At 46.7% G+C, this 72089-nt stretch overlaps 1 protein-coding gene across 1 annotated transcript; it reads right to left on the reverse strand.

The window, feature by feature from the left end:
* Positions 1–211: 211 nt before the first annotated feature.
* On the reverse strand, positions 212–43713 carry LOC146202876 (U3 small nucleolar ribonucleoprotein IMP3). Its single transcript, XM_084588422.1, has 6 exons — positions 43498–43713; positions 43281–43388; positions 5019–5093; positions 4243–4322; positions 2467–2591; positions 212–302 (listed from the first exon to the last, which is right to left on the reverse strand). Exons 1-6 carry the CDS (start codon positions 43632–43634, stop codon positions 279–281), a joined length of 549 nt encoding a protein of 182 aa, XP_084444548.1. The 5' UTR covers positions 43635–43713; the 3' UTR covers positions 212–278.
* Positions 43714–72089: the final 28376 nt, after the last annotated feature.

The following is a 72089-nucleotide window of genomic DNA, read 5'->3' on the forward strand; positions in this document are numbered from 1 at the left end:
GCAGAAGACCGCAGAACTATGAGTGCGTCGATGAGGGATGGGACCGTACGACGCCGAAAAAAAAAAAAAAAAGGAGTTAAGGAGCGCAATTACGAAGAGCGCTCTCTTTACTGCTGCGTGAAATAAGTTAGCCTCTACCGAAAGATGATGATTGGAAGTCATCATCGAAACATAAAGCCTGGGAGTCACTGAGTCACATGCATGCAATGCATGGAAGTCACGTGCAGGATTTAATTTTTAGTTTCGCTATTTACAATGTGCACTGCTTCAGCCCGTCTTCACAGGAGGTCGTAGTCATCCCTCTGAAAAAAAAAAAAAAAAAAAAAAAGACACGGTTAAATCAAGCTTTTTGCACCGAAGCTCGAATACATAATGTGGAACATAGCATGTACCCCCAATTTGCTGGGTAAGCCGGGCCTCGATTATCCCTAAACGACGTGATTTTGCGCCCAGTTTCCATGAAAAAAAGCTGCGTGAGAACGCTGGTCTACTGGAGTTAGCGCGCCAAACCCAGCTTTGTGGAACTTACATAGCTTTCAATTGTGAGGCAACCGTGGAAAAATGTTGCTTTTAAGCTTGTCCTGCAGCTTGAAAACCCCTACGGCGCAACGAAGACGATACAAGAAAGAAAAGGACAAGTCATTAACCAACTCTCCCTGCAAACAGTCCTATATTGTTCTGCAAGTAGTAGAGCTAAGGCAGCCCCCCCCCCCCCCCCCCCCTTCTCTTACGAAAAAAATAACGTTGGCGTTTCTGACAATAAAAAGAGAGTCTCGAGGGAGGATCTATACGGATATATTGATTGTTATGGAGTAGTTTTATGATGCGGGAAAAGTGTAGTGGGAAGATTTCCCGCTTAAATAACGCGCTTGTCCGGAATTCCTGGGTATGAGGTGCAAAAAATGCGGGTGAATACAGGCTCTTGCGGGCGCCCCTCTAATTTCGCTCAGGTATATGTGCCTAGGAGTACCGAACAAGCCTTCATTGACAACACGGCTGATCAATATACCTTGATTCATTAGTGAGAAAACCTGTGGTCTCGAGGGAAGTGCCCATGACCGTTATGATCGGAAAGTGCAAACTTAGCTCGTGACGCGCAGAATACGACACTCGATCGAGGCAGAGCAAGCAGCAATTCAACAATAACTGGAACCGATCCCGCGCGAACACGCGAGGTACTTTCGCTAAACCCCCCTCACTAAGTAAAGGAAAAAGAAAAGAAAAAAGGGCGCACCACATTGGCACCGAGAGAACTATACCGCCTCGACACTGAAGTTGGCCGACGCCACCGTGTGTACGATTATCCGCGCGTGGCGTCGTCCACTGGCCGCGGAATAATCCATACGGCTATTTTGCTGTAACTTATTTCCTCCCTCCGTGGCTCCACGCAACGAGGCCACGAGAATGGCAAACAGTGAAAACAAGCATGCACCAAACACGAAGTGCCTTTCTGATACAGGACCAGATCGATGCCCGCAACAGGGGCGCGCATGCGCTCCGATGCAGCCGCACCACTTCGCGGCTGCTGGCCCACCTCTTAAAAAGAGTCGCCAAAAGCGTCCACTTCATAATGCGGCGGCGGCGGCTGCTCGACCCAGCGAACTATTTCCATCCACGTGAGCTCGAGTTCGAGCCGGGCGTGCACGACGCTCGGCACCACGACGCGTATGGCCTCTTTGCGGGCAAGGAACGGCTGATATACAATAAAATAAATAAATAAATAAATAAAAAAGGCCACTGAACGGTAGCAGCAGAGGGTAGGTACGAGGCGAGGAAGTGCTCTGCAACAGTGTAGAGAAGCAATATAGGCTATAGTAGTTGGTGCCTTGTCTTATGTAGCGACTTCCTTTGTTTGCTGAGGTTACATCATGATTGACAAAAGCGCTCGCCTTGTTCAAAGACGTGCTGCCGAATTCGCGCGGCAAACTTTGCGAATGAGACACCCACTGAAACGACCCGAGACTCAATCTGTGCGACAAAATTTCTTTATCGAATTTTAACCAAAATTTATAATGCGAACAGAAGAGTATAACTCCGTTTAGTTTCGAGGCTGTATATACATGCATCCCGGTCCTTACTCGGCGGGTGTGTGGTTGGCTTTTTCGGCACACTTCCAATAATTAATTAGCTATATACACACGTTTCATTGAAGGAATCTCTGACATTTTGTAATGCGGGCAATTAAAAAAAAAGAAAAAAAAAACCGTCAGGCAGCAGGCCGCAGGCGGGCGTCGTGGCGCACGGCTTTCTGCAAGTGACAGACAACCTTCCAATCACCGCGACTGGGTGTTACGGTTACGAGAGCCGCTGCAGGTCCCAAAGCTGGGCGAACGTCATCCTTTTTCGGTCTACCGGGCGGTCAGCGAGGTGGCGTTTGCTGTATACCATTCCGAGACAACGAAACGGCATCAGCAGAGCGTAAATTTGCGCTTAGCGTAAGAGTTTTATTCCCAAAGCTATACGCACCATGTCGTTGTACTCGGCCACGTGCTTCTTGATGGCCGAAGAATCGGTCCACGTGACGAAGTCCTCCAGTTGTCTGGACACCAAGAACGCGGGATCAGTGATCACGTCTGGCCCGATTCTCACGTCTGAAAAGTGGCGTCGTCAAGGAGGGTAGCCCAGAGAACCTATGCACACACCCGCACACTGTGCAAGCCCTCGCCAACAACACACAACAACCATTAAGCCTGTGCTCCTGCCCACCGACCTTGCCAAAGCGCGCGATGGCTCAAAGTTCTGCGGTGAAGCTTCGTGACCCCTACAATAGTGAAATAGTTAAATACACGGCGTTTCTCTTCTAGACTGCATTGTTGAATTTTATTTGCCTTTGCGCCCCCATGCAACGCGATGACGAGTTTATAAGTTCAAAAGCGAAGCTGCCTTCGCGTGGTCGATGCGTGTAACCGCGAGTAGCGGTAGTCCTCATAACGGGGCGCCGTGCGTCGGTGCGTCTGCGCGCTTTTGTTCCTTACCATGTCCCACAAGCTTTTGTTTTAGCTGTTTACAGGTCGTTATTTGAAACACTACGAGAGATACGTCAGTGCGGTGTCTGAGTAGCTGGATCGTACACTATGATACAGAGCTCAGTGACTGATTAATGAGCCAATGAACTTTTTATTCAGTCATTAAGTTACAGTATACCAAGAAATTGAAGGCTGTGAACAAGGTAGTTGAGTCCCGCTTTTAAATTTTCGTTATCGGATATGCAGCTTGAAATATTTGACGTCAAATATACGCATTTTCTTTTATTTTTTTAGCTCGGAAATTTGGCTTCCCGAAACGCACATACTTAAAATGACGTTGCTCGGATTCTTAATACATCAAATCCGGAAGCCGTTTGTCTATTTTATGCCGCAGAAGCAGATCTCCAGGCGTGCGCCTGGCGATTACATTTTAGAAATGTGCGAGAAGCCAACTTAACGAGTAAAAATGCGTATATTCGACGTGAAATCTTTCGAAATAAATTGCGGATGGAGAAAATGTAAAAACTAGGACTCATGATGACAGCCTTGAAGTTCTCAATATAATGTGAGACCTTGAAAGCAAAAAGTTCATTACCAAGCTTTATTTAATTAATCGTTTCATCACGGACGCCTATATCACGTACCCCTGCTCTACCTGTACAACCCACCTGCACGAACTGCTCCAGTATATCTCTGGCATGGTTTAAAATAATGATCTGTAAACAGTTAAAACAAAAACAAAAAAACGACAACATACCAAACGACGAGAAACACCTTTTCAGACCACTCCCTGCAGGAAATTTAGCATCTACGTTGACCTCTCCATTTTGAATTTTATGTTTGTCCTGCAGACCGCGTCGGCGGGCCGAGCATGCAATACAAGGGGGTGCCGTTCATAACAAAACGCAGACGGCAGTAGGTGCCCGTCATCTGAGTCTTATACTCCTGACAAGCGGGCCTACGCATCGCGACCAAAGCTACAATACAAAACCACCACTCCGCCCTGGTATCGAAACGGGACGCGACAACAAATTTGCTCCCGCCCATATCTGGCCGGCACAGGATGGACACCTAAAGGCAAAAATTCCTTTCCCGTTAAGCGAACGGCATTACGGCTCTGGGGAGTTCTGACAGTCTCTCGCGTTGCGTGCCATCCCCTCGCCGCCTCTTGCGCATCCAGGCGCGGACGGACCTCCTGCAGAGCCCGTGCAGCTAACGATGCGCTGCCCCCGCTGCAACCGCCGTACACACGTGCGCCGTTTGCCGGAAAGGATACGCCCTTGCTCGACGTACTGCGTTGCCATCTTGACGCGCTGCGCCATCTGGTTTCGCACCATGATGACAGGGAGCCTCCTCCTGCAACGGTCCACGCACAGAACAAAGGCCATGAGCAAGCTGCACAGCCGTGCGACAGCTGGCCGTAAGGAGGCCGATGCTGCAAACTCTGCTACGATTGTCTTTGGGCGAAAAAAAAAAAAAAGTATAAAAGCAGTCGGCATACTTATCGCTCGAGGGCACTGAGTGCGTTTCTCCAGAGCGTACATTTCCGAATATTTACCTTGGGAATATTGCAGACATTTCGTTAGCTAATAGGCAGTTTTAGAAAAAGGTTCGGGGCAGAGAGGGGGACGCAAGCACACCTAGCCGCACCCTTCTGCCCTTTCAGCGTAGTATTCTGCCATGCGCACCGCTTCCAGGATATCAAAGGCATCTTTTTTTTTTTTTTTTTTACCCCCCCCCCCCAAAAAAAAAAAAAAAAAAAAACTACTCTTTCTCCCCGCTAAATATGGTAGAAAATATATAAGAGGAGCCGTTGAATGCAGGCCGGCAGTGGCACATTCGCTTGACCTTATATTCCTCACATATACTTTCTCACGGTGATGCGTGACACTGCGACCGGAAAGATCTGGCTACTACGAAATGTTGACATCGATCTCTGTACGTGAGCTCCGTGCAGTAATAAGAGTGCGAGCGGTCTGCGGGACACTGGCACTGAGGGCTGAACGAGCGCCCGTCCAAGACTGCTCAGAGTATGCGATAAAAAGAACTTGCCTGCAGAACGACGACGCCGTCACCCTGTCGCATATCTCGAGGTTTTCCTTGATGGCAATGACGCCTAGGCTGTGTCTGAAAGAGCACAGGAGAAAAGAAAGAGACAAACGTTAGTGGGCCCACGTGATAGTGCTCACTGTTTCCGCGGCAACTGAGCCCAACGTCGTGGACTCTTTCAACAACATACAAAATACCCGTGCACAGAGACCTTGGCGCGCATAAAACGAAGCTTAAAGGGTAACTGCGGAGGTTCCGGAATTCGACGAACTTCAGTTCAGTTCAGTCGTTCAGTCGTGTCCGACTCTTCGTGACCCTGTGGACCATGTCACGCCACGCTTTCCGGTCTCTCACTGTCTTCCTAACATCACATAACTTCATCTGCAGCGCCTCGAGGATGCCATCTAACCATCGCGTTCGCTGCTTACCCCTTCTCTGGTGACCCTCAACCTTTCCCAACATCAAATCTTTCTCCAGCGACACCTCTCTTCTCGACGAACTTACAGGGGTCCAATGTGTGAGAGCTGCAGGTAAAGCACGCGAAGTCTTTTTGTACTACCGCTTTAAGTGATGACGCAATCGGTGAATTAAGCTGCGGCGCCGTTTAGGTGTACCCGCGGAACACAGCGGAGGTTAGGGAGCCCGATGATCGCGTTATCTAAAGCAGCTGTACATTTCCCACACACAAACGCCTGCAAGAACCAACGCAGACAATAGACGGCAGGGTGTGGGCAAAGGCAGCGGATACCGGAAGCGCTCCACAATCACGTTATCGCCTAGTTTCTCCGCACTGATTTGATGCTGTAAGGAGAAGCCTCGAGATTGCGACTTCAATCGGCGAGTCATCGTTTTAAAAGCCAGAACAAAACTTGGAGGACACTTAAGCCACGCCCTTAAAGCAGCACAGACACCTAATTCTTGGCTGCGTGTTTTACTCTTTGTAATTATGCATACAGGATTACACAGATCACCACGTGCTATTTACCAACGACCGCTGAAACATTTATGACCGAATTCTTTTTCTCATCTGTTTCGGTTTTAGCTTCAACAGCCAAGCAACGGCTATGACGTCAAAGTTAAGCCGTGAGGGATGAAAAAACAAAAACAAACTGCAATATAATCCTTCCTTTGTCGTTTTAATTCACCGCAACGCTACAGCCAGCCTGCTTTAAGAACAGGGATCACAACGAGTGAAGCAGCAGCGATCATACCGCAGTTTTTGTATCATTCACTTAGACGACTTCAACGTCACAGCTATCGCTTAAGGGTTGAAACCAAAAGCGGCGAGAAAAAAAAAAATCAATTATAAAACATTTAGCAGCCGTAGGCGGAAACCACGCGGTGATAAAAAAAAAAAAAGTTCGGTTCGTATACTGCACAGAACACTCACACAATGGCCTACTTCTCTTTCTTTTTCTCTCCTGGCCTCTACAACAGTCATGGGCAGTATCGAATATACATGTATCTTCGATACTATCTTTAAATACATTTTGAGTATCAGTAGCAGGTATCGAGTGCTGAAAATAAAAGTATCGGCGTATCGGCATCGAAAATACATTTTTGGTGTATCGTGCATTTTAACGTTACTGGATACTCCACAAAATATTGAAGCCACTGTGGTTGACGGCGCTCACTCAGGCGCCAGTACAAGCCGGGAGGCATCTTTGCTTGCAGTGCATTCTGATTTTCCTTTTGCTCGAAGTCTCTCTCCTTCAAACGCCCCGTCTCTTTGGCCTCCATCTATCCATATTCCCTTTCTTGAAACTGAACGAGCCAATGGCAAGTAGGTGCTCATGAGGTTGTTTACTTGAGCACCGATGCAGTCGCCATTCTTGTAGTTTGCAGCGTTTGATTCGAAACAAACACCTTTTTTTTTTTTTTTTTTTTTTTTTTTTGTAACTGCGCCGGGAAGAGGCTTTCACTAGGCTTTCTCTGTAAAAACTATAAAGTCTAAAATATTAGGAAATACACGACGTAAAAGCTATGCAACTGCACTTTTCCAGCACATAAATTTGAATAACAAATCCATGGTCGAAGAATTTTTTTTGCCGAAAACATTTCAGCGAAACGCGAATAACACTTGTGAAGATACCCTTGTTTCATAAAGCAATAAACTGTTTTGAAATGCGCGAATTGACTGACGTCATATTAGCCACTCTCCTGACTTTGTTAACATACCTTCACGATTCTGGAGTCGACGCGGCTATGCTTCACTCTTATCTTCTGGTAAAGGGTCCCTTCATCGAATGTAACAGTGCGGCGTGCTCGACTGATTATATAGACAGGCTTTTTTTATTTGCCTCACTTACACAACGCCCACATGGCGGGGCTACTTCGGAACTAATAAAAACGTTCAGCCATTTCATTTTCGTTATCCTCTCGCGGGCCACTGCTGGATAGCGCAGCGTCGCTGCTCGGCCTCGAGCCTTCTCCGGCAGCAGCTGCTCGGTTGCTTTTGGTAAAATAACCACATCAATGACCACAGAATTCACTAGTTCCGCCTTTACTCAGCTCCACCCGAGTTATCGCGGCCTATGTATGTGCAGCGTATACGCATCCCGCAAACCGGAGGTCCTGACTGTAACACAATTTTCTCTTCAGCTCAGTTACACTTCCCTTTGGTTACAGGAACGTCTTAAACATTTTTGCCTCAATCGGAACACTCCTTGACATGTTTCCGAATGACATGGGTAAAGCAGTGCGAATGAAGTTACAGGAAGTTCGCCTTCGGGCAACTTCATCAGCGCTGCTTTATTTCTAGTCAGAATGGACCAACTACCCCAGGAAAAAGTTCTGTTTGAATGTTCCTGAACTTTATTAATTCTTTGATCCCATCGGGATTTTTCGTCCATGGCCGTAAAGTCATACACCGACAACGCCGGCTTTTCTGCGACACGTTAGACGATTTGGTAAGCTTCAAACGAGCATCAATACACTCGAACCCACGAATATCGTCGAATTGCCTCAAAAGTGCCTTACACAAGTAGAAATGAATTAACTTAAGGCGCCGTAAGACTTTGCTCTGTCAAAAACGTCTATTGGTATATTTTTCAACATTTTGATAGAGCATTCATTTAGCTTCCAGTAACTATATTACACTTAGGTATCGCGAAAATGCTCAAAAATGTCTTTTGATAGCTTTATGAAGTGACGACGAGCGGAAAGGTGGAAATATTCTGTGGATACTTGCAATTTGCAAAAACAATATTATATATATATATATATAAATGAAATCAATCGCTTAGAAACAACCTCACGAGTAGGTATTATCGAATTTAGAAGTGCCTTCTTTTTTTTTTTTTGTATAATTGTTACGTAGAGAAGAAATGTGGACGGTTTTCCAGATTCTTTAACTGCCCTTCTCTCAGAACGGGTTTTTGGAGGTTTATGTATTTTATCTCAGAACCTATAAGGTGCAAGCAAACAAAATTTTCCACGGGCGTCAATTAATGCCTTTTGCATAAGCACTAGCATTTATATTGTCCAAGCCAATTTCTACTTTTACGAATGAAAAAACCTTCCAAGATTACATTCTTATCGCCCCGAGGAGGCAAAAAACGATAAATAATGCTTAAAGCGAATAATCCGAGTCGCGGTTGTGCAACATAACCATTTACATCCCCGTGAAAAAAATTTTGAAGGACTTCTTCAGCCTAGTAGATTTTGAAAAAAAAAATTACATAAGTGTAAAAAAAAAGTAAAATAAAAATAGATAAATACTAGGCAAAACTTCTATCTACGCTTGTGCTCCAATTCGAACTGCATACATTTAGAAGACTGGTAGCTAGCAAATTTCATAACAAGAGCATTTATGACGACTATTCTATAGCCAATTCTCGAAAACCATATTCGAGTCCCACTCCACCTTAAATACTCGAACGTCAACCAGAAGAAGACGAATGACACAAACCACCGAGCAATAAACGACAGCCTCATGTCTGAGTGCGTGCCATTCTTCGAAGTCAAGAGTTGAAGCTTCACAATAACTCGTTTCCGTCTAAAAAGCATATGCTCGGAAAGGAAAATGTATCGAGACAGTATAAGAGGTTAGCATGCGATATCATTAAATAAATCTTGCTGAATATAGAGACCGGCATAAGGGGCAGCTTTTCTTTTTTCTGCTCTGCTTTTGAGAGCATAGAGCGCTGTCATTCCGACGCGCTTATACAGCTGGTGAGGTCACGAAACGCTCGCAGACGTTGTGCACCATTTCGGCCATAGGCGAGAAATATACAAGCAAGTCTGACTTTTTTTTTTTTTTTTTTTTTTTTGCGACGAACAACCTCGCGTGACACACACGCGCATTAAACTTTTAAAATCTGAAAATGTAGGCTTAGCGCAGCAACAAATGCGTATACCCTAGTGCGTTACGCCGCAACGAATCCCCCCCCCCCCCCCCCCCCATTTGTCGCCACCCTGCACAGCAGACCGACGCACGATGCGACATCGAACGGACCGATTGTCGCCGCCCGTCCGAAAGAGGTCCTTGTGAACGTTGGGAAATTAAGGCTCCTCTATTTCTCTAAAGGTAGCGACAACTACACTAGCGCCCTCTCGAGGGGTCCAGGGGCAGCGCTAGCAGACGACGCGTGGACCTCTTTCGAGCGTATACCGCGTACTCATGAAGCCGCGCTTGGTGCGCACATAAACCGGCGAATTCAACAGATTTGTGTCCTCTGCTGCTCAGGAAACTTCAAAAGACAGGAATAATAACTTAAATATGCGTGTGCAGCATAAAAGTAAAAAAAAACAACAACAACAAAAAAACGCGTGCGTTAAACGAGTCAGCTCATTATTCTGAACCGTTCTTCTCAGTACAGCGGCTAGGAAACTATTCATTAATATGCTTTGAAATTAGTAGCGAACTTGAAGTAGAAACGATATTTCAGTAAGCTTATTGGGCTCGTTTTTTCACTAAAAAAACCGGGTTTTCACTAAGACCGATTTTTTTGCAACCTTTGAGAACGTCGTTGCGCACAAAGCTATGATGAAATAAGTGCGTCATTGCGTTTGTAACCGTTCGGGTACACTCCGTTTTACACACTTTTCTTGGCTCGAGTTTATTTCGTTTACACAGTATTCCGATAGCTTTATTTTGCAGAAAAAGTCAGTTTCTCTGTAGCTGCGCATTACCAACGCATGTATATCTTCCTACAAATACAAATACAAAAAAAAAATCTGGTATGATGCGATGCAAAGCTCACGGATAATGTTTTCTCACTTTTCTATTCTTTATATGTTTTATATTGGTTTCCTTATAGCCTGTCAGGCAATAATATCACCAGTAAACTTAGATGCCGCCTCTTGAAACTTGACGAGTCCCTGTGCGCGTTCAGCGGAACTTGTTTGCATTCGATGCAACGCTGCGAGACTCCTCCGTTAAAACAATGGCTCAATAGCGTTTCACACACACGGTTGTTTTTACACTTTTTATGGTACAAATTTTCGTTTTAATTTTTTAATTTTATACACCGATATTTAGCATTGGCAAAAATTGACTTTCCATTTCGATCACTTTGACACATTTGCACCCTCCTCCTTTTCCAATGTTTCATTTTTCATTTATATCCATTAACTGATCAATTGTACGGACTAAATTTTCGTAATAAGCATTATCAAGCATTGGGTTTTCATTCTGAGCATTTTGACAGCATTGATTCCACGCGTAATATTGCAGTCCTGATCTGTTCGGGAAAGTAAGGGGGCTAGAAACGGCAGTGACTTTTCACTAGACATCCGCAGTACAAGTAATGACTACATAGTCATAACGTTTTTGATATTTTGCTCATGAAATAGCATATGCCAAAATAAAGGTCATCCCGGGCAAGCGAACGGCTTTTTAAGCAGACAGAAATCCATTCGCATAGTCGGATGTTTTCCGTGGCCATAAAAATCTTACGCCCGATGTCATGAGGCCATAGCTTCCTTCTGTTGCTATTATTGTCACCGCGAAGAACGTAAAATGACTTTTTGCCGTCTTCCGCACGGTTCCGGCAGTCGAAAGCTCAGCAGCCCGGCGCAGCCGCATGTCTCACGCACGCTTCAAGATTTGAGTTCAGAGATGTAATTTTTGCGTCCGCTTAAACGTTAAGTACTGCATATACACTCCTAAAAATGCAATAGAGGCATGTGAAGTACTGTTTACTTAACTAATCGGCCAATACCACGCTGGCAAGCGCAGACCGCCGTGCATTCCAGCGGCGCAGCGAACACCGCTGGACCCTTTGGGCGGAGCTTGGCGGCGAAGAGGTCACGTGCTGCCAACCGGCCAATCGGAGGGAGGGGCGGCTGGATCAAGACCTGTCGCTACCTTTAAAAAAATAGAGGAGCCTTATGGGAAATGCCTACGCAGGGCACATTCTGCACAAAATGGGCTCGCCTCTCGACACCATCGCATTTTACGTATCGCGTTGCTCGAAATTTAGCACCTACGTGTCAATTTCAGCTCCACCCAATCCTCTTACAATAATGCCGGGCACTTTCTCTGGCCTGAAAGCTCCCATTAAAGGGACACTGCAGCACTTTTTGCAAAAGTTGGGCTTTCAGCAAAACGTGCCCCTCCAAGCCAGTGCGGGATTTGTGCCCGATTATTTACCCTTTGTGCCCCTCGGCCCCTGGCAGAGACGAACACAAGAGTGAAGCGTGCCGTCTCCGTCCCTCTGAGAAAGAAAAAAAAAACATGAAGAAATCAAAGGCGGCAGACGTTCAGATTGCCATGCTGTCACAAAACAATAGTATAAACTATCATACATGCAACAATTAAAGAACGACCATATTTTAAACATTTTCAGCCTCCCCTACACATAAGGTACAGCGGCGCTTAATTCTCCAGGTAAACCTTGTTTAGGATTGAGATTCTGGAAGCAGCTCTCAAATTGCGGTCATCTGTGGGAACACTTGACGTCACTCGGCGCCCGTTACGATTCGATCCAAACAAGTAATTTTTTGTTGCAATTTTTGGCTGCGAGGCCGCCTGAATCGCAGTGCTGCCAAAACTCCGTAAGCTAACGAAGAAGACGACCTCCGCTCGCAGCGCATGGCGGGCACGTGCCAAGCTGCGAGCACGCGCGGCTTGATTTGCTCTCGGTAGATGCAGGAAGAACGGGTGACGTGGAAGCCATTCATGGAACCCAGCAAACCACGCCCGAGTACCGCAACGATTGCCAAGGAGAGTGAGGTCGCTCCTGCTGTAGTGCAGCGCTACCTCAGCTATGCTGCAGATTTCTTCGACGTTGGTCGTAGCGTCAGCGCCTCTGAAGACCCCGGCCCCTCATCGACGCCCTTTCGAGGTACCACGCGGCCACTACATGGTAGCTGCCGACCATGGTTTCGTCCTGCCTGGCGGCCAACACAACCCAGTGCTAATGACGGGCCCCGACCGTGGAGACCTTTCTTCACGGGTGGGCCCACTTCTACTATGCCGCCGCCGTACAGGTTCCAGCGAGGACAGGGCTGCAGAATGCCCTTCACTGGTCAGTATTATCGCGGCCGAGGTGGCTGGCAACAGCACACGATCCGCGCTCCACAAGCCCAACTGCCGCTTTACGCTTGTGGCGTTCAAAATCTTCGATTTCACAGACGCCAAGAAAACATCGTGACGTCGCCGCACACGTCATCGCAGAATTTTCAGTACCGTCGTCCAGAAAACTCTCCACCGCGGCCCCAGGAGCGGCGACGTCACCTGCTATACCAGTCACAAGTGCAGAGCGGCCCGGGCAGTACCCCAGGGAGTTCTCAAGAGCAGCAGCGTCGTCTGCCGCACAGGACACTCCAACCACGCAAGACAGTGTCATCGGCAAATGAAAGGATTAGCGGCGACGCAAGCAAGGACACGCGGACGCACAACTTGCGGCGCAGCGTCCTCAGTAAGGCTTGCAACAAGCGACAGAGTACGCGCCGAAGAGAAGGCGACGAAAGGCGTCGAAGGCGCAGTGAATCTCCAACGAGACGTCGCAGTAAATCGAGAAGGAGACGTCGCAGCACATCGAGGACGAGACGTCGCAGTGAATCTCGGACCAGAAGGCGCCGTGTATCGGAAACTAGGCTGCACAATTCCGCGACCGCCGCAATGCATACTAGTGGAGCCACGGATGCACCATCCGTTTCTGGCGCCATGATGAAGCACAACAAAGGTCGCCCTAAATCGCATGACAAGTCGAAACGTTGCGCCCACAAGCGTAAGAGGGAGCGCAGTAATTCAGAAGCTGCCAAGTCTCATGCATCTGCTCACTTAAAAACCGACAAGCATCTCAGCAGTGGCCATCAGGTCAAATCAAGGCGCACAGGCAGAAGGGAGAAGGGGATCAACTCACATTCTGACGCTGCTTCAAAGCAAGTGGTAGTAAAGAAAGACCCGAAAGATGACTGGTCCCTTACGAAGGTAACAGTGGACGTCAGCCTAACTCCTGATCATCCACTGCCTTCACCTATGGCTGATATTAGCACGGTTATAACGGAAGAATGTCCTCCTGATATTTCTGATGGTACAGCACAAGTTCAAGAAGCCGACGCACCTAACCGGCCCTGTGGTCGACAAGGTCCAACTGTTCCGCTCCCCACTGCGGACGAAGAGAAGACTGAAATGAATGTAATCGAACTTGGCTCACACTATCATGAAGCAGATGAGCGCCCAGAATGCAAGACTCCTCTTGGTCAACCAATGGTACCATTTCTACGAGAGGAAGTTAATAACATGGTCATTCAGTGGTTAATGAGGCATTCTGGCGGAAATAGTGCAAGTGCAAGCAGCATGCACGAAGTTCAAGGAGAGAACGTTGTGCAAGCTTTCGATCTTAACACAGGGACCAGCGGTGCGGTAGAGCCGGCGCCTGCTGCTCAGAGCGCAGAATTAAATTTCTGGGAGAAAGAGACTGTGTCAATGCCACCGACACCGTATGAGTATGACGATGGCAGTGTACTCGGTGAAAGCAGGTCTGCGCATGCTGATCAGTGTGCAGAATTGAATTCCTGGGAGCGAGAGACTGTATCCATGCCATCGACACCATTTGACGATGACGACGTAATTGGCGTATATGAGTTCTTTCCTTCTCGGCAAAACGTGCCCCTCCAAGCCAGTGCGGGATTTGTGCCAGATTATTTACCTCCGGAACAGGTACGAACGGAATATGAGGCACAGAACATACAGCAGTCGCCTGTAGCTAGCTTTCCCGTGCCCGCCATGAACAGCGCTGATGGTACGCCACTGGACTGTTTGACACTAGCCACTAATACGGCGCTGTATATAATAAGTTTTTGCAGAGACGAGGAAGCGAAGAGGCGGGTCCATGATATTTACACAGTGGGACAACTAAACAGTCACCTTGGGCTGGCATGCGGGGTGCTGATGCTCAGAGAAGCCCTTGGCGCTGTTAACCGAAACCGCACCAAACTAAAGGGTTCGGTCCGCTTCCTTCGAAAGTTAGCGAAGCTTTCTTGGCTGACTCCGGAGGTGGCGTCTGCCACAGGTCCAGAGATTGAGAAGCTACGGGAGCTTGTGAGTGAACAAGTGTGTTAACGCATACTCCGCTTTTGACGCATTTTGCATATTAAAAGCAACGAATCCTCCCTCTCTTTTTCTATTTTACATGCACTCTTTTCTGCGCATGCCTCAGTTTGCTGTATTTTCTTAATGACCGCGAATATTTCAGTGAAACTATAGTGTATGCTATATCCAGTGCTATTTTCTCAATTTGCTTTTAGTTATACCTATTGGTGTCAGCAAGCACATTAAATTTTCACGCTGTGATCGAAAAACAATTAACTGGCAACGGCAGTAATTCTGAAATCAATATACGTTGCAATTGCGTTTCAGTTATCCAGGCTATATGGACATGGCATGTCGGGTGCCAGCTTTTTAAAGGGACACTGCAGCACTTTTTGCAAAAGTTGGGCTTTCAGCAGAAAGCCATAGTTTTGCATGCTGCGAACTCGAATATCAGATTAAATTTAGGCAGAAGAAAGCAGAAATAGCATTTTTTCGGCAGAAATACGTAGCCCGCGCGACGGGGCTCACCGCGGGTCGCGCCGCCGCCCGTGATTGGCCATGACGTCGCGTGACGACATTCTGAGGACAGGGGAAGCTGACGATGCGGCTCCTTCGCTGCGCTGCGATGATCGCAGCTCTCTGCGGCTTTGTGAATGTCATTATGGCATGCCATTTCCACACGAATGACCATCGGGATTTTTACAGCATGTATGCGTACCAGATACGCCCACAAACGATGCAGCACTTCCGTTGTGGGGAGCGTAGATTTAGCATGAAAACTTGCTTTGGTTACAGTGAGGCATTTTGAAAAGTAGTGTGCGTCATTATTAGCAGAAACTACATGGCCCTCAGTGAAGCCTCGGCCCGCATATTCCTGAGAAGGAAGGGCAACGAACAATGCCCTAGCCCACTACCTCCGTCTCAGGCCTCTCGCCCCGCCCGAAAGGTCAATGTTTCGAAAAATGAACCCAAAGCTTGGTGTACCAAATCCTGCTTTGAGTGCCAGTCGTGGTACCTTGGGGGAACGAAAAATTTTATAGAAAGGGTGAAGCAGTACACAGGTGCCACCAGACAAATGAACAATAAGCGAAGCGCGGTTGCGAGCTCAACAATGCATGCGAGGCATTGAAGGGGCAATTGTAGACAAAGTCAAATGCGCGCAGAATTCTGCTTGAGTCATACGACATTTAGCAGACGTTGAAAGCCTTTCCTTTCTATTGTACTGTTACAACACACGTTTAGTGAATTGACGGCTGACGTATGTTGATAGCCAAGCTGCAGCTCTTCCGCACCCATACCTTCATAAGAAAACCTTGTTCCGAAATGTGTTTTCTTACAAGAGCTTCGTCGTTTTCATTTCCAACTTAATGTGCGTCCCCAAACAAGACAGGAATGACGAGGCAGCAACGGGTGCAAAATCGCAAGGCCACATATGAACAACTTCGGTGATTGATTGCTTGGACGCACCGAAGGAAACCTCTGAGCAGTACATCTCCTTATCTTCTAATAATGCTCCCGTAAGGGTTCCACGCCCATATCAGGCACGTGCCGTGCTGGAAAAGGTATCGCAGTCTTCACAACCTAGCTTCGACACAGCAGTGGACTCTTAATCATCTGCTAGCTCGCAAAAATCATCAGCGCGTGCTACTGATAAGTTGTTCATGTTTAGCACAGAAGCCGTTGCGCGAAGCTTTTGCGCAAAAAAAAAACAAAAAAAAAAAAAACACCAACAACAACAACAACAACGAGACACGCGAATACAACCATGCGCCGATGCTGTCTGACCGTCCCATCATGAAATTGCAGTGCATGAACGGATCGCAGATGACTGTCCTGACTGGTTTGTACAAGGAAACAGGAGGAACCGAGTCATGGTTCAGCCATGCCTTTTTGTCAAAGCCATATAGAAATCGCATCAGGAACAAACTGCATGTACTATTCACAGTTACGAAAATGGTTCGAATAGAATGTTTCCTTTGGTCGGCTTGAATTTATCTCTGTTCTCAGCAACGCCGCACTGCACGCAAAACGGGGAACAGCGCACGCCGAAAACCTCCTCTGTTGGCTCTGAATGCGTCCGGCTCCTCACGGTGACGTCACGATGGACGGAGAAGCGAAGTTGCTCCCTCCCCTTTCCTCCTCTGTAGCAGACGCGCGGGGCGCAGAAAATTTCAATTGCGCGCTTTCAGTCGAAGATTGCGCAGGTGTTTTATGCATAATCGAAAAAATAACTTCGTAAGCATGATCACCAAATAATCTACTTCAAAAGCCTATAGTATTGGTACATTTGAAAACCGCTGCAGTGTCCCTTTAACTATACGTCGGCGCCTCCGTAATGGTCCGCGCCAACCCGCGGCGCTTGAGTCGGCTTTTCTGCAACACTAGGAAATATGCGGGAAAGGCCATCCCAGATAATGTGACGCCGACGTCGGAACGAAAACATATAAAACAATAACAAATCAACAGCGGCAGTCGTACAGTGACGCTTCGCAGATCCGAGGGTAGACAAGCGTAGAGTAGTGAGCAGGCGAGCCGTGTTCCGGAAGAAGGCAAAATCTTTACTGGGGCTGGCATAGTGCAATTGCCAGGGGAACTTGTGGGAATATGTGCATTCGCTACAACGCAAGCACTGTTTCTGGAACTAAGCACGTACACGTACGAAATTTTTAAGTCGTTTGTGCGACCGCGCGGCATTCGAGCGTCGACACTGAGTGTGTTGACGACTGCACGTGCTGTCACACACACACACACACAAAAAAGAAAACATTGACGTAAATAAATACCCCCCCCCCCCCACACACACACACACACTTTATTGTTCCGGGCCACCTTTTCGCTCTGGATACCCCACTGCATCTAGTGGCAGTGTGTTGAGACATCCTCTAATACCACAAATTATGCAGATAAGGTTTTGCTCCACCGGACCCCTCCCTCATCATGGAACAGGATGTAACATTAAGATTGAAGAACAAAACCGGAAGTAGCATACCCCCCCCCCCCCCCCCCCTGCTAAAGAACATCCGCTTACTTCCTCATTCAATCGTCCAACAGTCAGTGCGCCAACTTTACCTTAACCATGGCGTAAGGTACTGCGGGTATATATGCACAAAGCACAATTTTCAGCAACACCAAAGGCTTGTCATTGTGGTGAACTTGATATGACGTCCATAGTAGCGACTCATCTAGCAGGAGATCTCATGTCTTTTGAAACAAAGTGCAACATACATAAAAGCGAAAGCAAGCTATCAAATGAAAGTCGAGCATCGGTGAACGACCCACCATAATGTTGCCAACCACACGTGAGCAGGTAATTAATTTTGTGCGCCTCGAAGCAGCGCGGGTCGGCTTCGTCCTTTGATAGGCGCCAGGCACGTGCTGTTCTTCCACGTTGTTCGCAGAGAAACGTGTGCACTGCGCGGTTTGGTCTAACGCGTGACCTCGTCGGTGGGGCCTTTAAATCGCAACTCTGCCGCGGCGGTAACCAAACACGGCCATCTGCGACGCGCCGCGCCATATGCCGAAAGCGACCGCCAGGCGCAAGCACTGATGTTCGCACCCGAGGGGCAAATGTCGCTGCGTGCGAACGCGACATCCAGACCTGAAACAACTCCGGCGACAGATTTGGGCGACTCCCGAACCCCACCCCCCACCTCCGTTCTGCCTACCCCACTCCTGAACCTGTCCACGCGCCCCAGCCGCCCCCACTCGTCCCCGCCCCAAATGAAAGAAAGCCGCCGCACTTGAGCGCGCGATTTCACCACACGGTTAGTTAACGCTGGCTTTATGCAACATTTTCCACGCCCCCCCCCCCCCCCCCCCCCCCCTGAAACCCTCTTTCCAGCTTAAGCTCCCGCACTCGCACCGCGGGCCAGCTCTCCGCGGGGAAGCCGCCGCGGACAAAAATACACCGGGAGCGTGAGAACGGCCAAGCCCGCAGATCAATGAACGCTGGCAGGCCGCAGTCGCAAATGGGCCAAATGGGGCGCACGCCGCAGACATATGGCACGGCGCCCGTGCACCTGTGCGCGCGGCGCTTCGACCCCGATATCCCCAGCCAAAGTAATGAAGTGTTGTTCGACTGGCGGCGCCCGTCCAGATGCGTTCCTTCGGCGCAGCCTACCGCCGGTGGGAATGGGCGCCGCGTCGACCGGAGGTGACAAGCTGACGCGTAACAAAGCGCTGCCAATCTCTTTCTCTATGACGCTGCAGTGAAACACTGGACCGGAACCGCAATCTCGTAGTCGCGCAACGCGAGAACATGACGTCACATCACGTCCGTGAGCAAGGCAAGCTATCTTCCCATGTGCCAAGCGCACTTCTTGCTCCGTGCGCAGTCTCGATCCTCCTACCGTTCGTTGTGCGAGCTGCCCAAACACCTGTCCCAAGGATACAAGTGGCAAAGAGAGACAGAGAGAGAGAGCCCGCAACGTAACAATTTTTACAACTCCCTGCTACCCATGCTGAATAAAATTAAGAATAAAATAAATAAAAAAAAAAGCTCCGACTTCTCTGCAAGATTTCCTGTCTCTCTTTCAAAAACAGATGTCTTCATGTCTGGCATAGGCCAACAGTTACCGAGTTAGCGTCCTTGAGCTACGGCGTCTCTCATAGCCTGAGTCGCTTTGGGATGTGAAACTCCATAAACCAAATTAAATCCACGAGCTACAGCAGAACACGGGCATTATGGTAATTAAAACAGCAATGAGCCCCTTTATAGGTGGCTTCCTCACTGCTTCATTTAAGTGAAAATAACTTCTGCTCTAGTACAAGACGATCATATGCGAGGAACTCATGCTCATACTAAAACAATAGTACCTGAGTGCTGCCTACCACACACGAAAATCACCTTTTTTTGATTCCAACTCTGCCAAAGTCCACAAAATATTTTTTTTTGTAAACCATTCATTAAGCTAGCAACATAAATATGAAATGAAACATCTCCATCCCTAGCTATTTCCTCCAGTATGGAAAAACAGGTCACTTCAAGATGGTGTAAGTAAAAAAGTTTATTCATTTATAAAAGTTGCCTTGCACTGTGCCTATCTTACCATCACCTGAAACATTTTTATCTGCATGTGGTTCCAGTCAGTAAATTCAGTGTATTGGATACCATCTTTCTCCGACTGAATGCCTTTAGTTTTCTTGTGTTCGTTTTTCTCTTTCTTCAACGTAACTAATATATTTGACTCTTCCTCATGAGCTCGTTTGTGTTGCAGCAACATTACTGTGTGCGATGCAGTTTTTTTTTGTTGTTGTTGTTGCTGTTGATGCTCATGCTGCCGTGATGAACCAAGCAAGCACTTGAAGACGTCATGTACCCACTCCTGCCTTGGCTACCAAAAGGCAGCCAGCAATATTAAATAAAGGTAAAAAAATTATTCTGTATTGCAACATACCGCAGTGTAGCAAAGGGAGCTCTCCTTTAATGGCAAAGAAAGAAAAGAAGGCTATGTGTTGCTTATGACGTAAAAAAAAATTGCAAATTTCCACAAATATTAAATGCATGCAGTCAAAGAATAGGAGCATAAATATCTATGATATATATTATGTACTACTATGTCGAAAATGAGTATGCAATGTTATAGAACTATTCATGCTAAACTTTCTGATCAGTAAACAAAACAACAAAAAAATACAAGGGTTCAACGCTGCTGAATCAAATATTGAGCGAAAGCTTTAGCTGCGGGTGACCGAGCGTTGTTCTTTTTCTCTTTTTCTTCTTCCCTAACCCACATATAAAGCCCCGCTTTAACCAACCCATATGAACGTGCCTTAGTGGCCTATAGGGGTAACGTGAATGCCAGGGCCCTAGCAGGCTGATTCTGACATTACCGTCCCATCCGAAACGAGAGACCCAAGTTGGCAGCTCCTGCCAGCCCGTGTGTCAAGTGGGGTGTGACGTCACAGCGTCACGTGTGTAAGACGTAACTGCGGCCGGGTCACGCGAAGGCTTGAAAGTGTGAGAAGTATTGCTTTCGCAATAAAAATAGGCTAACTGCTCATGTGAACCACTTTGGGTCATGGGCCAAAGTCGAATAAGGGCCATCTTGGAGAAAACTCGATACACTACACTGTCAGTGGAATGAAAAAGTTGAGTTGTTCAAGACTAGGGAAAAAGCGAATATCCTCGGCAATGGCGAAAACAAAATCTACAGACAGGCACCTGTTGACAGACTAGACTGGAAAGAGCAGTCCTCTGTAAAAGCTAATATACGATGAATGGACTTCGTCTTTTCATGCAAAGCTGTTACTTGCATTTGCTCAGGTACTGAGGCTGTGAAATCACGAGAGCAATGCCACTGCTGAATAATGTTGGCATAAGGCAAGGACACAACCTTGGACACAACACTCACTGTGATAGCTCCACATTGACAAGTATTGGTGGTAGCTAAGAGACACTCCTATCACAGGGTTGACATTACAAAAAAAGCCACATTTGAAATGGAAGCTCAGTTCTTCTGCAACATAATTAATAGTGTTACTTGTCCTGCCCAGATTACGCAGAATGGGCCATTTTGCCCCATTGTTCAAACTGAATTATTTGAATAGGTGCAATAACAAAAGTGCTGATGCTGATACCTAAAATAACGTTTCCAATTCTTCCTGCACAGTTACTGCATTAACGCAATTCTATATTCTCAACTACATGATGCGCATCAGGTGACCATGACCAAGAAAGATGGACTTTTGAAGCACCTGATAATAGCCCTTACCCAAATTGTTTTAACAAGCCTGCAAGCACAGAACTACTACATTACACTTTGTGGAAAATTAGCTAGAAGTATTTGTGCCTTCAGGTTCCAATATGAAAGAGAGTGAAATTTTAATAAACATTTCTTGCAATAAAACATGAGTTTGTGTGGTAGCCGAATGCCTATCAATTCCTACTCAATACAACCCACATAAATGTTTCACTTGTGCAGAGGGCACGCACAAGTGTTCACTGAAACTTCTCGATGCAGTGCTTGCAGTGACAGACCTACCCATTATAAAAACCAAGGTGGCTGAAATTAACCCGAAACCCTAGACTACTGCACCTCTCATATAGCTGTATGCAGGTCCAGTACAATAAACCTCACACAGTGCACCATGGGATGAAAGAGGTCAAACATGACATAAATGTGTTCTCGAGTTAGTCCATCTCCCACCTTGGACATGTCAATTTGGATTCCGCCATGCATGAAATATGCCCGTGTGCTGTGCAATTAGAGACTCTAGGTGGTTTTCTTTGGACGAGTGCATATGACTGGCTTCATGACCTCAGTAACTAAAACCTATGAAATTGTATAGTTGTCGAAGAGTGGCTTGTGATACACTAAAGCCACAACTATGTGAACAGCAACAGCAGATGATGGCAGAAAAACATGGTTTACTTCTACCCCAAACCGCAGCCAAAAGAATTATGGCTATAGCCTGAAGGTTAAATTGTCTTGGAGTTCTAGCTCCATGCTGGAAAATGTTCAATAGGGAGGAAATTATCAAATTTCTGAAGCACACAGCAAAGGCTCAAACCATCGTGGCTAAAATGGCATTTCTGTGTGTAGGTTCCACTGTTACAAGTGTCAAAATGTGATTAAAGGTGCTTTATGGCATGTTAAAATGCACAAGTCTGCTTAAGCTTTTTTCTTTTTTTAAACTGACAATGACAGGAAACTACACAAAACTACACAAAAGTTTCCTTCAGAGTGCCAACGAAATCAATGTGTCATAAAAAAGCCCCACTTTAAAATGAGGAGCCCGGTTTAAGCTACCTATGCCTACTTTCCTACATGTAGTAAACTGCTTTTTTGTGCAGTGACTTTAAAAGCTTATTGTGCAAAAGATTGCACTGCTAGTGCAGGTTGAAGAGGCTCTAAACCTTTTGCGTGGAAGCGTACAGCTGTGTGCATTCAGGTTTCTGCACTGAATGCATTCGGAAAGAGCTGCAAATCTTTTCTGGAAGCAGTCAGCATTTTAAACTCCATTAACTCTTTCGTTACCATGGGCAAATGACCATTTTTCATAGGTCTCAGAAAATATTTTTTTCCCTGTATAAATAACATTGCAGCTTGAGTTACACCATACAAAATTCCACACAATGGAAAGCTATTTGCAAAAACATTTTACAAAGCAAAAAGCTTATTAAGAAACATACAAAAAATAGGAAAACTGCTATTTTTGTGGCGAGTTGATAAAAAAGAGATAGAAAAGGCATGATATCTTAGACGCATTATTAACAAAACAATTTTAGAATATACATATTGAAGATCAATGACCCAGGGACACTGTGTAAAAAAATAAACTATTTTTACTGCGCCGTTCTTCAGCTACATAAAAAAAAAAATTCTACAAGTGGAAACAGCTTCATTTCTTTTGCCATACAGTGAAGCAGTTCCTGGTTTTTGTGAGGCACCAAGCCAAAACTGCTGCAAACTAGCTGTAAAGGCAGGGTATACATGTTGAACATGCGGCAGACCTCCAGAAATGAGTTTTCGTGGAATAAACACCCGTACTAAGAGTCAAAGTTTACTAGTGAATCGCTGGCACCATTTCCGGGTACAGTCGTGCCCCGTTAATATGACCCCCGTTAATATGGGCGACACGAATTATGGACAGGTTTTCTGGGGACGAAACCTTTTCAATGTATTTATGCCTCGTTAACATGGAAACTCGCTGTCCGGACAATGGACAGGGGAAGAATGCACGCGCCCCACTTGGGCCCATGTATTTTTGTCTCGTTAATATGGACAGTGCTTGAAAAAAGGCAGAGTAGTCCGAACGCAAATTAAAGAAGGGCGCACCGCCCGCGAACCTACGCGACAGCCGATACGGCGGGATGCCTGAACGAGTCCTGTGGGGTTGGAAAGAACCAAAGCAGGCGTGTCGCCGTTCTAAGGGAGGGGGGAGGGGAGCGCAAGAGCGGAGAGGAACGTACACAGAAAACCGAGGGTCAGCGTGAGAAAGACCCTGAAAGGGGGGAACCAGGAGATTTCGGAGTGCAACGGAAGTGCCGCCGCAGTCGGGAAAACAGCAACATGTGGCTGCAATAAATTCTGCTGAACGTGAACAGAGAGGCCGGTAAAAGCGTAAGAAAGAAATGACAGGAAGAAAGACAAGTGCCTACAGTGGCGGTGGGAACTGAAGTTTTCTTTTCCAAAGCGCAATGTGTGTTTCATGAAGCTGTTAACGCTTTTCGGTGAGAGTTAAGACACACTCACAAAGTAGAGCGACAAAAGAAAGGCGACATACGAACACGCAACCAGGACCGGGCGTCCCGTCCTGGACGCGCTTCCCTCTCATGCTCCTAGTTTTCGTCCCTGTTGCGCTGCCGAACTGCCAAACTTTGCACACTATGTCGAGTCTGTCGGCTTCACTTTGAGTCAACGATGCGGCCTTGACAAGGTCTGAGCTCTTCGTAATCGGCTAGCCGTCGTTCTAAACTGTACTTCAGCTTGCAGTGTTTGTTTTAAGGGAACACATAAAAAAAGGCGCCAAGAAGATGGGATGTTCGATAGCCCTCTGCACAGCAGCTTGCAAACTTGACTCTCTTGCTTCCTCACAGAAACAGTACAAGGCAAAAAAAGAAAGAATTAGAAGAACGGAAAGGCAGAAAGGTTAACTAGGCAAAAAAGTGCACAGCATCAGGAGCCTGTAGCCCTCAACTTGAGTGTGGCTTTTGGCATGGCGGAAGTTAAACGCAAAAGAACAGAGCTGAACGTAGGCGCGAAAAAATCTGTGAATACAAGCGGCAAAAGCCATCTCAGTCAATCCAAGCTGCGAGGGACTAGTATCGACAGCTCAGCCGTTTCCTCGCCTCAGGAGAATCTCAAGAAGCTACTTAGCGGCTACCTAGCTCAGTGAGGAGGCCATTTTGGAAGTGGTGGTGAGTAGAGAATCACACGCTGATTCATCGGCCAGTGAGGAGTTCGTACTCGAAAGTTCGACCAACACAAAGCCCAACATCACGGGTGTCATGGCAAGCGAATCGCTTCAGACTGCACTACAATTTTTCGAAGACAACAATGACAAGGATAACGCACTCAAAATTGCCGGTGTTCTGTGAAATTTTGAGTCCAGTGCACACCGTTGTGTACAAAAGCAGTTGTTAATTACAATTCTCTTTTCTCAATACAATCCTTTTTGTTTTTATTCACGACTCGTTATTATGAATGACTCGCTTTATGGACAGATTTGGTCGGAAACCAAAGTGTCCATATTAACGAGACACGACTGTAATTATCACCACTCAACACCATCAGATAGAAAAGCCAACAATATGATTCGATATTTGACTTGCTGGAAGCCTTTTGAACACAAAACTTTGATGTTAACGTTGCATTACCACGAGTGGCAGGGTTCTTTTTTTTTTTTTTTAACCGCAGTCGCCATGCCCTCGTTTGCAACAACACATGCACATTAGTTCTAGAAAAGGTACATAAAAAATCAGAACGTCACAAGAGTGAGAAAATTTAAACTGGTTCTACAAGTGCAGTGCCTACACTAACCACTGGGTGAAGCTAGGTGCACAAGAAATGATTTGAGCATGTCTAAATCTGCGATTTAAAGCATCGATCACCGGTGATCGATTTGAATAGGCGTGGCAACCAAAGAGTTACTTACATGGTGATTCCACAAGAAAAGCAAACAAGACTTGCACATTATCTCTTGACAACCACCATGTGAAATGGGAAATGTGACATTAGAGTCGGCATCAATTTTTTAAGGCTTACTATACAGTACAGGTAGAGCTCTGCCCAGTATTCTGCATTGTACAATGGCTCAGAAGCCAGTGTTGAGAAAATTGTTTCCATCAATAAAAGAGTGATCCTGAATTCTGAAGTTAAAAGTTTTACATCAAAAATATTTTAATTCTTTCGATTCCTGAAATTTGGATACACACGCGATATACACAAGCCCAACTTCCTAATGTGGCACAAATAGAGGATTCAAGTTTAAGCTGCACCACATGCTTCGTTACTTTATGCAAATGTGTTTGGCCTCTATAATATCAAACATTTTTATCCTATTTAGGTGGCCTGCACAGTGAGCCCAATAAAAGTGAACAGAAGGGCACTAGATGCCTCCCTTCAAGTTAAGTGGCTAAGCATGGGCCTTGGCAATGCAACGCTTTTTTTTTTTTGCCACCAACCTACGGTGCCGTCACAGACCTGAAGCTCATTCGAATATATTACCAGGATAAGTCACATTGAAACACATGACGAAATGAAAACTAGAAAATGCACTCTATTAAAGTGCTGTATCATGGTGCAATCTGCTTCTGCAAAGTCCCATACATACATGCATGCTTCCAAAAAAGTGCCAAATGCAGGCACAAACCTGCCACTTAGCAGGTTTGCATGTGTAGGCAAACAGCAATGGAATATGCATTGCATAATGCTAAACCTCTTAATATCACGCAGTATTGTCCTTGGGCATGGGCAGCCAGTGTAGTTCCACAGGACACCATAAAGAAGAGTGTGCCAATATGGCTAGCGGTTGTGGTGCCACTTCCCCCCCCCCCCCCCTCCTCTCCCCCTCAATCTGTAGCTGAGGCACTGTAATTCAACACCGAAGGAACAAAATTTCGAAAGATATAATGCTGGCAACATATTCTCCATTGATGGCTAGAAATACGGTCCAACTCGGCTGTCGCCCAATTCAGTGCTTAAACTTCACTTAACTATCAATACTTTATTTATGAGAAATGGTGCCTTTACGGTAGATGCTATTAAAAGCAAAGTGAGGAAACAAAAAAATCAGCTGCATAAGCAAGATAATAGTATCGATAAAAGTGGAGATGCCCTGAAAAAACTAAGCATCGTCAAACTTGGGGACCCAGAGAAGAGAAATTGGTTTACAATACAGAAAGACAAACACAAAAAAGAATAAAGTGACAGGACAGAGCGTGCTCTGTCCTGTCACTTCGTTTCTTCTTGTGGTTGTTTGCGCTGTAAACCAGTTTCAGTAATGCACCACCTAATTTGTATAAACGTTCTCGCAACAGAAGAGAGACTGCATGAAAAACATTTGACACAGGGAGTGTACTTGTAATACCAGGAAACTAAATTAGCCCACACACATCCAGAAAGCACTGCTTTGCTGCTTTAGGAATACGAATGTAAACACAACCTGTACTGACTACGAAAACGAGCACTAAATTACCCGCAAAGGAAATCTAGGCAACTCTGCTTTGCAACTCAATATTACAATTGTTCGAGACATTTTAGTGACTCAAATGCAGTGGTGGATTTATAAGTGGCCCTGGAACATGCATTTCAAGGATATCTTTAATGGAGGGGAGGAGGGCTGCGATGCAGTTCACCTACTTAAATTTCCTTTGTCTCAACCCCTCTTCTTTTGCATCCACCCCTGCTACGGTGCCTGCAGACACACACAAGGACAGCAAGGAATTTCCCCCGAGGTTAACGTCTAGGTTTCATGAAAGACACCTCGATAACAGCAAAGTTTTGAAGAAGCACAAGCGATGTCATTCTACAGCTGTGGACAGAGTGTTCTCTTTTCCCAGCTTTATGACAGCAATTCTAAACCATCACTGGTGATCACTGGATCCAATGACTGAAAACCCATGGCTAAGATTCTTGGAAGCTATTAAAGTCAACAAATAATTCCTTTTCATAACAAACTCGAACAGAGGCAAGCCTCAGAATGAGACATGTGGAATGCATTGGAAAGGAACAGAATTAATCATGACATGAGTGAAGGAACACTGGGCAAGTGCCCTGAGTACATGATCAGCATAACACCTTTGTTCTTGAAGCACTGCATGACATATTTCGCGCCTCTTCACACAAGCTACTTACAGAAATTAATGAAAACTTTCTGGCGTTAGTCGAGCTCATTCGTGCATATGACGAGGTCATGAAAGAGCACCTGAGGCATGCGCTATGTGGCATATTACTGTTGCAGAAAAATGACACACAGAAGGCTATAAAATATTATTGCATCATGACTAGACTGTATGTTTGACATCAGACATAAAATATTAATGTCCATTACAGTTTGGTCAAAAACAGAACTAATGGCAAGGGCCATTGCAAGTGCCTGCACAAAAGTTTTTTTTTACCTTTTATTGCTGTGCTGCGATACTGAGCAAAATCTCAAGCCAAACACCTGCTCAGCCAATAGTGAAACCAACAGCGAAATTCTGCAGGCACTGAACAAGTTCAAAAATGGGCATGCATAGATTCTAAAAAAGATGGACTCTATTCACATTAAAGTGGCCACAGAAGAAAACGACTTTGAGGAGATAAAAACAAGGCTAATTAAAATTGAAGGCATGTGTGCTCCCCTAGACTCTCTGAAATCGCAAATTAATGATGTCCAGTGCTTTGCCCAAGACAGTACAAGCCAACTTGTAGACAATGTACAAAGGCTAGATGATGATGCAAAACAAGCCTATCGTCATCAAGAAGTGAATTATCAATCTTTTCTGTACAAAGCTCAATGTTACAATTCAACCAATAAATTTTGAATGACCCCATCAACTTCACCAAGTCAATACTAATAGGAACAGACTTATCACAGTCAAATTCATCCATTTCAAAGTAAATGAAATGGTTCTTCCGAATGCAAAGCACCTTAAAGGTACTAACTGCAGCGCTTCCGAGGATTACTCTCGGTGCACTTGTACTGCCCATAAAAACCTGATAGATTATGTCAAAAATCAACAAAATGTTTACTGTAACTGGAAACATGTACACGTTTGACCACATCGTGTCGAGTTGTTCCTTGTACCTCGTAGGTATCAACTAAGCTTGCCCTCAAATCCACTTCTAACTCACTTGCATTCCTTGACACCAACATAAGAAGCCTCATGCCTAAACATGATGCACTTACTAGCCTCGTTGATACCAGTGTCAGCATTGTCCTAACAGAGACTTGGTTGACTGAAAACATAATCAACAATGAAGTACAGGAGATATTTAATAAAAAAACCTGCCTCTTCCGGCATTACTGCATAGGTAAGCAAGGCAGTGGCATCTTGATAGCAACTCACCAGAGCCTGCAATTCCAATATATAACGATTGACTCACCCCTATAAATACTAGCCATCTGTTCTTAGAACTCATTTCTACAAACAGTAACCTGCACTTGCTACCTTGCTCCTGACAGCAACGCTTCCTTCATAACGCCCTTCACGTCCTAAGCTCAGAGCTTTCGCACACTGCTCTTTACATACTAGACAATTCTAACTTCTCTGAAACGACATCAAACCCTTCTGCCCATGATTTCCTGAACAGGTGCCAAACATTTCCTCTAACTCAACTGATCGTCAGCACAACTAGACAGGGCGATCAGTCATCCAGCACAGTAGATCCGCTAATAACGTCACATCCAGAAAATTTGCCATCACTTTTGTATTTACAAAGACTCAGTGAACACTCAATAATCCATGCCGCATTTCTCAACCGCTGATTACCACTCCCTACAAAATAACTAAAACAATCTCAAACTTTATATCAAGGGAGATTACCAGACCATTAACCATGAACTCAATACCTTCGAAACTTGGTTCCGGACCAATTTTCCTGGTTGCATCCCAGAAACTAAATGGTTTCATAGAAACAGTGCGAAATAATCAGTACAAAGTGAGAACAATGGTAGTTTCGCGTTGTTTCTATGAAATGGACTACCAACTTGCCAAGCTTCTGTTTTAAACTAAATGGCTGCTATTTAAAGAAGTGTTAAGCGGGGATCCAGGCACTGGTAGCGGGCACTGGTAGCGAGCAGGTCCGGATCAGGGGTGCCCTAACTTGCAGTCACCTGGTCCGCACAATCACTTTCTCTTCCTCCTTCTCGGTGATCTGCCCACTTAATCGGAACCTCTTCTTTACAATCTGGCCCCCGCAGAAAAGAGGAGCCATCCTGGCGACTCAAGGAGACGAAAGGAATGCGGGATCGTAGTAAGGCTTCAAACGGTCGACGTGAACAATCTCACGCCCACGGCGGTGAAGGTCGGTGGATACGGCTAGCGGTTCAACTAGGTATTTCACGGGAGAAGTCTGTTGGAGCACTAGGTAGGGTCCGTGGTACTTGGAAATAAACTTGCTGGTCAGACCGGGTGGTGTCGATGGAACCCAGAGCCACACGTAAGAACCGGGAGAAAATTGGTGGACAGAGTGGCTGCTGTCACTGTGCGCTTGTTTCTGGGCTCGCTCGTTCGAAGTGAGTGAGCGAGCCAGTTTCCGACATCCTTCAGCGTGCCTGGCAGCTGCTGAAAGCAATGTATACTCTGAGATATCAGGACGGTAGGGAAGGATGGTGTTGAGTGGAGACGAAGGTTCACGCCCGTACAGCAGAAAAAATGGCGAGAATCCGGTAGTTGCTTGAACGGCGATGTTATAGGCGTAGGTTATAAATGGGAGAATCTTGTCCCAATCGGAGTGATCGGAGGCGATGTACTTGGACATCATGTCACCTAGTGTGCGATTGAAGCGCTCTGTCAGTCCGTTGGTTTGAGGGTGGTACGCGCTTCGACAACCTCAGATAGGAAAGATTTGCCTCGATCACTTAGAAGTTCACGGGGGGCACCATGCCGCAGAATGAAATGATGAAGAAGAAAGGACGCGATAGTGGGTCCGGTGGCATCCTGAAGTGCTGCTGTCTCCGTATATCGAGTAAGGTGATCGACGGCCACGATTATCCAACGATTTCCTGCAGGTGTGTACGGTAGAGGTCCATACAAATCGATGCCAACACGATCGAATGGTCGGTATGGGCACGGAAGGTGCTGTAGTGGAGCCGGCTGATGGAGAGGAGGTGGCTTGCGACGCTGGCAATCGATGCACGAACGCACATACTTACTGACGAAGGTATACATACCGCACCAGTAAAAGCGCTGTCGCAACCGTTCATAAGTCTTAAATACACCCACATGGCCACACTGCGGATCGTTATGGTAAGATGACCAGATATCACTTCGGAGGTGGCGAGGTACGACGAGCAGCCACTTACGGCCATCTGGCATATAGTTGCGTCGATAGAGAAGACGGTCACGAAGGGCGAAATACTGCGCTTGACGACGAAGGGCGCGAGGAGCTGGTGAAAGTGACGAGTTCGTAAGAAGATCGATTAGTCGAGTTCGTAAGAAGATCGATTAGTGATGTAAGCCAGGGATCCTTGCGCTGTTCTGATGGCATGTCGTCGATGGACAAGGAAGACAAGGCGGAGCTGGAGGCAGGGAACGACGGAACGTCAGGCGACACTGGCGAGCGAGATAAAGCGTCTGCGTCGGAGTGCTTACCCCCTGTACGATAGATGACTCGGATATCATACTCTTGTAGTCTAAGCGACCAGCGGGCGAGACGGCCGGTGGGGTCTTTTAGTGAAGACAACCAACATAAAGCGTGGTGGTACGTAACAACATCAAATGGGCGCCCATACAAGTATGGCCGAAATTTCTGAAGCGCCCAAACAATTGCCAAGCATTCCTTTTCTGTCACCGAGTAGTTGGTCTCGGCCTTGGTCAGCGTTCGACTTGCGTACGCCACAACGTATTCATTAACACCGTGTTTTCGTTGGGCAAGAACAGCGCCGAGGCCGGCGTCGCTGGCATCGGTGTGCACTTCGGTAGGAGCAGCCGGATCGAAATGGCGCAATATGGGGGGTGAGCTAAGTATTGTGCGCAATTTCGTAAAAGCAGTATCGCGAGCCGGCGACCAGGCAGAAAGATCTTTGTGGGCGCTGAGAAGTCGCGTCAGAGGAGCAATGATGGTCGCAAAGTTCCGAACGAAATGTCTAAAATAGGAGTATAAGCATATGAAGCTGCGTAGTTGCTTGACAGATGTTGGCTTCGGGAACTCAGCGACAGCGCGGAGTTTAGATGGATCAGGAAGGATGCCATCCTTGGACACTGAATGCCCTAAAATTGTAAGTTGGCGAGCGGCGAAATGGCACTTTTTCAGATTGAGCTGTAGACCAGCGTCGCTAAGACATTGCAAGACAGTTTCAAGGCGAGTTAAGTGGGTCGCGAAGTCGGATGAAAATACGACGATGTCATCCAAGTAGCAGACACATGTGTGCCACTTCAAACTGCGGAGAATATTGTCCATCATGCGTTCAAAGGTGGCAGGCGCGTTACACAGGCCAAACGGCATGACGTTGAACTCATAGAGCCCGTCGGGGGTGACAAAAGCTGTCTTGGGGCGATCGTCTTCAGCCATTGGAACTTGCCAGTAGCCAGATTGTAAATCGATTGAAGAGAAAAATTCTGCTCCATGCAAAGTATCCAGCGCGTCGTCTATGCGTGGTAGCAGATAGACGTCCTTTCGTGTGATCGCATTAAGGCGGCGGTAGTCCACACAGAATCGAATAGACCAGTCTTTCTTCTTGACTAAAACGACCGGGGACGCCCAAGGGCTACTGGAGGGCTGAATAACACATCTACTGAGCATCTCATCGACTTGCTCATCAATAATGCGGCGCTCTGAGGCTGATACACGATAAGGACGTTGGCGTAATGGGGCATGCGTACCAGTATAGATGTGGTGGGCAACAGTTGATGTCCGACCCAAGGATGGCTGCTGGATGTCAAAGGAAGTTCGGAATCGGTTCAGCAAGTTGAAGAGCTTGGCGCGTTGATCTGGAGTGAGAGCACTGTCGATGGCTTTGTCAAAGGCATCAAGAGGAGATGAAGGAGACGAGGAACGAGGTGGGCTAAGGGCACTTATGCTGTCGGAAATTGTGTCGGCACAGGCGGAGAGAAGCGGCGGGACGGTAACAAAATTTTCTGATCGAACAGGGTCGGCATGCCCAACGCACTCGCCACATTGCAACGTGAGTGGATAGAACGAATCGTTAGTAATGGCTAGTTCGGTGCGGCCGCTTCGTACACTAAGGACGGCGCAGGGTAGGGGAAGACAGCGTCGCGAGACGAAAAGGGAAGATGGGGTGAAGAGCACTGTACAGTTATGAAGAGAGGCATAGTTTATAGGCACAATAGCGGCAGATAAAGGCGGGATATCAGTAGCATCCGCAACGTGGCATTTGGCTTCCCCAAGAACGTTAACGGCGGTCGATGCGGTGCTCAGCGGAGAAAGCTCTACCTCGGCACGAGCGCAATTAATTACGGCGCGATTGCGACACAAGAAGTCCCACCCTAAAATAATGTCATGGGAGCAGTCACGGAGAACGCTAAAACTGATGACATAGAGAACGTCTTGAATGGTGACTCGAGCCGTGCAGGTACCGAGCGGTGCGATGTGCTGAGCAGTGGCGGTGCGCAAAGAAATCCCAGAATACGGCAAAACAACTTTTCGTAACAAGCGGCACAGTCTAACGTTAATAACCGACACAGCAGCACCAGTATCTACAAGCGCAAGAGTACAAACATTTTCAATGGTAAGTTCGATTAAATTATTAGGTGGCGAAGCAGGACTTTCACTTGTCGACGAAAGCGCAGTTCTTGCCTGCGGAACTGCGTCTAGTGGTTTTCCGGCACTGGCGAGGTAGAGCGACGACGCTTCGGTGACAGCGAGCAACGACACGGAGAGGTTGAGCGGTGGTCGTGCGAGAAGTGGTCAAAGTGAGACGAGGGCTGAGGTGGCGCACGGGGTGGGGACGGCGGCTGTGCGTAGGCAGCCGGGCTCTGATCGAAAGCATACGGTGTCGGGCGACGGCGGCACAGGCGTGCAACATGGCCAGGGAGACCACACGCAAAGCAAATTGGCCGGTTGTCAGATGTGCGCCAAGGGCGTAGAATAGGTGGCGCACGACGCTGAGTGAAAAATGCGCGCTGAGGCGGACCATACGATGGCAAAGGCGTAGGAGGGGGTGGTCTTGCGGCAACCTCAGCATAAGACAGTGGAGTGGGTCTGGACGTCGGAACAGCGTCGGCATGAATGAGCGGAGCTGTTAGTGGTGCGGAATGAAGAGTAAGTTGTCGAGGGGGCGGAAGTGCGTCGGCAACTTGTTCCTGAATAACCTGGCGTATGGTCGGAGCCAGGTGTGAGCTGGAATGCAGAACGTTTGAAATTAACCATAATTGCCGTGCAACTTCTTCCCGTACGAAGTCTAATTAGTGTGCAGCTGACAGGGGCGTCAGACATAGCCGCGATCGTGGCTTCAGGTTGTCGAGGGACGACGCGTTGCCAACGAAAGTCGTCGTGGTTTTGACACAACATGACAACCTCACTTACAGTACGGGGCTCTTTTGCCATCAGAATGTTAAATACGCCTTCGTGGATGCCCATCATGATGTGGCGAATCTTCTCGGCTTCAGTCATTGATGCGTTTACACAATGACACAAATCTAAAACGTCTTCGATGTAGCTGGTAAAGGTTTCTCCTGTGTGCTGGATCCGCTCGCGCAAACGGTGTTCGGCGCGAAGCTTGCGGACCGCAGGTCGACCGAAGACATCCACAAATCGGGATTTGAACGAGGCCCAAGTTGTAATGTGAGCCTCGTGATTTGTGAACCACAACTTTGCTACTTGGGTCAGGTAGAAGATCACGTTGTTAAGTTTTAGGATGTCATCCCACTTATTGTGGGTGCTTACATGTTCATACGAAGAAAGCCAGTCCTCGACGTCGTGATCGTCAGTACCGCTGAAGACCGGCGGGTCCCGCTGGCGAAGCACCCCGGAGCATGGAATAGAAGAGGCCGAGGTAGCGGGGCCGGTGGTGTTAGTGCTGGAGTCTGTCACTGAGGTAGGAATTCGGCGGTTGCGGAGCTCCAGGGCGAGGAAATGGAAGAGAAATCCCGCGACCTCCACCAAGTGTTAAGCGGGGATCCAGGCACTGGTAGCGGGCACTGGTAGCGAGCAGGACCGGATCAGGGGTGGCCTAACTTGCAGTCACCTGGTCCGCACAATCACTTTCTCTTCCTCCTTCTCGGTGATCTGCCCACTTAATCGGAACCTCTTATTTACAGAAAAAATGCTCTCTTCAGTTGAAAAATACATACCAACCATTTTTTTACTGAACACCTAAAATCACACTAGTTTAATACCACAGTAAAACATCTAAACAACAAAAAGAAAACTTCTCTGAAATGCCACAAAAGCCAATAATACCAACATGAGGTGAAATTATTATTAAGTAAAAAAATTCTATAACTTACAAGCATTCTATCCAATATGATTCACCCAAATCTCCGTGAATTCCAGAAAGGTATCAATCTTGACCTGGTCGAAGATCTAACCCTCTGAGATGAAGATAACTACCCAATTATGGGTCATGATGTTGCAGAAGTTTCGACTTTAACCTTCAGTTCAGATTTCCCTCGTGAACCAGATGATGAACTTTTGGATTTTCCTTACTTCCCTTGCGCTGCTGGACAGCTCAGCAATGGTGCTGCGTTTTATTGCTTTTATGTTTACGAGTTCCGGATGAAAAATGCCTTGTGACCCTCAAATCTGAATTTGTCCCTGACCTGCACCCGGTGTAAAAGCAACATGTCGTTGCTATGTTCCGAACTGCAAAGGCAACTGTGACAACGGACCAAGAGTGCATATGTTTTCCTTTCCGAATGACGCTCGTAGGATAAAATAGGAGCTTGCTGCTTGTTGCGACAACGCCTTCATCCGTACTCTGCGAGATCCTAAGATATGTTGTTGTTGCACATCGAAGCAATAGTTTAAGAGTAATAATTTGTAATTATATAGGGCAGCAATTTCGAAAGGGCGCTGCAGAATTGGTGCTACCTTGCAGCTATCAGTGATTATGAGTTTTTCTGCTATATACAAGGCACTGTTTCTGACAGATCAAATGCATTCAATTTCTTGTAATTACTACATTGTTGGCATTTATGTTCTGTGTCTTTAAAAATGCAGGTACGTACTATCGAAATCCTTATGACCACAGATTTACAGAGTATTGTCTTTCCTCTTGACCTAACATTTTGAATAAATTTACCAAGCGTGGTGTTTGGCTAATGAGTGCTTAGTATATTCAGCTGTTGAGTTTAGTGTATTGGCATAACGAATAAAATGTTAATGATATTGATGCGAATGCTACAATATACATAGTAGCACTAAACTTTCTAAACCTCCCACAATTCTAGGCTGAAAGCTTAGACACAAGGTTTGGCCAGTGCCGTGTGTTCTCTAGATCAAATTATAATTTGTCATATAACAGTATTCAATTCTGTAAGAAAGATTAGACTTCAGAATTCCTTGACCCAGAGATATGAGCACTCTGCAAGCCATCTGTGATAGCAGTTGATGCAGAAAGGCTTGCTGAAGAATACCGAATTAATTTAACAGATAATGACTTCTAATGAAATGAACCCTCTATATACTCTATAGCAGGATTCTTTGCTCATGCAGCCTTGGAGAAGCTGCCGTGCAAAGCCCGCACTGATAACTTGATCCAAGAACTGTAACTTCAGAGAAATTTTCACATAACAAACGTAAGCAGATGCGCTGTGATGCCCCCACAGCCTGTTTCAGTCAATGCTGTTTTGCATGCACTACTAATATTAGCACAAAAAGTCAATTCCACCATATTTAATGCTGTAGGTAACTACTGAGACAAGCTCGCTGCTCTGACTAAACACCTGCTTTGCAGATAACAAGGATGTCAATATTTGCAGGAATGGCCATCATCCTGTGACGCTGCATGGCAACATCTTGCGTGCTGCTGGAAACACGCTAAAGACCATGCGTATAAAAATAAAAATTAATAGCTCGGGATCTGGCATGAGGACAGCAAATGCAAACAAGGACAAGAGAAAAATTTACAGCAGAGTTGTCTGAGGCAGCCTAACATGAACAAATTTCTGGCGTTTGTAGACATGTAAATAATTTTTAACTATTCAAACAAAGTCATGTGTATTGCTCCTTTCTTATCATTTCTTCCAGACGTGAAGCTTTAATCGTACATGTGGTACCTGCAATGTCCGAGATATATTTCTGATGCTCCTTATTAAGCGCCCAAAGATTTACATATCCAGCACTGGCTTCTTTTTAAGACAGTGCAACTAATTATGGGGTGCAGAAACTTTGCTGCACACCCGCACCGCTCAAACACTGCACTCGTGCAGCTTGCACAAAAGGGTTGCATGGGAACGGCGGCTGGGTCAAGATGCGCGACGTCACAGAGGGAGTGCGCAGGCCTTCAAGTTTCTAGGTGGCTTTGCCTGAGCTCCCTGCTTTCCTCTCTCTCTCTATCACGCACACACACATCGACAATTTATCTGCTAACTTAAGTTCGAACCTTCACGTCTGCAGATCACTGTTTCATATATCGTCTTACAAATAAGAGCAAAAACCTTTGCTTCTTCAATCTGACATCCAGCACATATTAACCTGGTAACATCTCTTTTATTGTTTTGTCCATGTCATTCACAATCATCTTCAAGCTACCTTACCAACAACTTGAAAACCACTGCAGTGACCATTCGTTCAAAGTGCAATCTAAATTGGTCTTTTCACTTAACTCATGTTACTGACAATAGATGGATAGATGGATTTAGAGGTAGGCCGGAATGATTAAAATCTGGCCTGCTACTCCGCACTGGCAAACTTTGCTTTGTCTGTACTGACAAAGCAAACCAAGTTCTTAGTTACTTCAAATGAGCCCTACAATTAGCACTCTACTTAACACTTATTCAGAAAAAAACTAAAATACTCATGAGCAGTTTGGAAACCCCATAAAAATTACTTTTCGACAATTCTCGACGCAGTACAGAACCACGCAGCAAGGTTTATCTTCTCACTGTGCCATTACGATGTAAGTTTCAGTGACTAGTATGTAACACTAGCCTCCCAGTTCTAGCTAACCACCGGAAAAATGCCAGACCGCCTTTATCACAAGTTTACACAATCATTCATTTCTGAAGCCCATTACCAGTTCTGTCTATAGCACCTCCAACAGCACAAGCCATGGGAAGGCTGTCTGCCAACCCGCTGGCCGAACATCTGCGCATCTAGGGTAATTTTTTGTTTTTACTACTGTCACACGCTTGGTAATCACAGGAGGTCATCACCCGGCGTAGCCGGTAAGCAAACGTGGAGAATGAAATGAAGACGCTTTGACTTGAAACAGCAATAGCTTTCCCTGTGTTAGCTATACCTCTCTCCATGCTCGAGAAGAAGAGTATGTGCTGCCTGTGTCGTACGTTCGGTCCTGCACGGCCCGCGTCCGCCTTGTGACCCTTTCACCCGCACTTGAAGCAGGTGGGCTGTAGTTGTTAGTGGCGTGAGTCCGGCATTGTGAAGCCTGATGCCCAGTGCGGTTGCAAAGATAACATCGGGGAGCTGTCCTTTGACTTCCTCTTTTATTGTCTGCCTCGGGCCTCCCGGCATCGTCTCGGCTGTCTTTCTTTGATTTTGCGAGAATTAGACTTCCCTGAGCCTCTAAAAACTGGTCAGCTAAATCCAGCATCTCTTCCAGCGTATTCGCCTTTCTTTCCTTCAGGTACAGTCCCATAAATGAATGACATCCATGCAGAAACTTTTCCCTAATCAGGAGCTCTCGCAGGTCTTTGAATTCCGTTTTCGTATCTGACAGCTCGATCCAGCGATCAAAATAGTGGCTGAGACACGCTGAGAACTGAGCTGCAGTTTCTCCATCTGCCGGTTTTCCTGAATTGAACTTGTCTCTGAAGCCGTCCACCGTGAAACGAAATCTCTTCAAAAGGGCCGTTTTAACTGTGGTGTAGTCGGCTGCATCCCCCGGTGGCAAATGCCCGTAAATGCTGAGTGCTTCCCCACTCAAACAAGTAGCCAGAACCGTCGACCACTGGCTCTCTGGCCACTTCTGGCTTTTCGCAAGGCTTTCAAAACGTCTTATGTACGCGTCTAAATCATCCTTTTTTTCATCAAATGGGATAAGGAGCTTACTTGCGTTTAGCTTTAGTTCACCCTTTTATCGGCTTCCTTCCTTTTCTCTGGTCTCCTTCTCTAGTTGCTGGCACTGTATTTTCAAGCGCATCATCTCAATCTGACGTTCGTCAGCTTTCTTTGCGGCCGAACGCTCATCCTCCGCTGCCTGTCTAGCAAATGCTCGCTCCTCACGCTGCTTATCCTCTACCCATTTCCTAAGCTCAGTGCCACTCAAGCCAAGCTGGCTACCCATCGCGATCAACTTTTCAAAATCCATGCTTCTATCTATGGAAACATTTTCAACAATTCAAATAGAAGCTCGCCACAAAAAATCCTGTTCGCGAACAACGCTCCTCTAGTTTATGGAGGCACACCTCAAGAATCAACACGTCTCTCTCTCCGTTTGCCACATTCCCTTTGCATCGAACGTCCTGTCGTGGACGCCAGTTTAATTGTCATGCGCTCGGTAATCTCCGGAGGTCATCACCGAGACTTGACAAAAAGGGGGGTGGTCGTTCGATGCCCGGCGTAGCCGGTAAGCAAACGTAGAGAATGAGACGAGGACACGCTGACTTCAAACAACAATAAGAAGACGTTTATAGGCTCAGATACAGAATACACAAAACATTTAGGGGGCAGAAATTAACATTCTAAAAGGCAACGACACGAGTGAAGAAACAATCGAATTAAATACTCCGAATTACGTGTACAGTGTCATGCTTTTCCAGGATGGAAGTAACAATATAAGTAACAGCAAGGGAAAGAAAGTTCAGAGCAGTTTCGAACATACAATTGACTGAGGAACGTGGCGGCAGTCCATCACCGGGACGACGCAGACGGGCGGCACTCGAAGGTGACGGTCCTTCAGTGCAGCTTGCAATCTGAGGATGCGGTGCCGGCGGCGGCGCTCGGGTATCCCCCAGGAGCACACAACAGCTCGGGTTTCCTTCTTCGGGAGCGAAATGGGCGGACTGACTTAGGGGCCTCGGCGGCTCCTCTCCTTTTTAAACCCTTGTCGACGATGCCTTGTGCGCAGGGTCGGAGTCCGAAACAAAACACACACTTAGAGCGCACAAAGTAGTTCACTCACAGAGGAAGGCTTACGTAGACACATCACACTTTAGCACTGCATGGACGCCCCCATCTTAGGTTTGAAAAAAATAACACACAACAAAAACAACAGTCACGTACGCCCTGACTTCGGTTCTTCTGGGGGTCCCATTGCCAGGGAAAAAGAATATACGGGTATACAAAAGAAGCTCTATACTTTGGATGCAGTAAGGGTGACTGAGTGGGGAACGTACGACACAGGCAGCACGTACTCTTCTGCTCGAGCATGGAGAGAGATGGAGCTAACACAGGGAAAGCTATACTGTTCCGAGGCAATGTGCACATACGCGTTCTTGCGTGCCCGACCGGTGGTCACATACAGATCCCGTGAACATGTGGGGTTAACAGAACAACAATTCAGCATGTGTATAAGTGCAACATGGGCAAATTAATGGATGCCGCCTATTCTGTGACAACTACAAAGAACTAGAATGACATGCCAAACACCACTGTTCACCAAACCGACCCCCCCTTCCTTCGTATCATCCACCAAAAGAATAGTGCTGAATGTTCCACCCCCTGTAGCAGCCCTTCAGTGGGGTCTCTGAGGTACTGATAAATAAGATTAATAATGTAGAGAACACTTAATTGGGCTTATACCAGTCAGTGACTCAACTGGAGCAGGCTGTACTGAGAGCACTCTATCAGCACTCCAAAAGCAGCAGATCTAAACTGAAGATTATTGTGGCCAAGGCTTCACAATAGCACGAACACAAAAAGGAAGAAAAAGGATGAAAGCAAGAACTTTTGAATTGAATTACAGAGCATTTTTTTTTTTTTTTTTCTATGCGGATGAAATTCACTGAATCCTGTTGTTAGGGAAGCCGCAGAATCTTCAGAAGAACCATCGCTTGTTTTGGTATTCTTCTATCTTGTTTTCTGCATCTGTTCAGCGCTGGAAGACCCTCAGATCCCACTCTCAAGCCTCGCATTAACGTTTGTTTGTGACTTTCGCTGGGAGTGCAAGATACGAACCCTAAAGACTGAGTATTATAAAACAGCTGAACTGGCCAAGTCACAGCATGCAGAGCCTAGTAGAGCTGTGCATGGGCTCGGGCCGGCCTGAAAGCCCGTACCCAGCCTGGCCTCAAGCCGCTCGGAAGCCCTTTCCCTCGGGCTCGGGTGGACCGGGCCAGACACCATGATCAAGAACACATGTAACGTTTGCGAAAGTGCAAATAAGGGCATTGTGCGATAAGTGTCTAGAATGCACAGCATTTTCTCGCGTCTTCCCCATGCGAGATCTAAGTTCTTTCCCGGCGTCGACCTGCCTTTCCTCCCCACCTCCTCGCCACAACGGATTTTTGGTAACCGTCAATGACTAAGCAGAGGAGACGTTTGTGGGCTATTTAGTTTCGATTTTCGTATTTCCGCTTTGGTAACATCGGTGCTGATGTTTAGGTATCCATTTCAAGATTCGCGCCATGCTGTTGCCTATCAAACGTCTCTGCTATGGCTTACTTCTACCTCGACATGACCTCGTTTAAAGTGGGACACAGTTAAAAGCATCTGCGGTGCAAGAGTTTCCTCTTAGTACCCAAAAATGTGGCGCAACGAGCACAATCACGTGAATAGAAAACACAACACAGGCGCACACTACCAACTGTAATATGAAACTGCACACGCACACCGCAGAAACTGCAGGCACGTGTGCGTCTGTGTTGTGTTTTCTATTCACGTGATTGTGAACACTGCGGCACATTTCTGGGTACTATGCAGCACCAACTCGCCTCTCAAGCTGTTATTCTGAGTTTCCTCTTGTTTCTCTTGTTACAAAAAGCTCATGTGAAAAGCTCACGGTGAGCAAGGTGAGCTCACCGAGAAATCGACCACAAAACCAACCCCTTGTTTAAGTTCAGTGCTAGTGCACTTTTGAAGCAGCTTATCGAAAACTTGCGTTCCCGTATCAAAGAACTGTTAGTCATTCCAGCCTGAAAGCACTGAAAGAAACTTCAGTGCTAACCGTCGAGCTCATTATCCAGGAGAGCCGCAAATGTCTCAATTCAATGCATAACTTGTTTTTGCACAGTACGCTAATTATGTACGTGCTGTGCCTCTACATATTCAGCGAATTTGCCATTTCAAATGTGAGAACTCAACATTCTAAGATCTTGGAAAAACTTATCCTGAAATCATTTTTTTTTTTTTCCTTTTTCATTGCTTCAACTGCAATTATAGCATGACGGGCCAGGCCGGGCTCAGTCTATTTCAGAGTCGGGCCCGGGCTGGGCTCGGGCTCAAAATTTCGGCCTGCACACACCTCTAGAGCCTAATGTGAGGCATGAAGCATGGAGTATTGCTAGACAACTCACAGACCTCAGATTTCTGTTGCATGCAAGGTCATGCAATCAAAACAGCCAATATTGTCACAAGGTGCATCTACTGAAAGCATGTTTGGAATACCTTTCCAACTACTGAGATGTTGGAAAAGAAAACTCTCTGGCAATAGCCAAGACCCTTGCTGAAGGCATGGGAGTTGAAAAAAATATGAGGCCAGCTCGATGGTTGCAGCAGAAGAAATGGCAATGACAGTTATGAAGTTGATGACAAAGCAACTAATGAATAAGAATCAACCTTTCAGTGCTCCTGAATGCCGAGTCAGGCACGCTAGCATATTATAATATCAAGCCTTTGTTTCCCAGCCCCCCCATATTTAGGCAGCAAATATAAGCACATTACTGATAAGATGTAGAACACGAAGCTAAACTGGCATCAAATATCTCTACCATGTCATTGCAGATGGTAAAGTAATATCTTCGCATGCTATTTCATAGCTTCAGTTCGTTTGTATGATCAGTAATCCGGTCACATTCGGTGGCAATATGTGGACGCTAGGATACAAATGATTAAGAAGCCTTAAAAATTATTGTTTTCAAAGCAGCAAGTATGAAGTGAGTGCTTAATGTCCAGCTCCATCAGACAGTGGCCTCCAGGGATTCAAGTGCAGGTGGAGAAGAAAATAATGAGGGAGAGAGAGAAAGCGGCTGATGGCCTGCATCAAACATTGTTTTACACAAAGGGGAGAAATTGATTTTCTCCGTATAGAATTTCAGGAAATGTGTTAAATGTATTAAAACTCCTTGTATTCATGCAGTACTTATATATTTCATCGCGGGGGGGGGGGGGCTAAGACTCCTCTTAAATTCTAGTCGGAGTCTTAGAACCCTCGAGACCCCCACTGACTAAAAGCCCTTAGGTGAGTAATTGGTTTGAAATGAAATAGAGAAGCATAACCAGATTTCCCTTTTCTCTCATGATGTTTATATTATAGTTCTAGTTTCTATTTTCACTTACATTACTCTTTGGCAGTGGACACAGAGAAGTGAAGTATGAACACACACTATCCATGTTCGTGCCTGTGACCACTACCTGCAACTGTTGAAGGCTGCACAGCTTGTGCTCCAATAGTCAAGATAAAAATTAATAATGTTTCTGTGAGGTGCAAACAACCGCGGAAAGGTGACCACTATTATTTTGCAATGAGATACATACAAAACAGCGGCACAGCAGAGGTGACTAACCCTTATGAAGTCTCTGAAATACGAACACACGGTCGTACTTTCACAAAGTGAGGGCAATAAGAAAACTCAAATTTTAGCGCTTCTAAAGTGCGTAGTAGTCGTCACGATTATTATAAGAGACTAATCCAACTGAGTGTATGACATGCTAAGTACTCTTACAACCAGTGTTAAGCCCTATCAAGTCTTCAGATGAAGCAAGTCAAGTTCAGCAGCAGAAACAGAACGGATGCCAGCATAAGAAATAAAACGTCTACATATACCCCATCATCTTCCAATTCCATTTTACGACTTTTTAGGGCCACTCTTTCAGTGACAACGTAGTCCTGGAAATGTTAAATGACAAAAAAAAAAAAAAAAAAAAAAAAAAAACCCGAAAATGACTCACAATTTATTCAGCAGGTCGGAGGTTGCCTTGGCACGAAATGGGTCCTTTGGATCAAGCTCTTTAATCTTGCGCGCCAGATCACGTACAGCACGTGAGAGTTTGTTGTACCTGCATAAAAATTACACGTGAAGAAAGTATAAGAACTCCATGAATAGCTCCGTATCTAAACCGACCGGAATACGCGTCAATGGCCCGATCACCGGCGCGATGAACTCACTTGGTATAGTCCTCCCGCTTCTGAACATAATACTTTCTCATTATCTTCACTTCATGGAGGTTGTTGTCGACTTCCCATGATATAAAATCGACTTTCTTCAAGAGCTTTTGCTCGTGAAACTTTAATTTGCGTACCATGTTGAACTCAAGAAAGCAATATGTGGGCACATGCAAGGCACATGGACCGACCAGCGGAATCGTTTTCACGGTTGCCAAGAGACGCGCGACGCGCAAGAGCCCACAAGTCAAGACAAGAAGGCATTGCGGCTACTCACTTGTTAATAATTTTAAACTCATGATATGTAAACTTAACGTTGTTTAAACGGTAGTAATAGTTCAATACCTCAAAAATACAGTTTATTGTACTGCCGTTTGAGGCAACGCTGAGGCATGAATGATTTTTTTTCTTTCTATGCTTTTGGTTATGGTTAAACGTACAGAGCATAAAAAGCAACTTTCTTAAAATATAAATTCTTGCAAAGTGAGGATGTTTGGTTGAATGTATACGATACTGTAATTACAGCGGTCGCCGGGTGCAAAGCGTAGTCCACTGCTTCTCCGCTTAAAGACGCAATTGGCGCTGCGGACAGTGGTCTGTCGCAAAATGGGTTAGCGTGCGTCGTCTGCTACAGACACCGAATAATCTTTCGATAACGCGCTCAATTTGTGTAGATATTCTTAATATAAAGGTAATTGCAGATAACTGTTCGGATAATATGTTTTTTTTGTTTCAGTTCCTTGTAAGTCGTGAATCAAAATACTCGTGCCACGCAACATCTTACACGCAAGCAAAAATTAGATAGTCATGCTTGCTGCTCTAGTGAACGCTATAGATGAAGCGCAGTTATCCTTCTATTCGTGTTTTTCAGGAAAATTAACACGCTGAGCGACAAATTGCTTGCCGAACACATAACACTGTTGAATAAAAAAACTGCGATGGGCTACGATCCACCAAGGCTTTTCTCAGCGTTTCTGAACATGAGATCAATCAGCGAATCAAATCATTCTTACAATGAATGAGGCGGAAAAAAAATTATCGGCAATACTTGCATTTCTCACCGATGCGGGAAAAACTACAACATTTAGCGCAGTGGCATGACACACAAAAAACTTTATGTTTACGTTTCTGGGTTTAACGTCCCAAAGCGACTCAGGCTATGCGAGACACCTCACATACAAAAAGTGTTTCCTTGTGGATCGAGGCCGGAAAATTTACATCTGAATTCTCTCCCTTTGTACATTAAATTCCGATTTCACATTCGCCCAGCATGTCTTCGGGATTCTTGTTTTGTTTTGCTTGACCACGGCCGGTCTCGAGGGAGAGAGTGCGCGCTCTTTCTTACGGCCTTCTCAATCGCCGCGGGAACAATGGGAACTTTTCTCCTTGAGTTACGCTCTCCGCCACCGCAAGGGGCGCGACCTTGCTCACTGTTCGCTCCGCGTCTGCTTCAGCGGCGGCGGGTGGCTTTTGCCTGGTTTCGCGCTGTCGTTCGCGAGTTTCATGGTGAGTGCAGCACCGAAATTAGGGAGCACAGAAGGTAGATGCTGCAGCGGCATGTCGTCAACGTACCACACGTGAACGGATATAAAAAACACTGTCGTTCAGCAAACGTTCGACAAGCATGGCATACATTGCGGCACGGTAGCTACTTTTGTCCATTTTAATCCGAATTTTCCACAAGCCTGTACAAGAATAGGAACAAAAAGAAAACTGAATGAGCAGTGGTCACATCGAAGCTTCTTCAAGGCTAACATGACAGCAACTCGTCTGCAACAGCAAAACCGTCTTTCAGCGCTAGATGCGAAACCATTCATGTAGCACCGAAGATGAAAATAATTTTATAAAAATGTAATGTAAATGGCAAAATGCTCGCATGATATAAAGTATTAGTATAACAGTCAAAGTAAACGTTGTAGGGTTGAGTTTGAAATGTTATTACAATTCATATATTAGGCAATGTGTGGTATTATAAACATTATTTTAATTTTGCAAATAAACATTGTTTTAATGAAATTTTTACATGATATTATGCTTATTATGAAAACAAAAAATGGTTTGATATTCATGGCACCACTTGTGCTCGAAGTGGTAAAAAAATGCCAATAAATGATGAAGGTGATACTCGATGCAGTGACTTACAAATGAGTTCACCTGCTATATCGAAAGTATGCAAGAAACTTCTAAAACGTTAAATAAGTACTCTCTCACTGAAGACTCATTTCAAGCCTTATATAGCGACCCATTGAGGCTCTCTTCGGGAAAGTAAGTTTAATGTGTGGAAGGGAACGACATATGCTAGATGCGAGGGCCGTAACAGCTAGCGGCACATGACTACATTGTCAAAACGGACGTTTCATCTGAGAGCAAAATCAAGGCACTGAAGGAAGTGGTGGCATCTCCTACCATCCCATTTTCCACTGTCACCTATTCCGGTTCACCTTACGTCGCTGGATATATCGTTTAGTTAATCAACTTCGGGTCTGACGCTTGCGCTATTCTTCTTGAAACTAGCGAAAGAAGCAGCCCCATGTAGTACGCTCTTCTACGAGGACAATGTTCTAGTGGACTGTATTATCCGAAACCAGAGCTTGTTGCCCTATTGGACAAACCTTTTTTTTTTTTTCAAAAACGCTGCCGTGCACCTACTACACACAAATGTTCTCGAAGTACTTAAAGGGGTCATGCAATGCCTAAAACGGGGTAAAGCAAATCGGTCGAGAGATAGGTACTCCCTCACAGGTCAATTCACCGCAAGAATTTTTTAGCTAGCTTCATTAACACCAGAGATATCGGCAATTAAAAATGGCGCTCCTCCTCGCTCCCCTCAACTCAACACTCCGAGACACCAGAAAAAAAAAAACGAAGAAAACAGCTCGGGAACTCCGCCCCGCTAGCCCCGCCCACGAAGCTTCATCGGGTGACGCTAGGTTCTCAGACTTCCGGTCGTCGCGCCTGTTTTCCCAAGAGCGTCGCCTATGCATTCACGGTCTCTGCCTTTCCCGTCCCGTCTGCGTTTGCATAGCTTTCAACCTTGCCTGCTGTCTTCCTCGGCCGCCGGTGTCTTCAGTTTCTTGACCTCTCGGAATTGTGTGCGACAGCAGCCCGAACGACTCTGGTCGTTCGCGAGCGCATACCTGCAGGTGGCGGCCGCCGCGGAGGGAGCACTTTCCTTCATATCCCTGTCCCATTCAGCGCAAATTAGCGTGCACTCCTGCCTAGCACGGCTTTCTACAAGACCGCTTTCTTCTCTCGCGCTGCCTGGGTCAGTCTCTTTGGTACCGTCTTCTGCGGTTTGACCAACGGCGGCCGGTGACTCCTCGCGGAGTTGACGCGATAGCATCGACTCTGCATGGATGCTGGCAGACGATCGAGCGTGCGAGTTGCCCGCGTGCAAACATATGTCGTCGTCGCTTTTAGTCCGGAGCTGCTTTCATTATGGTCGGCGAGAGGCATCTCTTGTGCATAACGAATGGAATGTATACGCGTACGTATCACCGACGAGAGCACGGACTGATGATCGCTACAGAGTTGATATCGGATGACAGGTGAGCACGAATTATTCGTCCGCGAATCTTAAAATTGAGGTTAACAAAAAGGATAGTGTAGTGTTTTTTTTTTTTTTTTTTGACGTCCTTTCGCACATCGTTTAGGAAGTGCCAATGCGCAGCGTGCACGCGTGTTTATCTCATGTGTACGCATCGTCCGAGCCAGAATCGACGGCGCAAAACATCAGCAAAGCAGCTCGGCACATTCAGTTCGGCAGTGCAGGTTGTCACTGATTTTCGCACCGACACGCAAGAATCGCGCACAAGAGCATGCGAGCGGCTACGCTAGAGACGCAGCGAAGCGGGTGATTCCAAAACGCCGTCCGCCGTGGCTTCGACAAGGTCAATGTCTTCGACGCAAATAAGGCCTAGCGACGACCAGGGAGCAGCGCACGATTGGAGTGCCGTCGGTCGCAGCGCCCGCGGACGGCATCTCTGCGGTAACCTGGCGGCATCCGGTGCTGCACATAAGCGGTGCGAATTTGTGTACTTTCGCGATGAAGCTGAGGACAGACCTTTTTTGACGCATGTTTCATTTACACGAAGGTTGATACTGCCTTTTTAATCGGTACGGTGTTGAATCGGACCTGCGTGCTCTTTTTGTACTGCTGCACCGACGCGCACTTTCAGTCGGACGCACATAGTTTAGGAAGTGCCAGTGCGTAACGTGCACGCGTGTTTTATCTCATGTGTACGCATCGGCCGATCCAGAAACAACGGCGCAAAACATGAACAAAGCAGCTCGCCACATGCAGTTCGGCAGCGCAGGTTGTCACTGTTTTCCGAAGCAACACGCAAGAATCGTGCACAGGAGCACGCGAGCGACTACACTAGAGACGCAGCGAAGCGGACGATTCTAAAATGCCGTCCGCCGTGGCTGCGATGCAAAAGAAACAAGGCCTATCGACGAGCAGGGAGCAGCGCACGACCGGTGTGCCGTCGACTGCAGCTCCCGCGCCTGGCGGCATCGGGTGCTGCACTTAAGCGGTGCGAATTTGTGTACGTTCGCGATGAAGCTGAGGGTACACCTTTTTTTGACGCACGTTCCATTTAATTATTAAAACGCCGCACAAATGGTCGATGCGGCGAAGACGAGACAGGAGGGACTACAGTACGTTGATGCGCCGTCGGTCGGTACATAAAGGTTGATGCTGCCTATTTAATCGGTACGGTGTTAAATCGGACCAGCTAGTGCTCTTTTCGCACTCCTGCACAGACGCGCACTTTCAGTCGGATGCCACCACCTCGGTTAACATCGCGAACCGAAGCGCCAAGCTCGGGTTCACGCATGCATTGCAGCACTCGAGCAGACGACTTTCGGAGCTACCGGAAGTGTGTCAGTGACGTAGTGGGTGTCGCGGCTGCAGCCAATGGCAGCCTGTCGTGGCCTGTCATTCTGGGACTGGTGACGTAGGAAATCACGGCAGAATAGTCCCAAATTTCGCCGCCACGCGGAAATGGCGCAGCCCGCGAATTTCAAAAAACGCTGTTTTTAAAAATTGTTAACAAATCGCTGGATTTTTCCCGATGAGTTTTACTTTGAACGAATGCTCGGAAGCACTTGTTCTGCGCATTGAAAACGTTTGTCAGTGACCTTTCTAGCCGTTTCATGCCCCCTTTAAGATCCTGATTCAGTCAGCATTTCAGAACTCAACACTGAGTTGGCCGAAAGGAATTGACAACAACTATATGTTATTAGGTTCGCTTCTTTGATATTTGAAAAATTTCTCAGAATTCTTCTTCTCAATTAATTATACCAGGAAAGTGACAGAGAAGACCGAGAGGCCAACTCCTTATGTGCACAAGCCGTGCAGGATGATTTTGAGCCTGAATTTTCTAGACGCAGGTCGCATTTTGATGAATTCATGAATATATAGTGCAATGTGTAACTTTGAAGGACAATTTTTTTTTATTGTTTGCCGCTCTTTTCGATTTTGCTTAACTGTTTATGCCCATTTCCTTGATTAAAAGTAGTCGCGAGACTATATATACATCTTCGGTCTTTCAACCGACTGATATGTTTTGAACGAAGCTAGAACAGCACACTCCACCAGACAAGTGAAATTTTTACTATATGAGTAAATTTTTGTTCTTTACTCTGAATCTGAGGCGCGCCATAAATTTTTGCCGGTGTCTTTTCTGATCTAAACGAAGACGTATCGGTTGACAGGATCTCCACCCAACAGTTCGCCATGCACTCACGTCAGGTCGCGCTACACCTGCTTAAAACATTCAAAGGCAGATTGCATAGCCTGGTAAATTTATTTGTGTACAAAACTTAGGGGTAAAAAATGTTGAAGTGTGCCCGAAGCTTCATTCGACCGTGCACGGCCGCACTGACGAAGGAGCGCGCGCGTGAGCGGATTGGTGACTGTATTTTGTTCCTCGTACACGATAAATGTTCGATGTTGACGACGGACTTTGTATAAACCATAAGGGGCAAAATGTCAGGACCTGCCGGTTGCAACTGACGCGGGCGAAGCTAAAAGCGAGCGCGCGTTTCCCTTGCGCGTGAACGGCTGTAGCGGAGGAGCAGCAGTGGGGCGGTGGCGACCCCGCCGAGGCGCGGCGGGCGGTAGAAACAGACCCCATTGGAGAGGCCGTAAGAGAAGAGAAGCGCTCTCTCCCTCGAGACCGGCCGTGGCTTGACACAGGGCATGGAGCTTGCATGAAGCGATGCATGCCGGGTAATCCGCCATGATGATGTCGCTGGCAGCAGACGGCGGGCAGCGCAGCCAGGCTGAATTGAGCAACTGTCTCGTCTTTTTCGACGGTCCACCGAGCATATACGAGGCTTTTCGTGCGCTGCCCTTACGTGCGTGCAACTGTCGGCAGATTCCTGAAGAACGTACGCGTCGACGCTGTGCCCGAGAAACCGGGCGCGCTATGAAGAAATGAAAAGCAGTGCGACGCGGACCTGTTCAGGCTACGCGACAACGACTGACTGCACTTTACGTCTGGACCTGACCGCCCGTCGACATCGCCGACATTCATGATTTCTAGTTCTTGCAAGTAGTTTGATATTGCCACGATTGGCGTCGATCTCGCGTGTGTTGGCCCGTGCGAGCCATGCGCGTCGGCGTCGCTAGAATCACTTACCCTCTCGCCCTTGTGCAGACGTATTTTTTGGAATCGTGAAGAACCCGCAGTCGGCCTCTCCGATCGCGCCAGCAACGTCTGCTACGCGATCATGCATGTAGGCGAGGCTGTATGGCAGGGCCATGCTTCGTCGTCTGCTGCCAGCTCTATGGCTGCCAGCGACAACAACATGGCGGATTACCCAGCATGCATCGCTTCATGCAAGCTCCCTATACCATCTGCACAACCTCTCCTTGGACAGAAAAAATGTTGCAGCGGGATGCCGCAGCCATCGTCCGAGGATTTTGGGAGCTTCGAAGGACATTGGAGACTTTCACTGGTCGGTATCCCGCCGAAATTGTACTATTATCTTTTGAAGCAAGCAGGCGCGTTTGCAAGTGCACTGCTGTACAGATGCGGATGATCTCTAGGGAAACCTTATAATTTCTCCGTTTACCACATGAGTGAAATGACATACGTACTACTAGGTGTGTCATTTCACTCATGTGGAAAACGGAGAAATTATAAGGTTTCTCTAGAGAACATCCCGTATGCACTTGCAAACGCGGAGCAGAGCACTTGCAAACGCGCCTGCTTGCTCAGCAAAGAAAATTCTTCAAAAGATAATAGTACAATTTCGGCAGGATACGTACTACTAGGTGGCCCCGCCGGGGTGGCGCAGTGGTAAGACGCCCGACCACTGTGCCGGAGTTCCCGGGTTCGAACCCGACCTCGGCGGCTGCGTTTCGATGGAGGCGAAACGAAGTGTCGTCCGTGTGCTGTGCGATGTCAGCGCACGTTAAAGATCTCCAGGTGGTCGAAATTACTCCGTAGCCCTCCACTACGGCTCCCCTTTCTCTCTTTCCACTTTCACTCCCACCTTCCTCCCTTCCCTTACGGCGTGGTTCAGGTGTCCACAGAGCAAGTATGACAGATACTGCGCCTTTCCCTTCCTGTGAACCAACCAACCAACCAACTACTAGGTGTTCTTCGAAATCCCTCGCGCCCCACTGAGTGTAGTTGTACGTAGCCTCCAATCAGTGCTGTGAAATGCGAGATCCCATTTTTGAAACAATTCCGAGTCTCGTGGCACAGAAAAAAGAAATCTTCGATACTTCACATCAACTGCTAGCGCTCGATTCGGCGCGAAGCAAATAGTGTCATCCCTTCCGGTTTTTGCTACTTTCGGAGTTGATTAACTTGTCCCGGAATCACTTGAGCTTGCATGTCCTCGCATGCACTGAGCTATATGAGGGACCCATTTCACGTCAAACTCAGTCATTAGACAACAGAAATAACAAGAAAGATCACAGCTATGAGCACAGCTGACCGTGCCACCAAAACATTAACAGGCGATATAAATGTGCCATTTTCTTTTTCAGCTCCCGCAACAAATGTATACCGATTAGTGTTTGTTTCATTAAATAATCCCCAACAAAGATTTTCAGTTACAAGCATCATATATTACAAGAATTTACAAGCCTACCTCTATGCCATAGGTTTCATTACTCCGGCATCTCGTAGCCCTAGCTTTTGCCACAGCATACGGTTCGTGTTTCATTTACAGTACCTCGAGATATTCGTATCCCGCCATTCCGGGTATTTCATGGCATCATGTAAGCGCCTGATCACTTGAATTGTTGATAATCACCAGACCTCACTTAAATGCGCTAAAACTGAAGCATTTCGTTCGTCTATTAACCAGAGTTTACAGATATCCTTGGCTAACTGCTAACCGAATATCATCCGCATACATTTAATCAGCGAGCCGCTGTTCTACGACCTTTCCGCGCAATCTGCACGACATGTTACAACCTAAATTCATTCTTATAGCCTTCTTTCCACATTTATCATATAAAGCATGAAGAGCAGTGGATATAGAGAGCAACCTTTTCTTGATCCTTTGCATACCTAGACGGTTGTCGTACTTCTTATCCCTTCCCATATAATTTCAATTTTATTATCTCGGTATATTTCGTGCCCGGAATCAATTATCTTATGAATGATACCTTCATCTTTCAGTATCTTTCACAGGAGCTCCCTGTTCATATTTTCATATGCACCGCTTAAGTATAGCAATGCTAAATACAGAGGTCTGGTTTCCGCCCTAGTTATTTTCATGCACTGGATGTCGATGTAACTGGCTACAATAGACTGCAAAACACCATGGCGAGCATACCGAAGAAAAACTGTTAGAATTAGGCCTGAGCAAAGAGTCCTGCGGTGGACAATGAGTAAAAGTAAAGATTGGGTATCTTGAGAGAACGCTGAAGGCTGCAGAAGAATTCAATGCAACTTGCTGTCGCTCAAACCGGTAACTTTCCGATCTGTTGAGTTACGGCAGGCGCCCGCAAAACAACAGACGCGAATTGCAAGCCAGCAGTAATGAGGAGGTACTCAGCGTCATTATAATCACGCTAGAGAGCACGCAGAAGAAGAGTGCTGAGGCTAAGGAACACAACATTAAAATGGGTGTTCTTCAAGAAATAATCCCCCATTTTGCTCCATCGTTCGCTGACGGGAGTAAAGTAGCTTTATACCCATTTTGGCTCCTTATTGCTGGAATAGATGTTTAAGCACATGGGGATTAAAGGGCGACGTATTTCATTTGGTGTTTATTCTCGTTTACATATACATTTAACTGCTATGCTTAATGGATTATCAAAGCGCTGGACGTTTCGGAAACCGCTTGTAGATGTTTTGTCGGTGCCTTGAAAGACTAGATAGCTGTCATAAAGATTTATTGCGTGTAGCATCAAGATATTTAGAGATGCGCCAAAACGTAGCTGTACATGGTCAATGGATTGTGCCTTTTAGCTTGAAACCACCATCAACGCCTGGAGGCTGCGCTACCAGATAACGCGAGCGTTGTCACGGCTTGTGCGTCCTTTCCGCGGCCGTCGGTGGTACGGCGTGCGTCAAGTCGCGCAGTATCAAGGTCACTGTCAGGTGCCCGCTAGACCTTTTCACAGATCGTCGTTTCAGTAGCGCCATGGCCCGATACGGGCGACGTCTAGCGTCGAAACAGGTTATGCCGCTATTTTGGACTGTGCTTGTGAAAGCTGAACTTGGCCGCGCATCTGTTTTTTGCCCTTCAAGGCGCCGTATTCGTACTGCTTCTTCCTTCAATTTCCCCTGTTTTGTGCCGCATGCCCTAATACGCGATTCATATGCTCGCATGAACGACCAATGTGAAGTAATTGCCAACGTAAACCCAGCCAGCGGATCCGGCGCCTCGTCGTCGGCATTGGTGTCAAACGCGTCGGGTTCGTCTCGAGGCTTGGCGTGCTAGTAAGCTGTAGATATTTTTTATTTATTAACGCGAAAGCGTTACTTCGCTATGTTCACAGATTTCTGTCCGCAGACCGCTTCTGCAGAATCGTGTCCGCATCAGTTGCGAGTAATTGAGAAGAGGTAGAGGTTAATGAGCGGTGTCAATCGATATAGAGGCTGACGTAATGGTGCTGCCGAAAAAATAATTAGAGGCGATAAGTTAATTAGATAATTAAAGTAATAGAGAAGTCGTAGAGGCTAATGAATGGTGTCAATCGATAGAGGGCGACGTATTGTGTGCGAAAAATAATTAAGTTAATTAGGTAATTAATTAGAGGCAAAAATGAAAAGTAAAAGCGAAAATGATCTCATTAGCGAATGGCTTGGCGCCACACTTGAATGTATCAGATACTAAAATAGTTAATTAAATCAGTCAATTAGGGTGACGTCAAAGATGTGATGTCACGCAACCTGAAGTCGAGCCAAAAAAGGGCATAGGAAGGGATTGGCGAGCCATTTGAAAGTACCAAAGACTAAAGTAGTTAAATAAGGCAGTCAATTAGGTTGACGTCCAGGATGTGACGTCACGCAACCTGAAGTAGAGCCGAAAAAGGGCATAGAAAGGGATTGGCGCGCAATTTGTAAGTATACCGAAGACTAAAATGAATTCAACGTACGTACGCCCGCAATGCCCGTGAAACCTGTCGAGTGGAGCCGATATCAGGCCCACGTGACAAAACGCTGATAGAGTTATATCGGGGTCGCTTTTGTGGGGTTTAAAGGGGGAACGGTTAAACCCCACACTTTTGACCAGTTTATGGCGTTTTTTTTATACCGACGTCTGTCATGTACTGCGGGAACAAAACAACACATGAAGCCGGATATCAGGCCACGAACGCCGCGCCACCTCGGAACTTCGACAGCTCCGGTTCGACGAAAGAGTGAGCAAGCGTGCTTGGCAGCCTTGCAAAAGAAAAAAAAAAAAAAGGAGGGGAGCGGGGACTGCTTAGGTGCGTAGCTATAACGGGAAAGTGTTTGTTGGGCTAGCTGCTATAGCAAATAAATTTGAAGGCATATCGGAAAGACAATGACGAGAGAAGTGGAAGGGACAAACGCTGTCTGCAGGACAAGTTGTCATTCTTCATTTAATACCTTTTATTTTCCTGTTACATATTCCTTTATTCCCTAAGATAATAAACGTTACACACACACACACACACACACACACACACACACACACACACACACACACACACACACACACACACACACACACACACACACACACACACACACACACACACACACACACACACACACACACACACACACACACACACACACACACACACACACACACACACACACACACACACACACACACACACACACACACACACACACATATATATATATATATATATATATATATATATATATATATATATATATATATATATATATATATAAAGAACTCTCGCACTTCTTTCACCGAGTGCTTTCAAAGTTATTATTTTACTGTGCGAGAGGCTTCTTACGGTACCTGCGATAACAAAATCCGCTTTTCTCTGCAGCGCTTTCCGAAGAAGCTGAAGTGATCTCTCCGATGAAGTGATTTAAGCAGCTCGTCATGTGGCAGCTTCCGTTGAAGGGCAATAAATAATCACGTAAATCGTAGCTTGATGGAAACAACGTAGCTAGCCTTTTTCGGAGACACTCCACAATTTTTGCATCGACACCTTGTTCCCGAAGCCAATAAATAAAAAGACAAGTTATAAGTCCGTACGAGTTCACATTGGCGAACGAACAAAATGCTACAGACAAGGGTAGGCGATCTTCAACATCTCTCAGTTGGTTTTATCGGGCTCAGGCACATCGCATCTCGGTTACAATTAGCTGGGGCAACCGTTGTATCACCATCATCAGCAGCCTGACTATACCCACTGCAGGGCGAAGGCCTCTCCCATATTTCTCCACTTAACCCGGTCCTGTGCTAGCTGCATCCACTTGACCCCCGCGAACTTCTTAACCTCATCCGCCCACCTAACTTTCTGCCGCCCCCTGCTACCGGTATCGCTCAAGAGGAAAGTATACAACAGTTGCATCTTACCTGTACTCACCTATGGGGCTGAAACGTGGAGGCTAACCAAGAACCCAGAGGGCTATGGAACGAAAAATGGTAGGGGTAACATTAATAGATGGGAAGCGTGCAGAGTGGGTCAGAGGAATAACTCAAGTTACCGACATTCTAGTGGAAATTAAGAAGAAGAAATGGGCATGGGCGGGACATGTAGTGCGAAGAGAGGATAACCGATGGTCGCTTAGGGTAAAAAACTGGATTTCAAGAGAATAGTTGTATATGAGCAAACAACTATACAATGTAAAACTAGTAAATCGCTAAAAACTGTAAAAAAAAACTGAACGCGCCGTAAACTCACTTCGTGGCTACAGGAGTTTACAGGGTCTACATACTTGGCTTCTTACAAGAAAAAAACAAACAGTGGCGCATGGAAGCGGGAGAGCGATTAATACAGCGCAATTCGTTTCCCTCTCCGCAGAAGAAAGTGCGTAAACACATAACAATAATACACTGTGTTCGAGCTCCCTACAGTGGTGCTAACGTTTTTTCCCACTCTCATGAAGGTGACCTCATGGAGTCATAGGTGGCATAACGCGTCGTAACCACCACGTAAGCAAATGTCGATCGAATGAACATCATGCATCCCTGAGGGACCGAGCCAGCTTGTAGACCTGCTTGGAGGCATTTCAGGCGTTTCTGAGACGTCCGTTCCTGTTAAAAAAAAAAAAGGGAGGGGGGGGGGGGGATCGAACAGACACGGCGCCAACCTTTAGTTGGCATGTTGGCGTGTACGTCCTAGAACGCAATTCCCCCTGGCACACTATTATTGTAAAATATACCTGCACCCCACCCTCGTTGTCATGAGTTGCGTCGAAGAATGTACGTCCACTTCTTGCTTCTCACGTGACGATGCAGAGCCACGCCAGGGGCCTCAAGGCCGGCAACGTCGGCGCGCATTTCATTCACGCAAGTGCTCGCCATGACGCGCTGTACCTACGTGGTGTTGTATGTATACGTGTGAGCCGCATTTATTTCCGAAAAAAAAAAAAAAAAAAATCTCCAGGAAGCTGGTTGCCTTTCTCCATCGCGCGGCGTACAAAGCCTGGGAAAAAGAAAATGTCCCGACACGCCGCTAACGGCGGCAAATCACAAGACGGATGTTGCCGGTACGCGTTCACCGATCGTGCACGACCGCCGATTGGGAAGCCGCGCGTGCACGCAGCCATCCTTCCAGTGCCGGCCCTCGTGACCGGTGCTGTCGACTCGACATCCATCATCGGCCGCGGAGGTCCCAGGGTGCCGAAAAACCTTGCACGGGACGCCCCGGCTTTCGCCGCCGCACTGCGAGACACCCGAGATGCCTGCGCGGCCGGCGAGAGACTGAGTTCGAGCACCGCGCGGTGGGTGCGTGCATGCGCGCCTGCTCGCGTGCTCCTCGAACAACGGCGGCAATGGCGTCGCAGGCATGGTAGGCGGCCTCGCTTCATGCGAGCATCTACGGCTCGCCCCCGTAGCCTCCCATCGCGATAACACCGGTCTGCCAGAACGCGTCACGTCCCGAAGGGTTGGGAAAGTGAACACTGCACTGGCTGCGCAGGCGCATTACGTAAAGCGTTGCGCCGACACTGTTGCGTCCCTTGCGCCTAGAGCACAGCACAGGCTCGGGCTTACCCGAAAGCCCGGTCCCCGCCTGGCCCGCGGCCAGGCCGGGCCGGGTAGAGCACTTTATTGGTGGGCCTGGTCCGGGCACGGGCTTTACAGCCGCGGACCCGGGCCGGGCGCGGGCCTGTGAAAGGATGGACCTGGGCCGAGCTTCGGGCCCGCCAATGACCGGCTAGTTTAACCGAATGCCCACTGCTTTTCTTTTACGTGGTTAACAGGTGAAAGCAGTGCCAGTTGAATATAGCTCTGCAAGAGACTGCACGACATTCAGCGTTTGAGTTTATCCGCAAGCGATCTGAAGAAAAATCTGCATTAATCGACCATTGAACATCTGATAGGCTATCAAATTTCCTGAGCGCAACAAATAGCACCTGCGAAGACGAGACGACACCGTGACAGAGACAAATCTTCAGAGGAATATACGTGTACAGGAGGCTTTAAAGAACTGCGACATAAGAATGCACAGAGCACGAAACCGCACTTGCAAGTTACCACAGTTGAATAAGTGCCCTTTGAACAGAGTATTCTTAGGTACTGCTCCTTTGTTGTTGATCAGCGGAGATGTCTAAATAAATTTTATGAGAATAGGTACGTGTTCACGCTCATCGCGTGACACTGCGCTGCTTCATATTTAATAATTTCGCAGCAGGAGACCGCATTTGGAGCTGAAATCAACTAGTTTGTGCTTTTTGATAATTGTTGCTGACTCACAGAATAATTGAAGCCCATATCACAATAACAGAGGACTTATACGCAGCAACTATAGGAGCGTAGAAGTGAGGAATACATTATATCATTAGAAGTTTTACCGAACCCCAACTAAGGCTGTGACTGGAATGTTGGATGCACTCGGTGCGCTTTTGCCCTTAGTAATGCCTTTGTTTTTCAGTAAGTCAATCAATAAAACGAGGACTTCTAGCAGAGCCCCTTCCCCTTCCCCCCAAATATACACACCGAAATCCACGGTGCAGACGTCTGACTAAGGACCGGCTTCGCAGGCTACTTTGATCACGTGATCGCGTGACCTCTAGCAGCGAACCGATTTTGAACTCAGTTGCTTTGCATATTCTTTTAAAATTTGTACCCAGCAGTACCAGAACTAAAACCATCTTATGATATCACTAAGTTCGGGAAATTCGCATCCATGGAATCCAAGCGGCATCGACCTGACGCACACTGTGCGACTGAGTCAACAGTGAGTGAATTTCTTGTATAAGTCGCTGCAAATGTAAAGTTAATTGCTTTAGGTAGTTTTGTGCTTCGGACACAGAAACATTATAACCAACGCCACCAGAACTAGGAATTAGAGTTTCACGCCCCGCTTGTACAAACGAGGACATATTTTCATAGAAATAGGAAATAAGAACATCTGCATCTGAACCGCGTTTAGCGCATAAATTCCTTTTTCGGGCCTTGACCGCGGGCCTGCCCACTTGGCGGGCCGGTCCGGGTAGGTCATAGTTTCCACGGTCTCGGGCCGGGCCCGGGTTTGTATCGGAGAAGGCCGGGCCGGGCTCGGGCGGGTAACGTAAAAGGCAGCCGGGCCTGGCCCGGGTCCAGGCCGATAATTACGGCACGTGCAGTGCTCTACTTCCGGTGATCGCGGGACCATTTTCGAGAGATGGCACACTATTTCACGGGGACTGCTCGCCTGCAGAGATATTCGAGCGCATTATTGGTACGCCTTGGACTGTATAGGAGCCGGTCTCCGTTCCGTGCATAATGAACTAGCTCGTGGGAGACGCCGTGCGTGGCCCTGAGCGAGCAGTGTATAGTAAAACACATATCAGTGTTTGGTTACCCTGCCTCAGCGAATTCTGGCCATCACGCACCAAAAAGAGGCGCGCTTTTGAATGTCTCTGGCGCGCAAAGTACACGCCTCCCCGTGCGCATCAGTTTGAGGAGTACTTGCCGCCTTCTCTCTGTCCGGTTGTAGTCGGTACAGAAAAGGCCACGTGGCACATGCGTCATGAAATGACGTATCTTGTGAGGCGTTCCTTTGGGCATGCCAAAGAGAAACGATTCTACTAATTACGCCTCTATAGTGCTCTAGAAGATTACGCCTCTATTGACATGAGATGGCCAAATTTTGTTGAGCGACAGCGTCGAGAGTAATAGCATTTTTTGAACCATGGATGAACTCAATTGCTCCAAACTATCTCCTAACAAAAGAACGTTGAAAGAAGTGAGGAATTAAGAGTAAAGGAGAGAAGAAATGGATAGTTGAACGCTTCGAGAAGCTCACCGCTTTTTGCTAGCTCACCCTGCCTTCCGTGCAGGTCTCACACAATTAATATCCTTGCATCTTATAACATAGGTAGGTGTAATGTTCGTCTCAGTGGCTAGTGTGCATTTTCTTGCGTTGTATATACTTTATTTCTGCTTTTCGGAAGGTCCCTTTCTCCCTTCTGAACTTACCACTTGGCTACAAAGTGGAAGTACAAAGTCTCTGTGCGTATGCCAAGAAACTATTGTCCCTGTTTGATCAAAAGTTGTGAGCGCTGCTCAAGATAGAATTTTCCCTTCCAAAAAAGTGAAATGAGCAGCGAGGAACGATGCTCTCTGCTACTTGGTAACCTTGCAAGCTGGTTAAAGAACTCCGACAGTCCTACCATTTATGAGAGAATTTCAACCCACAGATATGAGATAGACACCGCATGCAAAGCCATGCATGACAGAAAATGTCATCTGCAAAAAAAGGTGCAAGCTTTTTCCATTTTGACATGGCTGAGTACTACGAAGCTGTGCTTCCAGGCGCAGTACAAGCGTCACTGGCAAGAACAAGCGAGTCACCGTTCTTACCTGCGCTGACACGTCAAGAAGGTCGACGTGGAGATACCGTTATCTACAACTGTACTCCTCATGATTAAACTCATTCAAGCTCAGCTGCGTCTAAAATCAGGCCACACTTCGAGGACACGTGCCACGAGAACAAAGCGGCGGGGCGTTCCCGTCTACTTCAAGAATAAATATCAGTTCATGAGCTACAACAGGGTGAATGCTAACAGACGAAACTAATGCCTTCGGCTACTGGACATGGCAAAATAGCTTGCGACGGCGCTGCTGGGCTGGCCAAACTTCGAGCAACACACCACAATTTGCGCAAGTTTCCATTTCAAGGAACGATAAAGAACATCAGCATTCTGTAGTTGCGCTGGGCGAGCTTGCTGATTTCCGCGAAAAGAAGGAAGAGTGGAAAATGGCAAAGAAGTCCCTGTCACCCGAAAGCTCCACACGCAAGTATGTGGAGTCAAATGAAAGCATCTGCCCCCCGTTCAGAGTAGACGAGATTGTCATCTGGATTGCAGTCTCGTGCTGGACAATATAATGCGCAAATGCTGATGTCAGCGTCCTCCCGTTGTACTCCTTGTCAGTATTTCCCTGAATTACAATCAATACACTAAGTGGCATAACATGAGCAACTCGCTTTGCGATTTAAACTCCTATACTGTTCAAAATATTTCGATATGAATTGTTTCCCGCGGAAGACAATACGTTTCCTACACGGACAGGGGCCAGCAGAACCATTGAACCCTGAAGTATTTACAGATGCACTTTCAAAAACGTCGGTTCCAAAATGCACATTGATATTAACTTTTGCAAACAGCTAAAAAATGAACTTATAAAAAAAAAGATTACATATAAAGCACCTTACGATAGATATTACCGAGGACATCAAAAGTTCGACCCTCATATGGCAGTTCTCGAGGCATCATTCGAAATCGCTAATATTTTCGTACATTAATGTACGATGAGATCAAAACTGCTGGAATGCAGAAGCATTTGGATATTGTGTGAGACAAAACTTCACTGCATCTACTCATTGTAAAACTAGCTTCTGATGGTGTTTCCTACTAAAAAGGAATACCAATAAATCCTAAATATAAGAAAACGTGAACTCTGTTTTGTATTTACTCGTATTTTCATAACCTGCGGCTATCTAGTATGACACTTTTTAGAGCGCAGCTCTTTGGCGGCCGTTTCTGGGTTTCGCGTCGGCGTCGTCGGCCTCGTAACCAGCTCCGCCCCCCTTTCATCCCCCCAGTTCGAGCCGGCGCTACGGCAAACCGGAGCCTCGCAGGAAGAGTGGGGGGGGGGGGGGGGGGAGGGGGTACACTTGGCGGCGAACGATGGGGGCAGGAGCGCGCGCAGCAACTGGAGAACACGAGGAAAGGAAAGGGAGGGGGGGGGGGGTGCTGGAGGCATTGCTAGCAGCGACTTACTGATGCCGCTGCCACCCTAGCGAGTCAAGACAACGTGACCTTGCGTACAACACCGTCGCCGCCATGCAGAAAGAGGAGGAGGGGTCCCCCCTCTTTTACGTGGCGGCGAGGGTGCTCTTCGGTTGCCGAAACGCCGGCTCTGTCTCAGCGGTTCACGGTGCATCCCGTTCTCACTCGCTTCACTCGTTAGCGGCGTCAGCGGCATCAGTCAGTCGCTGCTATCGGTTCGCCGCGCTACGTATGGGCCCAGGCGTTGCTTCCCGCAACTTTACGATAACTCATTTCTCCGACCACAAAACTTCTCTGCCCCGCCGGGGTGGCGCAGTGGTTACGGCGCTCGACCACTGTTCCCAAGGATGCGGGATCGAATCCCGGCCTTCGGCGGCCGCTTTTCGATGGAGGCGAAAAGCAAGGCGCCCGTGTGCTGCGCGATGTCAGTGCACGTTAAAGAACCCCTGGTGGCCGAAATTTCCGGAGTCCTCCACTACGGCGTCTCTCATAGCCTTAGTTGCTTTGGGACGTTAAACCCTGCAAACCAACCAACAAAGCTTCTTTCATGACAGCCAAGAACTGTTAGTGGAGTGTTTCTTGATGGAATACGTGTGAAAAATGAAAAAAAAAAAAAGTTGTCTGTAATTGTACATACGCATTTTGCTCGAAATCTTTGCCTCAATCTATCGAAAAGGTGAGACAGCTTATGAGCTGCGCTCAAATTTCGCATTAGGAAGTAACGTAATCGTGGGCAATATTTTTGAATCGTTATAATCATGAACAATTGGAAATTGCTCTGGAATTTGGAATAAAAATAAATTTATTTATTTATTTATTCAAATACCTTACGGGCTCCGATTGGAGTATTATGTGAGGGGGGTTAAATAACTGGGGTGCGAAACAGAAGCAGGTAGAAGATGGTTATTTCGACATCGTTATTTTCAAAACGTTAACGTTATACAATGACAAACACAAGAAAAGAGAACAAAATTTGAAAAGCACACTATAGAACACACTTCAGTTACAGCCCACTTCCGAACAAAATGTTGCTTATTTTTTCTTTGAAATAACATAATCTGAAGTGCGAACAATGTTGTCAGGAAGACTATTCCAATAAATGATGGCACGGGGCAGGGCTGATGAGTTGAAGGCAGTGGTTCTTCCCGAAAGGCGTTTAAAACTGAGGTGATTATGCAATTGGTGAGATGTGCGGGTCGGTTTTGTGAGAGGTAGTGTGAAGGAATGATGGCTATAAACAATTTTATGGAAAAGACAGATAAGTACTATTGTTCTGCTAGATTCTAAGGATTGAAGGGACAATAACGACGCCTTAATGTTAGTTATACTGGAATGTCGGCAATAGTTGCGAGAAATGAAACGAGCGGCACGATTTTGTACGCGCTCTAGGGAATGAATTAAGTAATGTTGGTGGGGTGACCAAATGGAAGATGCGTATTCAAGTTGAGGGCGGACAAATGTTTGATATGCCAACTGCCGCGTGGAAGAAGGTGCACCTCTGAGGTTACGTTTTAAATAACCCAATGTACGGTTAGCTTTGGCAGTAATTTTTTCTATGTGGGTCTTCCATGCGAGATTTGGTAAAAAGTGCACGCCAAGGTGCTTGTATGACGACGCAAGGGTGACTGGACTGTGATTAAGCAAGTAAGTGAAACGGTGAATAGTCTGTTTACGTCTAAATGTCATTAATTGGCATTTATCAGTGTTAAGGGACATTTGCCATCATGCGCACCAGTTATTAATGCGGTGTAGTTCTTGAAGGACGATGTGGTCATTAGCAGAGCGGATTTTGCGATAAATGACGCAATCGTCAGCAAACATTCTGAGTGTTGAGGTGATGCTTAACGGTAGGTCATTGATGAAAATCAGAAACAGCAAAGGGCCTATTACACTACCTTGCGGTACGCCTGATGTTACATCAATTAGAGGGGACGAATTGTTATCAACAGAAGTGAATTGTTTACGAAATGATAAAAAGTTTCTTATCCAAGAAATTGTTAATGAATCAAGGTGCAAGGATGAGAGTTTCGCGATTAAACGACAGTGTGGAACGCGGTCGAAGGCTTTAGCACAGTCGAGGAATGGAACATACATTCGATTTGAAGATTTTCGTCCATACCGTGAAGCAGCTCATTAGTAAACTCGAGTAGTTGTGTCTCACATGATAACCCTTTTCTGATCCCGTGTTGTTGTGAATAGAAGAAACCGTTGCCTTCTAAATGTAGCGCCGTGTTAGATGCAATGATGTGCTCGAGAAGTTTGCAAGATATACATGTCAGCGATATTGGGCGATAGTTAGCAACATTAGTTCGGTCACCAGATTTGAAAATTGAAATAACTTTTCCAATTTTCCACTTGTATGGTATCTCTCCTGTTGAAAGGGATTGGCGAAATATATGAGTGAGTATGACGCTGGAGTGAGCCACGGTATGTTTCAAAATTTTTGAATTAATCCCATCAACACCACATGAAGTAGCTACTTTTAGATTGTTAATCAATGTCGCAACACCATCAACAGAAACGTCTATTGGGCTCATGTAGTCATAGTCATATTCAGGTGCCGATAGAATATTGGAATAGTCTTCCTTCGTGAACATATTGGCGAAAAAATTATTGAAGGTCTGAGGGCGTTCGTCTGGAGCAATGGGATCTCCAGCCTCATTGATCAATGTAAAATCTGAAGAAGTTTCGGAAGGTGATAATGTTTTCCAAAATTTTTTTTGATTGTTCTTAAGGAGGGATAGCAAATCGTGAGCCATGAACATATGCTTAGCTTTCCGTATGGCCAAGCAGTATTCTTTACTGGCGTTTTTGTTTTTCCCGTGATTCGGTTGTTCTCAGCCGCTTAGCTGTTTTGAAAAGTCGTTTTTTTTTTTTTTTTTTTTTTTGTTCATCAGCGTACGAAGATTCTTGTGGTACCACGGCTTAGATGAGCTAGCACGGAAACATATGCGGGGTATATAGGTGTTCATTAACTGCGTGAGTTTGTCTTTGAACTGCCGCCAGTTTTCGTTAACAGATCGATTAGTAAAGAATTGCAGAAAGGAATCGCAGAAAGTTTGTAAGCCGAGGTTAATGACATCGTAGTTCGCTCTGTTGTAGTCGAAGATGTATTTCTGAGGTTGGTTGCGTTGGGGGGGGGGGGGGGGGGGGAATGGCATTTTTATAGTGAAGTGGAGCAGTTTGCATCACTGAAACCATCCGTGAGGGAGATCGGGCTAACATTGTCTGGAGCCGATGTGAAAACAAGGTCTAAAATGTTAAGGCCGCGCAAGTTGAGTTAAAGAAAAGTCTAATGTTAGTTCAACGAAATTAACCGGGTCCTGTGCCGATGCAGTTAAGGTATTTTAGTTGATATTCGGGTAATTAGAATTACCGAATAAATAAATGTCGGCCTTTGTGAAGTTGTTTCTTATACCTGAGAGGTTAGCATACAGATTTGTTACGAAAGTTTGAGCTATCTGGTGGTCGGTAGCATATACCAAGAAGGGACTTAAGAAATGAGGACGTGACGCAAACCCATACAATTTCTAGAGGGGACGAAATGTTGACACGAAAGGAAGGAATGTGATTTTTTATGGCGATCATTACGCCACCACCCCTTTTATTAGTTCTGTCATTCCGGTAAATAACAAAATCGGGTGAATCAGGTAAGACTTCGTCGTCAGTTATATCCGAGTGCTGCCACGTTTCTGTTAAAGTTATGATGTCAGGCTTATTATCTTCTAGATACGAGTAGAGTTCGGTGCGCTTTGGTAGGATGCTACGTATGTTAGTAAATGATATGGAAAGCGAAGGGATGCCGCCGTATGAAGGCTCTGGATGATAGTCTGCCTTGTGTACAACCGCTCTTCGTTTTTGTTATTGGGTGCATTGTTTGACAGTGTCGGAAGCAGCGTCGTACATATACACATTATTGTTCATGCGAAGTTTATCGACTCTAAGTTTAAACGACCCGCCCTCCGACTTTGCGAAATCTAACAGTCTTTTCCTAGCCAGGCGTGTTGGGAAAGAAAAATCTTCGCGAACAACATACTGCGTGTCTTTAAACTTGTAGCCTTTATCTATGATATGCTGTTTGTCCTTGTAGGGCGCGAACTTGACGATTATCGGTCTACTTTTCTCTGGTTGGTGTCGACCAAGCCGATGGGCCCTTTCAATTTGTGTTGGCTCAAGTGTGCAGCCAAGGTGTTCCGCACACAGCTCCAACACCTTCGTTTCTGAGTTGGACCATGTTTCGGACTGGTCGTCAGGAATACCAAAGAAAAGCAGATTAGAGCGGCGAAGTCTGTTTTCTGTGTCGTCACATCGAGAGGTAATTATCTTTAATTGCTCGGTTAAATATGAGGGACCTATTGTAGACAGTTCTGTGGATGGCGTTGAAATGGCGATGTTTTTAATTAAAAGCAAAGCTGTCAGCTCTTTTTACATCTTTTTTTTTTTTTTTAATTTTGACAGAAGGCGCCGTTCAAAAGAAAAAAATACTGCTTTACTACTGCGAATGAAAAAGGAACTGAGTAATTGAGAAGAAAATTCAGCGTTTAGGTGTCCAAGTATCTTGCCTCAAGATTCGGCTGAAAAGTGATGTTTTCGCAGCGTATAGTTCATTGAGCAAAGCTTACGATTTGGCAAAACATGCGCCAGCAAAGAAGTTATCTTCAGTGTTCCACTACATTGTATGAAAAAAGCGGCGCACACTGACAAAGAAAACCCTGAGGCCTAACAAAAGTTGAGCAGCTGGGCTCCATACTTGCAACTTTGGGAAGTACGGCAAAAACGTCGTTCTTCATCTCGATTTTTTTTTTCCTCCGAGAAAGCTGCAGCGTTTCTTGCAAGACCAAAGTGATTATTCCTCTGCGTTGATGAATTTGCCCATCATGTATAAAATTTATTGAAAACATGTGATGCTCACCTGCTTTAAATGACTATCCTTATCAGAAAAATGACCATGCAACACCTATCTGCAATGTAACTATAAATGCACTGGCACTGCTGGTACCATGAACGGAGGGGGGAGGGGAGGGGAAGTAGGCTTAGGACTAATAGGAATACATGCAAACAAAACTTTCGGGAGCATATAAGGCGCGCGCGCACACACACACACACACACACACACACACACACACACACACACACACACACACACACACACACACACACACACACACACACACACACACACACACACACACACACACACACACACACACACACACACACACACACACACACACACACACACACACACACACACACACACACACGCACGCACGCACGCACACACGCACACGCACGCACACACACACACACACACACACACACGCACGCACGCACGCACGCGCACACACGCACGCACGCACGCGCACACACGCACACACACGCACGCACGCACACACGCACACACACACACACACGCGCACACACACACACACACACACACACACACACACACACACACACACACACACACACACACACACACACACACACACACACACACACACACACACACACACGCACGCACACGCGCGCGCTCGAATTGGCACCGCCTGCCAACTCGGCCATGCAGCGTGTGTCGTGGCCTCGCACAACTCGGCGACCAGTCAGTGCATGCCCACGGTGGTCAAGTCGCATGCCAACTGACACCGCCCGTGGTTTTTCGTTCATAACAACGACAGCGGCGACACCATATTTTCTGGAGAACGAAGCCTTAACGCTACCTAATGTCTTCCCTTCGTGAAAAGCAACCATCTCGATCCGGCAGGGGGTAGTTGACAGGTGGCATGGCCGGACACTGCGTGACATCACGAGACCACCTGACATGTCCTAGTTGGCAGGAGCTGCCAACTCGGGCAGCTCCTTTCGGATGGGAAGGTGAGATGGGGATCGAAGCCACCGGGACCCTTGGATCCTGAGTGAAACGCGCTACACCTATGCCACCCAGTTCAATTCGATTTTAAAACTTTTCAGGCTACAGGGTCTGCTATCGAGTCGTTCTTAGGTGCGTTACGCAACGCCTCCAGATGTTGAAATCTCTGCGTCAGTTAAAAGAATCGTTCTCGGCTTGATGAAAACTGGTTCCTTCGTAGGCATTTCAGACGCCAAAATATACAGATGAAAATCAAACCCTGCGGCCTGGAAACTTCTCACCAACCCTGTATGTTCGAGCAGCTTTGTTAAGCGGCGCTTTATATCTGTACCGGGTCGTCTTTCACACGTTGTGATGGCATTGCATCATCATCATCATCATCATCAGCCTGATTATACCCACTGCAGGGCGAAGGCCTCTCCCATATTTCTCCACTTAACCCGGTTCTGTGCTAGCTGCATCCACTTGACCTCCGCGAACTTCTTAACCTCATCTGCCCACCTAACTTTCTGCCGCCCCCTGCTACGCTTTCCTTCCCTTGGAATCCAGTGTTACCCTAAGCGACCATCGGTTAACCTCTCTTCGCACTACATGTCCTGCCCATGCCCATTTATTCTTCTTAATTTCCACTAGAATGTCGGTAACTTGAGTTATTTCTCTGACCCACTCTGCACGCTTCCTATCTCTTAATGCTCCCCCTACCATTTTTCGTTCCATAGCCCTCTGGGTTGTCCTCAACATAAGTAGAACTCTCTTGTTAGCCTCCACGTTTCAGCCTCATAGGTGAGTACAGGTAAGATGCAACTGCTGTATACTTTCCTCTTGAGCGATACCGGTGAGCTGCTAGTCATAATCTGCGAGTGCTTGCCAAATGCGCTGCACCACAATCTTATTCTTCTTGTTATTTCCTTTTCATGGTCCTGATCTGCGGTTACTACCTGTCCTAAGTAGACATAATCGCCTACTACTTCCAGTACTTCGCTACCTAATGTAAACTGTTGTTCCTTCCCGAGGCTGTTGAACATTACCTTAGTCTTCTGCATATTGATTTTCAAGCCTACCTTTCTTCTTTTTCTGTCTAGGTCATCAATCACTATTTGTAGTTCATCCCCCGAGTTGCTTAGCAAGGCAATGTCACCAGCAAATCGCAGATTACTGAGGTATGTCTCTGGATACTTCCTCTAAGCAAGCTGTGAATAGTACTGGGGAGATTGTGTCTCCTTGCCTAACACCTTTCTTTATGGGAATTTTGTTACTTTCTTTATGCAGAATTAGGGTTGCTGTGCAGCCGCTATATATATCTTCCGGCACTTTTACGTACGGCTCGTCTACCCCCTGATTTCGCAATGCCTGCATCACCGCCGATGTTTCAACTGAGTCAAATGCTTTTTCGTAATCAATGAATGCTATGTATAAGGGCTGGTTATATTCCGAGCATTTTTCTATCACCTGATTGATGGTATGGATATGATCGATAGTAGAGTACCGTTTCCGAAAGCCTGCTTGCCATATGGCATTGCAACTGCGTGCTAATGACTATATGTGCGATAAGAGAGGCAGAAGTGAAGGACTTGCTGATTAAGCGACTGGGAAAATGCATGTACGGGAAAGAGTATCAGCAGCGGACGGAAGCCATTAACCTTATCGCGGCCTCAAAGGCGAAGTTTAAGTGTCCCCCGATTTTATTGTTCCATTTTTCAGATGCCTTAAGCTTCGAGCAAAGGGCTGAAGTGGGCACGTTTACATTCCAAAGATGCAATTTGAGCCATACTGTTGGCTATATACTGTAGCGATCGCGGAGAACCGCGCATCCCTCCGAAGCACCGCGCGCCGCGGAGGATGAAGGGGACAAAAGTATTCCTTCTCTTCCGAGGTTGAGTAACCCAAACGGGTTTCTCGATAGCGCCGCGTTTCCCTCTTCCCTCGCCGGGCGCAAGAGCGCACCGCTAGGTGTCGCAGACGCGACGCTCATTGGCCGAAAAAGGACAAAGGGCAAGATGCGCCGAGATCGGCGGGAACCGGCTACCGCCGAGGAGAGACGACAGCGAGCCGCGACAACGGAAGGACGCAAGGTAAATACCTCCCCGCTATACTTCTTTGTTGTCGCCATGTTGCCCTTCGAAGTGTCAGGCCCCATCCAAAAGGATAGGGTCTCCAGCAAGACCTTCACCAGCGTTCTTTTTGGGAAGACCCAATAAACATCTGGTTCCGGGCAAAGTCCTGTTCTGTGTTGTGTCGTATTTTGCATTACTACTTTGCGGCCGTGAGAACGGCTGCACGTGGTGTGTGATCGCGGGAGCTCTGTGTCTGCGGCCTAGACCTCAGAAGAGGCTCGACGGCTTAATAAGAACCCCCACAATACAAAGGCCTGGCATTGTATTTCACGGCAAATGGCGGACACGTGCATTTGCTGTCTGCATTCCTGCAGATTGCACGCGTTAGGGCGCGGGTCTAGCTCTCGCTGGTGGTAACTTCAGGTCGTTTTAAGCACTTTCCTGACGACCTCTATGCCCCTCTCGCTAGCGTTAAAAAATCAAGTTTTAACTATTTGGAAAGTATCGACTCTGGGGCTCGGGTTATGAGAAGTGGCGCACCGGAAGGTTCCAAATAAAAACTACAGCTGATTTGCGTGGTTAATCAAATGTGACTTACGTACGCTGGCACTGCTTCGTCAGGTTAGGCTAAATAGGATGGACCCGATTAATTCATGGCGACACTTTCAAGGAGGTTATATTATATAACCTCCTTGGACACTTTGACGAGAAACATGGCTTGTCAGCCTTCGCCAGTCTTCGCTGCCCTCTAGTGTGAAGCGCTCCGCGGCTACAGCATGCAACCCACTTCCCCGCTTTTCGCGATCACGGAGAGAGGATCAGAAGGAAACATCGGCAAAATGTGGGAACGGGGGTATTAGAGCTCATGCTATAGAAACTAGGGGACATTAACACAACCCAAGCGCGGAATGCGATGCATTATACAATCCACATTTGGTTTGCTTTACGAGGTTTAATGTCCCAGAGCTACTCAGGTTGTGAGGGACGCCGTAGTGCAGAGCTCCGGATAATTTCCATCGCCTGAGTCTCTTTAACGTACAGGCAGTAACATCGCAGAGTACAGTCTACGTCCCCCTTGTGTAGAGCGCTCGATCGGCGCACTTCCCTGCATAAAAATTGACACCTCGTCACAGTTTCTACTTTTTACATGCAATGTTTGTACGGAACTAGATCTACACAGACCTGTGAAGAAGATGAGCATGAGCACTTTATCCGCAAATCGTGGGCTGATTTTAATTTAAGTTTTTATTGCGGGATGAGCACTGCCCGAGTGCTCTATACACAAGGGTGAGGTCGACTGTACATATACACGCGACCACCTCGGCAGGGATCGAACCCGCGTCCTTCGGCTCAGCAGACGAGCCCCCGACCACTAGGCCACTGCGCCGGACAGAATCATTCGGTGGTACTTTACGTCTTTTTATTTTTACGTTTTGAAGGTTGCTGGTGGGCTATTCCTGATCCTGAAACTATCGTCAGCACTGTTCTTCCTCTGTGCGCTGAGGGTATGCGGCGGCATCGAGGTTGTCCTCGTCCGTGACGTGCGGAAGAATTGCGTCGAGCGTGGTCGTGGGCTCCGTGCCATGCACAAACTGGAACGGAGTTGAAGATCACGTAGGACAAACCATCCTGTCTTGTGTTTGACGTCAACGTATGTAAATGGCAAGCATGCCTGCAATAGTCTTGGTCAGACGCTCTGTAAGTCCGTTGGTCTGCGGATGGTATGCAGTTGTCTTGCGATGGTTCGTCTGGCATGTAGTTCAAAATGGCTTGCATGAGGTTTGCCATAAAATGCGGTTCCCCTTAAGGAGCATCTCAGGAGTGCCGTTTCGCAGGAGGAAGCGTTCGACGAAAATATTTGCGACTTCTGCTGCCGTACCATTGAGAAGTACTTTTGCTTCGGCGTAACGGGGGTCATGTAATCCGTCGCCACAACGGTCTATATTTGTTAACCGTTGATGAAGTTGGGAAGGGATCGATGAGGTCCATCCCTATTTATTTAAAAAGATTAGTGGGAGGTAGTATGGCATCCGGGAGGCCAGCAAGTCTCATGGGGGGCCTCCTTGCGTCGCCGAACACCCACGGCCTGTTTTTTCGTAATGGGCGGCGTCGGCATGCAGTAACCGTGGCCAATCATGCTTCTGCATTCGGTGTAACATGCGCACCATCCCGCGAGATGCCCTGCTGTTGGCTAATCATGGAAAAATCCTGCAAAATTTCCTTTCAAAGTTCCTTATGTACAACATTGAAGTATGTGGCGCTGTTGGGTATGAAATTATTCTTCACGAGGACGTAGATGCGATGCGCGAATAAAGGCAATTAACGCCTGAACATAGTAAAGGAAGGGAAACGGCCTTACCTTCTAGGTAATCCGCTAGGTCTGTGCAAAACTGCTGCCTCTTGTTGTTGTTGTTGTTGTTGTCCAAATAACTTATGGCACATACCCACAGAGGGGAATCGGCCAAGAATTGGGTAGCAAAAAAAAACTTTTTTTTTTCTTTTGAAGTATACTTGCATAAGAGAAAATAAATTGATTTGAGGGGTAGAGGAAAGAAAATAAAACGGGAAATAAGTGAAATATAAAATGAAAAGTGGTAACACTCACGGGAGATTGACACTGTAATTGTAGAACAAGTGATGTTTAAATATTTAGCAAGGCAAAAGCAAGGCTGGCGCTTACCTGTCCCAAGAAGGTGTCGTCGTCATCTTCTTTCGTGGGCGCGCCAACATTGGCCTGTGACAAGCAGTCTGCGTCGGATTGCTTGCGAGCAGGCTTTCACTGTGCATGATGTCGAATTG

The sequence above is a fragment of the Amblyomma maculatum genome, chromosome 1 (genome assembly GCF_055883805.1).
Source record: "Amblyomma maculatum isolate TAMU_Amacu chromosome 1, ASM5588380v1, whole genome shotgun sequence".
NCBI classification, from domain to species: Eukaryota; Metazoa; Arthropoda; class Arachnida; order Ixodida; family Ixodidae; genus Amblyomma; species Amblyomma maculatum.

Coding starts and splice junctions, on each gene's coding strand:
- LOC146202876 (XM_084588422.1), bottom strand. CDS start 43,634: ATGGTACGCAAATTAAAGTTTCACGAGCAAAAGCTCTTGAAGAAAGTC. Junction 43,389..43,497: donor AAGCGGGAGGACTATACCAA/GTGAGTTCATCG, acceptor ATTTTTATGCAG/GTACAACAAACTCTCACGTG. Junction 5,094..43,280: donor TCCGACCTGCTGAATAAATT/GTGAGTCATTTT, acceptor GTGCTCTTTCAG/ACACAGCCTAGGCGTCATTG.